The sequence below is a fragment of the Canis lupus genome, chromosome 3 (assembly GCF_011100685.1).
Source record: "Canis lupus familiaris isolate Mischka breed German Shepherd chromosome 3, alternate assembly UU_Cfam_GSD_1.0, whole genome shotgun sequence".
Classification (NCBI taxonomy): domain Eukaryota; kingdom Metazoa; phylum Chordata; class Mammalia; order Carnivora; family Canidae; genus Canis; species Canis lupus.
In genome coordinates this window covers 63,641,245-63,713,333 of record NC_049224.1, presented here as the reverse complement: position 1 = coordinate 63,713,333, position 72,089 = coordinate 63,641,245, and the positions used below count along the sequence as shown (strand labels likewise).

The 72,089-nt window shown below is 40.7% G+C and overlaps 4 long non-coding RNA genes across 6 annotated transcripts; 3 read left to right on the top strand and 1 right to left on the bottom strand.

Moving 5' to 3' along the window:
• Window positions 1–2,587: 2,587 nt before the first annotated feature.
• Window positions 2,588–4,123, bottom strand: LOC111095377. Of its 2 annotated transcripts, none has more exons than XR_005356388.1 (3): window positions 3,947–4,123; window positions 3,534–3,704; window positions 2,588–3,259 (listed from the first exon to the last, which is right to left on the bottom strand). It is a non-coding gene; the product is annotated as an uncharacterized LOC111095377 (long non-coding RNA). The 2 variants fall into 2 exon arrangements; XR_005356389.1 differs by having other exon boundaries at window positions 2,588–3,117.
• Window positions 4,124–15,988: 11,865 nt separating this feature from the next.
• Window positions 15,989–20,403, top strand: LOC119871236. Of its 2 annotated transcripts, none has more exons than XR_005357185.1 (3): window positions 15,989–16,066; window positions 19,150–19,380; window positions 20,106–20,403. It is a non-coding gene; the product is annotated as an uncharacterized LOC119871236 (long non-coding RNA). The 2 variants fall into 2 exon arrangements; XR_005357184.1 differs by having other exon boundaries at window positions 16,014–16,260.
• A 6,499-nt stretch (window positions 20,404–26,902) lies between these two features.
• Window positions 26,903–32,495, top strand: LOC111095259. The gene is made up of 3 exons (XR_005357183.1): window positions 26,903–27,315; window positions 30,944–31,057; window positions 31,834–32,495. It is a non-coding gene; the product is annotated as an uncharacterized LOC111095259 (long non-coding RNA).
• An 8,713-nt stretch (window positions 32,496–41,208) lies between these two features.
• On the top strand, window positions 41,209–53,504 carry LOC111095259. The gene is made up of 3 exons (XR_005357182.1): window positions 41,209–41,396; window positions 43,190–43,343; window positions 52,107–53,504. It is a non-coding gene; the product is annotated as an uncharacterized LOC111095259 (long non-coding RNA).
• The last annotated feature ends 18,585 nt before the right edge of the window (window positions 53,505–72,089 follow it).

Below are 72,089 nucleotides of genomic sequence, written 5' to 3'. Positions count from 1 at the left end.
AACTGAGAGACAGAGTTCAGTCACTTGAATAAAGTCACCCAATAAATAGGAAGTAGAGAGACTTGAATCTACTATGTAGTTCCAAAGTCCATTAATTGTATTATTATTTATTAATCTGTGCCCTAGAACTTGTGTAAGATCCTTGTTCTATCTATCTGAACTTTAGGTTCTTCATCTCCAATATGAAAATTATATAATGTACTATTAGGGATTTTTATGAAGATTAAATAACATTATACAGATGAAAAGTATTTGTTTGTTAAACATGCAGTACCTTAAAATGAAGGTTTCTATATGGAAACATTTTTGTATTTTGAGCAACAACTTAAGCTCATAAAATGAATAAAGGATCATTCCCTAAGCCTCCCTCCGTCTACATCTCTGCTTTTCTCTCTGTTTCTCTCATGAATAAATAAATAAAATCTTTTTTAAAAAAATAAAAATAAATTTAAAAAAAGAACTGGGGACTTACATCTAGTAGACGCTTGTTCAGTCAGCTCAGGACTCTTGAGTTCATGAGAAAACTAGCCCAGGACCCTGGAGAGAGAAATAGAACAGAGACTATGGGGAAAGAAAGGAAGGAACCGACCTTCATGGTAACTAGAAAGTCCAAGTGCTGATGTTTTCACCTGCGTTATCTTTTCATCTTCCCACCAATTCTATGAGTTTCTATGAGCAGCTCTGTCCTTATCACTGTAGAAACCAAATAAAGGTTTAAAGGGTAAAGGAATAAACCCAAATCACTTGCCACCTGCAGAGAAAGCACTGTAATTTGCAACACTGAACCCACACCTCTGATACCACCAGGAGCTCTGCCCTTGCAGCCACTGGATTCTGCCCTTGCAGCTGTGCCATCCTCACAGCATGGATTCTCTGGGACCCCACCTTTGGGTATCACTAGCTTCTAGACTGACTGGCAGTCTGCAGATAGATTTTTGTTCATGTGAATAAACCAAAGCTATAAAGGAGTCTGGGGAAGAGACTTTGGGTTTCTACCTTAGGAGGAATGGACTCTACCGAGTGGAATTCCTCACCAGATGAAGGGTGTTCAAGAGCGTTATATGTACAAAAAGAGTAGGTAATGTTTACCATTGTAGGAAAATTCCTAAATAACTCATCTTCCAGAAAAGACTCCTTTGTGGGGAAGTTTGAGTGGCTCTGTGGTTGAGCATCTGCCTTTGCTTCAGGGCGTGATCTTGGGGTCCAGGGATCGAGTCCCACATAAGGCTCTCTGCAGGGAGGCCTACTTTTCCCTCTGCCTGTGTCTCTGCCTTTCTCTGTGTTGCTCATGAATAAATAAATAAAATCTTTAAAAAAAATAAAAATAATTTTAAAAAAAATAAAATAAAATAAAAATAATTTAAAAAGGACTGTTTTGTGTATTTTCAAGACAAGTGTTAATTCTATGTTATAAGTGAAGATGGCTGAACCTCAAAAGGTTTAGGATCTCTGAACTGCCTACATTCTTAAATTTGGGGAAGTTTTATTCTAGAAAAATCAAGGCTTTTAACTTTAAGCTTTAACCACCTCTCTTGTGGACTTGAAGCATATCTAAATCCCGCCCACTAGCTTCTCTGTTTAACATGATTGTGTGCTGTTGAGAGAAACAGTCTTTTCCAAATCCTCCCACTCCTTCCTCCTAGTGTTTATCTTGATCCTGACTTTCCCTCGCCACGCCCCAAATAGCCACATGCAAGGGATCATTCTAGAATACGCGTGAGGAGTGCAGACCGCACTAAAGTATGGCAAGGACATGGGAAGTTCCTTCTTTTATTTTTTTTTTAAGATTTTATTTATTTATTCATGAGAGGCACACACACAGAGAGAGAGAGAGAGAGAGAGAGAGAGAGGCAGAGGGAGAAGCAGGCTCCATGCAGGGAACCCGATGTGGGACTCGATCCTGTAACTCCAGGATCACACCCTGAGCCAAAGGCAGGCACTAAACCACTGAGCCACCCAGGGATCCTCAGAAAGTTCCTTCTTAGACATATCTGTCCTTCCAGGACCCTAAAAATTCACAGGAATGGAAAAATAGCTGGGGATTCAAACCAGGTCTAGCTGGGTACATGCTATAGTATGAGGGGAAAAAAACAACAGAAATGAACATGCACAATGGCAAAAACACTTTCAAAAAAGAACTTCCATTTTATTAAATCAGTTTGCTGCTCTCTTAAAATCATAAATTCTAGGAAGAAGCCAGTAAGTTGTTTCTGGATGAGATTTTGATTCTTTTAAGGGTGAATGTGAGCATAATAAAATAGAGAAAAGAATAAATTAAGCTTTCCAAATCTAGTAAAGCTGGGGAAAGCAAAAAACACAGCAAAAATGCAGAATGATTTGACCCCAGTCAATAATGTAGAAAATTTAGATGGTATTAAAAAGTATATACAAGATAAAAAGTACCAAACATCACTAATGTCACAAATTTCCAAGTGACCAAGATCCTATTTTATGTATAATTTTTTTAAATTTATTTTTTATTGGTGTTCAATTTACTAACATACAGAATAACCCCCAGTGCCCGTCACCCATTCACTCCCACCCCCCGCCCTCCTCCCCTTCTACCACCCCTAGTTCGTTTCCCAGAGTTATTATGTATAATTTTTAAAAGTCCACAACTGTCATGTATATGGACAATGAGAGAAGCCCAGCCGTGGGCTTTATTTCAGCCATGGCTAAAAAGAGGTGCGGGGTTTCATGGAGAAACTGAACAGAGACCAATCATAAGGTCCAGATGGCATAAATCCTTAGGTCTTAAAAAAATTAGATAATAAACCTATTGAACTGTTGCCATTTTCTTTATAAGTCAAATAGCAGTACAATCCCTAAATGCCTTTCATATGAAAGATTTTTGTTTTGTTTTTCTTTTCCAGTCTTTTAATACAGGTTGAAGAAAATTTTTCCCGAATGAAATACAGTACTTGCCAATAACCAGCATCCATCCGAGATCCAAATCCAGAAAAATTATACAACTTAACATGCAGTCAGGGTAAAGCTTCGAAAAGTGATAATGAGATTCCTCCAAGTTGGACCCGTTTCCAGGTTCTCAGGGAAGGCTGCTTTACCATGCGGTGCATCGTTGGCTCACACGGAGGAGTGTACACAGGACAACATTGGCTGGAAAGAACCGGGCTTGGTGTCAGGAGATCTGGGGTCAGTCCACTCTCCCCATCCACGAGCAGGGCGAGATTAACCTCTCTGTATTTGTCATCCTGAACTAGCCCGGAAAATGAGGCCTATTGCGCCACTCACATGGAATCTGAAAGTTATAAAATGCCATCAAAACATAAGCTAATGTTATCATTTTTTGTCTGTTACTATTCTGAGAAAAATCCTAAGATTCTGGGAGTAATGAAAATGATTTTTCCCCATGCCAGGCAATCTAAAACTTATGCTGGAAAAAAAATGTTTTGAAAGTATAAAAGATAATACCGATTACATTAATGATAAATTTAAGACATCATAGTGGAGAAAACTATCATTGATTATTTGCTGGGTGCCTGACCCTATGCTTAGAGCTTTATGTACATTACCCGAGTTTTCATCCAATGAAGTGGAGTGATATCCCAGCCCCATCCTTGCAAAAGGAGTCTCTCTGAGACTGAGTTGCATATCTAAGATCTCATCAGTGGGTGGGTGGAACAGGTAGGCCCCTCCCCAGGGTGTCTGCATCCAGAAACTGCCCATTTCAGTGACTCCAGGCCCTGGCACAAAAGACAGAAAGATAAACAATGCCAACAGAAGGCAGTGACAACAGGAGAAGCCCTTATACTGATCATGGAAGTGGAAAGTCAGTTAAAACAGAGAATCAGAAAAATGATCCCATGTAAACTTTAAATACTTTAATTTAAAATGCATAAATATGAATTCATTTAATAAAGTCAATGTTTGAAAGTTGCTTAGAAAAAGAAACACAGCTTTTGGAACATATCTTTGAAGCACTTACATTTTTTACACGTCATATTGTAGTTGACTACGGATTCAGTTCAACAAAGTCCTCCCAGGGGCCCTTTGCCTTCTGAAGGATGAGATCAGGCCTCTAGATTTGGTATCACACATCCTTTTCCATCTTCTTCGTTCATTTTTTGATTTCTCTGTGTTTGTCATAGCCTGAAGGCCTTCTTCCCTGATGCTAAGTTTCAACTGCAATAAATAGGAATCATTAGTTCATTGTTACATATCATCTCTCTGTAAATCATTGGAACCGCCAATTTGTCTGGGATCGGTTACTAAACCATGTTCTTAATTATTCTCTTGTAGTTCAGAATTTTTCCAATATTGTCAACCTCAGGCAACATTTTTCTCTTCTCTGAGATTTAGTAAATGTTGAACTGGGAATTTCACTCCCCACTAAATGCAACATTGAAAAAAAAAAGAAAAAATCTCCTTTAATGTAAGCAATTTTTAATGATTATATGTAACCTCGAGTCTTGTCTCTTATTTCTTCTAAAATGAAACTCCAATATTATTTTTTAAAATATTTTATAGCCCCTTGATCCCTAACTTGGAACAAAGAAATGTATTCTGTTATAATAACCTGGCATTTATTTAAATCTCTTTCTTTACTGTATTCATAACCAAAACATTAAGAAGCAGTATTTTATACCATAGACCTCCAAAGTTTTTGCCAGTAATACAAGGCAAGAGAAATTTTACCATAGTTAGAAAATTTATATTCCACGCACATGCCACACTCACACATACACACATAGAGGAAAACAAATGTTCATGAAATACCTTTACAACATATAATGCACACTGATATTTTCTATTCTACTTTATTCTATTTCATTTTATTTTTCTAAATACTTTTTCCAGTAAATTTTATGACCCCTCCCCCAAGAATCAAGACCTACAATTTAGAAAACATTGATAAAGAATTGACTTTCCAGATGTCTGTTTTCTTCAAGTGTTTCCTCACAGAATGTATAAATTTATGGGGAAAAAATCAATTTATAGAATAATTCTGGGTCTGTCTACACTGATTTTTGTGAAGAGTATCTATCTCAAAAAGCAAATAATTTATATGTCTTGAATCTTGGAGATTTTTACTTTTTGACAACAATAAAAAATCAGAATTTGGAATTTCAGCAGTATTGCCACAGGCAGCTGCTGAGAATCTTTACTTGGATTTTGTATATACTGGTAGCACTTGCTTCACCTTTTCCACCATGGTTTCTCGAAAATGTCTTATCAGTTAGAACTGTTTCAATTCTATTGGACAATTATTCCCTAAGAAAACTTTCCCCATTGATAAGTGACTTTAGCTCCTCTCTAAATTTTCAAGCAGCAGATTGATCCGTAGGTAATTTGTGTCCCCCAGGGCTCAATGCTGGGTAGCATGGCTTTTTCCTATGTATAAGTCATCCATCAATTGCTGTAAAGCTTTCAGTGCAGCCAATCTTTTGGTATGGGTCCAAGGCCTTTTCTGTAACTATTGGTCCATGAATTGGCATTCTGTGTATTCTTTCTTGCATATATCAACTCTGATTAGTTTTGTTTTTTTTCAAAGTAGAACAAAAATTTAAACACACTTGGAGAGCCTTATGATTACAGAACATTTCTAAATGCTACAGTGCTCCCTTGAACATTTTTTTAAGATTTAAAAAAACTTCTTAGTAATCTCCACACCCAACATGGGACTCAAATCCACAATCCCAAGATCAAGAGTCACATGCTCTACTGACTGAGCCAGCGAGGCACCACTGCTCCCCCCTAAACTTTTTTTTCCCCCCTAAACTTTAACAGTTAATTTACCACATCTCATTTGACTCTAGTTCCTTTTTTTTTTTAAGATTTTATTTATTTATTCATGAGAGACACACAGAGAGAGAGACAGAGGCAGAGACACAGGCAGAGGGAGAAGCAGGCTCCATTCAGGGAGCCTGACGTGGGACTCGATCCCGGGTCTCCAGGATCAGGCCCTGGGCTAAAGGCGGCGCTAAACCTCTGGGCCACCAGGGCTGCCCATAACCAATTCTTGATAAGCATACAATTCATGTAGAAGCATTAGTGCACATAGACTACAGCAAGAGGTCTACTGGCAATGAGCATTCAGAGTGCAGTTTACAGAAGAAATGGAAAGCATTGAGCAATCCAAGAGTAGGTAAAGGGGATGTGGGTTAAGAGGGCTCCTCTGCCCCACAGTAGAGATAGGAACAAAGCCCTATGGGAAGAGGTCACAAAGGTCCCAAGACAAAAATTAAAGTGTTGCCACTTAACTTAGGAGGTGCAAGTCCAGGGTGGTAAGGGCTCAGGGAGAAGGGGGGATGAAATAAGGAAAGATACTGAGCAGCACAATGCAATAGAGCAGCTACCACTAAGCAATATGCCAGAGACATAGCTGGCAACTCAAGAGGCATGTTTACTCACCAAGCAAGACTTCTCGGGAAATTTTGCAGAGAAACTACACCTCTGAACAACCCAAGAAAGGGCAAAAGGAGCTGAAATTTATTGACCCTGCTCCTTTCTCTAATTGTTGGCTTTCTTTACTGTAAGTCACCCCACAGTGAGTTGTTTCCTCTGTACATCAGGTGCATCTCCCAGGCCCTCAGCATCTAATCAAGCACCTGGATCCCATACCCAAACGATAGGACTTTATAGTCTCAGTCGCAAAAGTCTGAAAGGGGAGGGGTACAGCATGTGATGCATGAAGGTGACGCAAGTTCAGAGCTTCAGCTCAGACTCCAACCACTCAGGAATCTCAAGGATACCAGGGAAGGAGGAGATGACATTACCCAGAAAGTGTGCAGCTGCATGAGAAAGATGGAGGTGCTTGAGAGAATTTGAGAAGGCATACAAGGTTCATGAGCAACACAGAAAGCTTGAGAGAAAACTTTACATTTTAAAGGACAGAGAATCAGAGTCAGGACATTCCTGGAAGAAGGAATGGTACATTTTAAAGGATCCAATGGGAGGAAATAGTGTGACTTTTTTAATGGAGTGCAAAGAGTAACATGTGGCTGGCATATGGGGGCATACCAGAGTATGAGAGCAGAGAAAACTCAGCATGTTGGATGATGGCAGCCCCACCACACTACTGATTTACAGACAATTTACAGTCAACTGAAACCCCCTACATCGTTATCTTTTTCCCACATCCGGGCCCAACGAGCACCCAGGCATCCTGATTCCTAGTTCTCATCCACTACACTACATGCCCACTAGCGAATATCCTCCCCATGAGAGCGGCGCTCAGGGAGAAGATGGAATACAGATAAGGCTTAGAGAAAATAAAACTGTTCATTTCTCCCAAATAATGCAGCCTACATATTTCACAGAATTAATGTTGACAGAATCCACAGAGTTTAGGGAAAAGCAAGAGCCAGAGCTCACATGATTTCTTCCAGCCATTTCAGAGCTCGCAATTTCTCTGCCATTGGTAACCTACCGTGGAGAATTCATTTCATGCCTGTCTACTCTGGTAAAACTTTGGAATGAATTGAATTGTTACAAAAAGGTGAAAATTAGGAATGCCAAGAGTCATTTGATGCAGCTAATTAGCAGTCATCATCTCTACAGTTTTGCATGTGCTCTTGACTTTCTTTACCTGTAAACTTAGTTTCTGAAGTTGTGTCTGATCAAAGAATTGTGAGAAACCCCTTTGCCTGCTGTCAAGGAAAAGGTCTTGTCTCTCTACACTGGAGCATTAGAGAAAAATATTCACTTTCAAGTGAGCTTTCTGTTATTAGAATTATTTTGATCAAAATAAAATAAAAACCTGTAAGCTAGATTTTAGTTCAACTACGTGCTGGGTGTGAGGGATGGAGAAATGAAAGAAATGGACCTGCTCTTCCAGGTCCAGGTCCAGGTCTTCCAAACTCAGCCAATTGTGCAGAGTTTCCACTGCATTAATGTTCCTCTATTTTACTACAATAAAAAAAGTTGGGGGGAAAAAAGTCCAAGTTCCTCGTGTGAGTTGGCAATGCCCTACCTCTCTGACCTTGTCTCTACATATATTGCTATCACTCAACACACCACCTTAGTGGTCAGCTCTCATTTCTTTGAACCCATCATGCTTGGTCCCACCTCTGGACTTCTGCATTTGCGGTCCCCACTGCCTAGAATGCTCTTTTCCCTGCCCCTCTCTCCACCCCCCAGCTCTTTCCAAAACTTGGCTCCTTCATGACAGTCATATATTAGCTTGAAAGTCACCTTCTCAACAAGTCTTCCTCTGACTCACATATATCAGTTGGGATATTTTCAGTAACAAAGAAGACCTAGGAGAAATAGTGAAAACAAAGCTTTGGTAACTCACACACACAATATATATAGCACGAAGGAAGGACTGTTCTGAGGTTGGATAAATCAGTGGTGTTGAGACTCCATCAAAGACCTAGGTCCCTTCCAACTTTCCACTCTGAACCTTCAGCAGGCCAGCAATGTTTCCTTTGGGGTCACAGATTCCATTTATCACGAAGACAGGATGGTGTTTAGTGAACAAGATACAATTTCTTTACATGCAGTTCTTATCAGCAAGAAAAACCTCTATCAGGGTCCCCCCAACAGCCACCTCTCTGACCCCACTGGCCAAGGCCTAGCTTTACTCACACTAATCACCGGCAGGAAGGAAGAAACAACCACAATTGACATTGGAAGGGGTCATACTGCTATGATGACCAGAGGTTAAGCGCCCAGAAAAAAATCAAAGTTGTGCCAGCAAGTACAAGGAGGGAGGCAGGTTGGAGCAGAAATAGCTTCAATTAAAAGACAACCAGCAAAAAAATAAAAAATAAAAACAAATAAAAGACAATCAGCAGTGACTACAATATCCAATCTCACATGGTCCCAGGAACACATTCTCTAACACAACTGACCTTTTCATCTCGTATAGAACTGAGTTTAACCTCATATTACTCTTGTTCACTTGTTTGTTTATTGTCTGATGCACCCATGCAAATGTAAGCTCCAGGAGGGCAAGAGCCTTGACCATTGATTGCCTCACCAGTCTACTCCTGGCACCAGAACAGTGCCTGACAGGTAGTGTCACACAGAGAATATTTTTGAATTAATGTATGCATGAATGTCCACATACATGTCCATTTGCCTTTGTACCCTTTGTGGTAGTTTGATATTCTATTTCACAAGCAGAAACATCCACCAAGACTAAAGCACTTCAATACCTATAACTTCAGAAGACAGACACTGAACTCATATAAATTGTATTTCCTGTTTTCAACAAACTTTCACAGAACTCAAAACAGAACGCAATACTTTTCTCTTAAATTTTGCACCTTCTCCAGGATTCTCTAATTCCATGATACCACATCCCATCCAGAAGCCCAAGGAAGAATCTAGGTGTCTTATGCATTCCTCATTCTCCCTTACTCACCCTTACATCCAACAGTCAAGTCCTGAGGAACTTGAAAATCCATCCCCTCCTCTCAATTCTCACTGTCACTGTTTTAGTTAGGTCATGTTAAATAAACTCTAATATCCTTGCCAACTTAACTTTCTATGATACTTTGACTCTTATTTCCTTATTTTCCAAGGCTCAGCATTAAATAAACACAACTATCAGAAAAGGATTGAGTTCATTATTATTTTGAATTACCATAATATCAAGAACATACATTTCTGTTTTTTCCATCTTCACTAAGATTACATTTGAGAGGACAGGGAGGAAGAAAAGACAATTTAAGCTATTATTTTAAATGGCCATTTCTTAGCAGTGGAAGAAAAACTAGAACATAACTCAGAGGTTTTAGCTTGATACTCAGCCAATTGTGCAGAGTCCAATCCTGTAAAAAATCCATCAATATATAAAATAAATGAAACAAAGATAGTCCAACATCTTTTATGATTTTGGGATGTTAGCCATGGAGAACTTTTTGCTTTCAAACACATATCATAATTATTGAGCTGATGTTAAAGAAAATTTATGGACAACATGTGATACCTCCTTTGGTCTTCCAATCAGAAAATTCCATCTATCCTCTGAATTCCCAGAACACTTGATATGGTACATTCATTCTCATCCTCTCTAGTATATGTTAAATTATTTCTGACTTTATTATATCGCCTTTACTCACCTGTGAGCTCATTGAAAGCAAAGCCTAAGTGTATTAGGGAGTCTTAACTCATTGGGGTCACATACATGAAATAATCAGTCTCTTTTCCAATCACTGCTTTCAGCCATACTCTGTTGAAACCCTCTCTTCCATCCCTTGATGACACTTGGGTATAATACATAACTTCGTGGTTACTTTTAGTAATTAAAAGTCCTCTCTATTTTAAAACTTCAATTTCATCTTAGATACAAAGTTACTCTCCTCTGTCTTGTGGGCTGGACATGTGGTTTGAGAGAATTTGAAGGTGAGGGTATTCCATCTAATTTTTCACTTCCTTCCTTTTCTCCCTCAAGACAGACTTTTAGCTCTTCCATTATTGAAAATAGGGAAGAAATGGGGGGAACAGGGAAAGAGCAAATTATTCCTTACTTAACTAAATTTGTTGAATTATCTCATTATATTTGTTGCTTTCAACCATAGATGCCCATTATATGGTGGGCATCTATGTGCTGACTCTCCTGAGTGCCTCCCTCCAGGGCCCCATGAAGTCTTCCCTTTTGCAAAGCACAGATCTCTTCTGTGGGAAACCTGGATTGCCTCTCGAGTCTCCCACTCAGCTTCCACTGTTGCTGCAGTCTCCCTACTGGTAAATGGCCTGCGTTGATCAATCCCAGCTTATTGTGCAGCATTCTCTCAACCTCCAGGAAAATCACAACTTGGGGCACGCCAAATGATGAGAGCACTGATTACCTGGTTGCCAGCCTCTCTTGAACTTTGCCAACTCATTCCCATTCCTTTTTCTTCTGCTCAAGAGTCAAACCCATAACCCAAGAATAGGTATAACTAAGGACCAAGATTACCATCACCACTTCTTGTGGCTGGCCCCAATCTTACAAGCCTATCACTTGACTTTGAGGGGCGAGGGGTGGAGCAGTCACTTCTCACTTGAACACTCTCCATCAGCAAAACTTATAGGCTCTCTCCCTTCTTCCTCCCCATCCTTTCCTCTGTAATCTGAGTGAGGAACCAAGGAGTGGTTTTGGCAAGATCTGTCTTGCCGACTATGAGGAATGCTAGCAGCTCTCTTTAGGTAAAGAGAACCACTGTATCTTTGCCTTCTATTCTGGACTCTAGGTGGTTCTTCTGTAGCCACAGGAAGAAGTCCTGCTCAACATCCTCTCCCACGTATAATTCTTTTACTGCTGCATAACAGATTGCCATAAACTCTGCAGCTTAAAACAGCATACATCCACCATTTCACGGTTTCCATGTGTCAGAAGTCCAGGCATTTTATCTTGGACCTCCACTTAGATTCTCAGAAGGGTATAATCAAGGCATCAGCTGAGATCCATTTGTATCTGGAGGCTTGACTGGTGAAGAATCTCTTTACAAACCTACTCGAGTTGTTACCAAAATTCATTTCCTTGCAAGTGTATGCCTCGGGTTCATGTTTTCTCACTTTCTATCATCCAGAGGCCAGTCTCAGCTTTTGGAGGCCACCCTCAGTTCCTTGCTACACAAACCCTCTGTAGATCCTCCCACAAACTGCAGATTACTTCTTCAAAACTAGCAGAAGTATCTTCCACTCCAGTCTGCTCAAACAGAGTCTTACATAACATAACACAATGATGGGAGAGACTACAACATCACCTTTACCATATTCTGTTGTCTGATGAAGTCACAGGTGCCACCGACGCTCTAGGGGAGGGGATATACAAGGGTATAACTCACTGAGGGCCACCTTAAGGCATATCCACTGCACACAGATTTCCCTCCTTCCTTCAGTATGTAGACAGCCTGATATGTGCAAATCACACCATGATGAGTGAGACGAAAATGATTAAGGCAAACTTCTGTCCTCAAGAAGGTCATATACAAGTGGAAGACAGTTCCATGAATGGCTAAATTGTAGCTTGTAATAAGTGCCTGCATATAGTTATGTATAAAGCACCTGCTGGAGCCAGGAGCCCTACTTTTACAGCATGAAGAAGGGAAAAGTTCATGGAGGAGGTACTGTTTGCATAGGCTTTTGAAAGAGGAGGGGGAGGAGGTGGAGGAGGACCCACAACATTTAGCACAGTACTTTACCTGTATTGGGCATTCATCAAATATGTGTTGAATAAAAAGCTAACAAATGTGAACAAAGAACTAATTTTCCAAATGAACAGAGTAAAGACTTAGGGAAACACCTGACATCACAGCAATTCCAACATAAAAATTTGTGTGAGGTTGATGTCGAAGGTCCAACTGGCCACATACTGCACGGGCCTTAAGAACTTGAAAGCCTTCAAAAGTCATTCTCCTCATTCTGTGCCTGTGAAGCAGCCTAGGTGGCCAGAGGGTACAGAGCAGAGGGCCATGGACAGGTGAGTGGAAGGGTAGGGCTCAAGGCAAGGGGCCAGCAGAACACTCATCAGAGAAGGGAAGAGGACAGAGCTATCCAGGACTGCACCTAGACAGGTGGTTAGAGACCAGTGAAATGTAGATAGTCATCCACTTTCAAAAGTTGTGTTTTCAGACAACCTGTATGTTCATATAGCACATGCCGATACCCAAGATACTTGATTCATCCAAAAAAGACTTTCCTCCATAAGCTGACAAATGAACACTTTGAACTATTTAATAGTAGTATTTGCCAAACTCCTTTCTGACAATGTCACCACCTTGGGCTATACAGTAGTGTTTAATGCATAAATATGAATACAATATTGCAAAGATCTTTAAACAGGTTCTGGGGAGCCCACAAAGGAGCTTCTGAGATCCTGTGTACCTCTCCCATTTTCAGTTGGGATTGTTCCATTTCTGTATGCTTTATAGACTGAGATCCTGGGAAGACTTTATTTGAAGAGAATAAAGTTTAATAATGAGAGAATAAAGTTTAAATAAATGTTTGTTTGCTTGTTTTTTCCCAAAACCACTGTTTTGTTATACTTTGTCCTGTTTTTTTTTTAATAAAAATGGGCAATTGGAAAAATGTCTTGAGCCAAGTGATAGAAAACATAAGCCTCATAAACACATTACAATCAAAATTAAGATGGAAAAAAAAAAATTAAGATGGAAATCTTTAAGCATATCCAAAGCAGCAGAGCTTCATTTCAATTCAATGTTTAATGAACGTAGCATTGGCCAACCAGACATGTGATTAATTGTGAAGGGAAAGAAGTGAAAGATTAACGTACAAAATATCATTAATAATGTATTGTTGAAGATTGTGACTAAAACTGAAGATATAATTAGGGATTTTATGGTATTTCAAGCTCTCTGGAATGAGGCTCTCACTATGACATGAGTGTCTGTATCTTTCGCACATTTGAGGTTAGCACGTACATGTTTTTAACAATGTGTATGTGTGTACAAACCAGAAGACTATCTGCAAAACCAAAAGTGTTTTCATTAAATAAACTCAGGAGTTAATGGCTGCCTCCAAGCAATCCATCTTGAATATATTATTCTCAGCATCTACAACATACAACATATTCTTTCCTTTGGTTTTAGGTTTACTTTCAATATCCATCTCATAAGTTTAAGTTTCAATCCAAATCTGCTTTCTTTTATTCTTAATTCTGGCCTTTGCTTTCACTAAGAATTCTAATCATTTTAACAAACCAAGAAAAAAGCTTGAAAAAATTATGGCAAATATTTCTAACATTCGTCTTTCTTTCCTTTCCTTCCTGCTTCATTTCAAATTATTCAAAGTTTAGAGAACTTCTGATCACCACTATAAGAAGCCAGTAACAATGCAGGTTCTTGTTATAAGGAAATAAATCTAATGGACATCCACTCTGCCTTGGCAGTGACAAAAACAAATATTGAGACAAATGGAATCACAGTACAAAGGAATGATTTCCCCCTTCAAATATTACATGAAGGAAAAATTTAAGAAACCTTAATGGGCAAATATTTTGATGGGCAGCATCTTAAAACCTACTTTTCCAGATTTCCACTGTCTTCCTAGTTACTGTCTTGCATTTCTTTGTTTTTTGAGTCCTTTCAACAAATAGCCTGTCTCTCTGCAAATACTCAATACAAGAAACAAATATAAAATACCTATTATGGGCATTACATCATCCTAGGTGCTATGGAAGATCCAGAGTTGAGCCTACCTGAGAGTTTATATTGTAGCAGGGGAGCTAATTCATGGAATCTAAAAAAATATAAAAATACACAAATGCTTAACAGAGAAAAAGATGAGGTTTTTTGGAGAAGGTAGCATTTGAGCTGGTTTTGAAATATTGGTAAGATTTAGACTTGCAAAGATGAAGGCATCCCTAGAAAGGGAACTCATGAATAAACATGCCAAAATGATAAAGCACAAAATAGTTCAGAAAATGAAACCCAGAACTTGGGCTTTGCAAACTAAAAGACTCAGTTTCAAATCCTAGCTGATTAAGCCAGTTCAAACATCTTCTTGGAAGGCACAAAGGACCCTTTTCTCTGGGATGTGGAAACTTGATGTTGAGATGTAGACATTACTTGGGTACATTGAGGTACATTATCTCCCACGCTGCCCCATTCTTTCCTTCCTATCTTGTGCTATGTTTATACTTTGTTACTCAGACACATAAAGCCACCTGCCCAAAGGCATCCATGTTTCAGAGCCTGGGTTAAAATTTAAATCTCTATCATTTCAAAGCCTCTGCTCAGCTAAGATCAAGCTGCCCACATCCCCTTGCCTCCCCCACTAGAATCTGTCTCCTCTAGTTTTAACCATCCTGGGAGCCCAGCATACACGCATCCCACCCACACCTTGCTAGGCAACCAGCAGCACTGGGGAAAAAAAAGAGAAGCACAAGCTTGATTCCACCAATTGACCTTTGTTCTTATTACTTCTTGGCACCATTTTCAGCTACAAACAAATAAGTAGCCGCCACATGCATTGCCTGAGTCTAAACTTGTCACATGCGTCAATTTATAATAACATGGAAAATGCCAACTGAACAGATCATTCAACATCCTGGTCCCAGTAAAATAAGAAAAGGAAAAAAAATTAAATATCATGATAACCCACTTTACTATGATACATCAAGATATAGTCAATGTCCAATTGGGAAATATCTTCCCAGGCATGATGGGGAAGAGAACGTGAACACTCCCTTGCCAGGGAGTAAGGAGCTACTCCATAGTGAGAGAAGTCACCTTCTAAGAATATGTGTGAAGCCACAAAGGCAACCTTTCCTAGGCATCATTAACATGGCATCTTAGCTCGGGCTGCTGTAACAAATTACCAGACTGTCTGGCTTAAACAACAAACATTTATTTCTCACAGCTGTTGAGATGGAGAAGTCCAAGATCAGGCTGTTGGCAGATCCAGTGTCTGATGACAGGCCACTCCCTGGTTTGCAGATGGCCAATTTCTCAAGTAGCCTCACACAGCAGAGACAGTGAGACCATGAAGACGCCACTCTCATGATCTAGTACCTTCCAAAGACCTCACCTCTTAATACTTCTCATTGAGAGTTAGGATTTGAACATGTGAATTTGGAGGGGACGCACACATTTAGTCTATAACACGTGGTCTTTACAATCACTCTATAAAGAAGGCTATTTTTATCTTGCTTACTTGTGAGGACTCTCAGCTCAAAGATGTTAAGTAATGTGTCTAAAGTGGTATCACAAATTAGTCACCAAACAAGAAGCAGAAATTCAAACTTGGCTCTGTTGGCTCTAACTCCTAACCTCTTGTCCCTGTATGGACATATGTCCCAGTGCCAAGTCCTTCAGAATGCATCCCACAGTTTCTCCCCATCTGACTTCTCCTTTCCAAACTCTGCTCTTGTTCTACCCTAAACTCTCTAACTCACCAAGATTTGAGTGCTCACAACGTGCTAAGTACCATTCCAAATGACTTACAAGCACAGTGCTACTTAAATTTCACAACAGCCTGATCTGAAGTGGGTAGAGGCAGTCCTCATAATGGCCATTCTGACTGGTTATAAGTTGCATCCATCCTGACTGGTCAGTGCCATGCCAACCAGTGGCTAAATGCTTATAACACTCCTGGAATACACACTATAATTATGCCCACCTATGAGATAGGAAAAGTGAAGCTGAGAGAGGTAAGTTGACACAGCCAAGTTCACATGGTTGGGAAGGGGTATCAGTAAGATTCAAATCCAGGACATTTTGGTGGCAAAGCCTATACCCACACCTCGCTCCACACTTCTCTGAGGCCTCTGCCTATTCCAAAGGGGTGTGGATTCAATAGCTCATCTACCTGTCATTTACCAACCCTGTGACCTCAGATGAACAGGTAAGCTTATATTTCCTTAATCTACAAAATGGGGCTACAACATCACACTCAAATATTTGTCATGAGGTCTACATCTAAACAACTATGGTCGTGAGCATGGCTGGCTTGTGGCAGTCACTGAATTATTATTAATATTGTTGTTCTTATTACTTGTTAATGTTATTTTTAAGAAGCCCCTTCAAAATGAATTAAAGATTCTTTACAACATATTTACATCACTGTTCCTCTAAATTTCTCATCCTGGGCCCCCATCAACAATCACATAAATAGGAAATGTGTTTCCATTCTCCATGCTCCTGATCATGCTAGTCTCAGTCTGCCTTTCCCATTTCTCCATCTATTTAAAAAATTTCTGATAAATGTCCAGCTCAGCATCAATGCCACCTTTCAAAAGAAGCCTTCTCTAATTCCTCCACCAGAATTAATCATCTTAAATCACCAGTGCACATTGCTTTTACCTCTAATGAACAATTTCTTCTGTCTTTTTTTTTCTCATTTACTGTTCATTCATTCATCTCCCTAAGGGTCAGAACCTCTTTCATTCAATGTCTGCATCTCCCATAGTATCTAATTAAATATGTAGAGAGCGGAAAGGAAGAGAAGTGGTGAGCAGAGATGGTCCAGAGATGAGCCCCATGGAGGATAAGATGGGACAGACACTGGGTGGAGCCCAGGGAGGATCTCTGGTTGCCCAGAGTAATTGTGTCACCAACATCTTGGGTGTCATACATCAGAAAAAACCTTCTGGGCTCTAGTCGGACCCTTATTAGGTAGGTGATTTTAATCAAGTCAGTTTATCTCTCTGGGCCTCTGTATCCTTGCTTGTAAAATGGACTAAGTCTCAAGGGGCTCTTCCAGCACTGAATTCCATGCATCCGTGCCTCACCTCCAGATACCCTGCCATTACCCCTAAGCTTGTGATGATCACACTGTGGGGCCACTGCCTGACTCCTCGTGCAACTCTGAGCTCCTGCAAGAGATGTACCATGCAATGGATCTTGTTAGCTACTGTTTCCCTTGCACTCAGTGCTGGACCCAGCATTATTTTGCTGAATGAATGAATGAATGAATGACCTAAAAGACTGAAGATTTCCAACAACCCCAGAGCAGAATTGTGTAGCAATGACTTTATGGCTTCTGGTGACAGAGTTGGGTGTGAACAGGCTGCCCCATGTGTCCCAGTTTGCTGGAACAGTCCAGTGTTTGCCTATTGTCCCAGTGAAATGATTATAGCATCCCCTTTCTCCTTACAAGAGTCCCCATTGGATGGTAAATGCAATGGTCACCCAGGAATGAGGGAACCCAGTGCTCTCTGTACTGACCATGCACCAGATGCCTTAATCAATCATTCTCCATGTATGTTCTTTGTTATTCTATCTCAGAATGCTTAATATGGATGTAATTAAAAAAATTGAGGCTTAGTAAGTCAATATAAATGGCTAAAAACTTCAACACCGCTAATAAATAGAAGCTGGATTCACATCCTAGACTGTCTGGATCCAAAGTCTTGCACTTTCTACACCACCATATGGTTGAATCATGGGGAAGAGCAGAAAATGGGAAAGGTCATGGTTTTCTAGACTCAGGATGAGGTTTCTCCCACTCTTGCCTCTTTTGTTACATTCCCTCTATTCTTTTCTTTAATATTTTTATTTATTTATTCATGAGAGACACCAAGAGGGAGGCAGAGACCTAGGCAGAGGGAGAAGCTGGCTTCCTGCGGAGAGCCTGATGCGGGACTCAATCCCAGGACCCCAGGATCACACCCTGAGCCAAAGGCAGACGCTCAACTCTTGAGCCACCCAGGCACCCCATTCCCTCTATTCTTAATTTTTTTTGCTGGATCCTGTCCACTCCCAAATCCCAGGATGGCTGCAGGTTTCAATTTTGGTGGAGTGGGCACATCTCTTACCTTTCCATCACTCTTTTCCTGCTGCCTCCTGAGACTAAAGCTGTAAAAGAGAACTGTGCTCTGTAACTCAGAGAGAAGAAACCACAAAGTTTTTGAGCACAGCACATGGCAAGAGTCGATCTTCACAGTGCAAGGGAGGAGGTGTGTAAAGCAAGCAGACTCAGAGGCAGTATAGCACTGGGGCTTCTCCCCAGACACTGTTGCAATAGAGAAGGAATGTGGGCTTTGTGAGTTTGCCTGTCTGGGTTTGAGTCCTGATCAGCCACTTCTGCCTTTTTTTTTTTTTTTCTACTTCTGCCTTTTTGATGTTGGGCTAAATAGGTAGTCCCTTGCAGCCTTGATTTCTTCATCTGTAACGACCCATTGCTGGTGGTTGTCAGGAGAAGACCTCTTCTTACCAGCCACTGGTAGAGAGGGACCATATAGTTAGAGCTCAGAGTCTTAGGGTATTCCCTTTCTATAGATTCCCCAGGTAAATAAGTCCTCTGTGCTCTCCCTAGCCTCCAATGCATCCCCTGGCTGGAACCCAAGGAATCTTGAATCTCTCTCCCTCCAATGTCTCTACCACCTCTCCCAGCCATCCTCTCACTCAGAGTTCATGGCAACGGCCTTCTGCTTTGCCCTTCTCCCTTTCCCTCCACCAATTTATTTTCCACTCTGATTCCAGATGGATTTCTTTTAAAGTGCAAATCTATTCATATCACTTGCCTACTTAAAATTCTCCAGTCGTTTCCTCTTGCCCTCAGAAGCAGTTCAAACTCCTTGGAGAGAATTACACAGCCGGGGTGCCCTCACCCCATCATTTCCTGCTCTCTAGCCAGAGTGAATGTCTCTTGGTTCCATTAAGGGGCCACACTCGCTCTTGCCTCGGGGTTCTCATGATGCTTTTCTCTGTTCCTGGAATGTTCTTCTCTCCCCTGCCCATCCTCCACCCCACTCACTCACTCACTCACTCCTCATCTGATTAACTCTTTCAGACCATTTAAATCTTAGCCTGAAACTCATTTGGAAGATGAACCTTTCCTCACCTGACATGCCAACCAAGGTCACCCAGTTACAGGTGTCAAAGCAACCTCGTAAAATTCAGGCCACTTGGAAGAACTCATTCAGGGGCTCTTTTCACCTCCACACTGGACCCCCATGGGAGAGGGAATCGCATCTGACTGGCATCCTGCTGCATCCCTGCACAACGGGGAATCAGAAGCAAGGTAGAAATCCCATTTATTCATCTACTCACTCACTCATTCACTCACTCATTCATCAGTTCTTTCCATTGTGGTAGAGTGGGCATTTCTCTCCTCTTTCTATCACCTTCTCTCTGCTACTATCTGTAAGAAAGGACTGTGCTTTGTAATGCAGAGAGAATAAAGGCTCACAGATTCTTTAAGAGTATCAGCCAGCAGGAATACGCTTTCTCACAGTACAAGAGGTTAAATGTCCTTGAGGCCCTCAAGCCAGACCTTGGTGAGGACCTCTTTTTCTTTCCCCTTCTCTAATGGCAGCATATGAAACCCTTGCTCTGCCCCATGCCCTTTCCCAGCAGTGGGACCATGTGAAGCAGGGAATGACACAAATATAAGGCAAGATACTGGGAGAAAGCAGAAGCTTTAAGAAAGGAGCATTGGATGAAGATGGCCAAAGGCTCATGTAAAGAAAGAGGGGGAAAGGAAGAAGTTCTGGGTAGGTCCTAAGAGATCCCAGCTAAATCCTCCAGCTAGAAGTGGACTAGAGAAGCCACCAGAACCTCTACCACCTTGTGGATTCTGGATGGTTTGGTACCTATGTATTGTTTAGGCCTGCAATGAAAGACTGATTAAATGTTTGCTAAAATTCCCTATATATGCTTGTAAATGGCTGATCAGGTTGTATGTAGTCTTCCTTTGGCAAACAGTAATGGTTATTCATGAGAATCCACATATCCCTTCTTCCATAGGAATGGAATTAAAGATGGGGAAATGTAGGTTATGCTTACATTTCCCAGGCTCCCTTACAGCTTAGTTACACATGCTAAGTGTACAACTATTGGATATGAATGGCTTGTGGAACTTCTGCAACACTGTCAAGCCACTGGCCCTGAAGAGCTTCTATTTCCTTTCCTATGATCAGTATCACAGAGCGATCACACAATGAGGACAAAGCCTTAAGAAATGCACAGCAATAACATGAAAAAAGGAACCTGGGTCCATGAATGGCTCCATGAAGCAGAGCAGCCCACCAGCCTCAGTTGCTCACCTCAGGGATGTTTCATTAGAGTACAATAAACTAATCTTCCTTAAATCATAGTATTTAGGGTATCTTTGTTACAGCAGGTTAGCCATTATCCTAATTAACAGAGTTTGGGTTTGTTGGTTTGGCTTTTTTTCCCCATGTTAATATGTGCAGTTGGGTTTTCAATGATTGGATATATGAAACAACAAGGAACTTCCTTTGTGTGTTTTCTCTTAATACCATATAGCAATTCTAATACCCTCTTTGGACTCATTTAACCAGGCAAAGCCACGCATGTTGAATATTACACACATTGAATTTAAATGAGTTTTGAGACTTGTATGAAAATATATGCAATCATTCTATCTATATATATATTTGTTATAGCACAGTTGATACGCAAATGGCATTCAAGGTGTAGCCCAAAATCTTCCTCCTCCAAGAAGTCTTCCCTGAACTCTCCCTACAGCATTAAGCAGTCTGTCTGTCTTTGCTCAGCCCTCCCATGCCATCAGTCTCCATAACTGTCACCCACTCGCCTGGAGTGGCATCTGTATACAACTTCTCTTCTCTGCCAGTTTGTAAACTGTTACATCTTTACTTTGTCTCTTTACTTATTGACTTATTGAGGACTTATTATGTGCCAGGGACTGTGCTAGGTGCTAAGGTCAAAACAATAGATGACACACGTGCCTATCCTCAGAGTCTGGTGGAGAGAGAGAAAGATATGGGTAAGAAATGACAATATAGAGGAAAGTGCTACCACAGTGACATGAACAGAGTAGTTTGAAGACAGAGAAGACAAGGAACAACTAACCACGGGGAAGATTTGGAAGTCTTCATGGAAAAGAGGATTATTTGAATAGTTTGTAGTATCTCATCCAAACATCTACCACATTTTTTTTTGTATATCAACCAGTAATAATCACAAAATAACACCAACACATTACTTTTATATATATTATTCCATTTGATTTTAGTATATGTGCTGCCGAAGCGAGCACTTATTATTCCATTTGATCCACACAACGAGCTCAGGAAGATGGGTGTTAACATTGTTCTATTTTTATAGATGGGAAAAATTGAGCTTTCTAAAGTTTGGCCCTCTCAGGTCACTAAGTGAGTAAATGGATCTAAGTGAAAGTCTTTGAATTCAAAAGCATATGAATTTTCCACTCTTAGCTTAGCTTCTTGGGGATTGGCCATTCATGCCAATGGTTTATCTGGCTTTGATTTGTCATCTCTCTGAAATGCTGCCTTCTACCTCTACCCCTAACCTCCATACAGTACAGTTTCAGAGGAGAGATGCCTTATATCCCCCCAATGACTGACCTAAGTTCCCACAACATCAGAGCACTCGAGCCTACTTATCTGAGAGAGAGAATCAGACAATGTATTTTAAAAACTAATGACTCCACCATTAAACTGTTAGGGATTTAAATTTCCTGCTATAATTCTCCCAAAGTGTATCCTATTAGAACAATGAAGATATGACTAGAAGTAGTGTTAAATAGGCAAGAACCAAAAATACATATGAATCAAAAATGGATGGATCCAAAGGAAGCCAAATACATTCCAAGGGCAGCATATTTACCTACTTTCAAAAAGCAAATAAAAGTCAGCTACAATTTAGAACAAATAAGCAATGGTATAATCCTTAACCTTGTTAACAGGGTGAGGGTAGGGGGAGGCAAGCTCAAGCTAAGATGACATAGGATATTTCACTAGTTTAAAAAAAATGGATGAAGTATGTTACAAATTTGAGATTAACCATTTAATTACAAATGCATTCAAAAATAAAATTTTGTGCATAAAAATAAGTATTTCTCAGAGTTTACCAAGATGTTAAGAGTAGATATAGTTAGGTATAGTTAGGTCATTTTTCTCTATTCCCTGAAGCTTCAATGTGCACACACCAAGAGGGAGAGGTTGGGGGAGATCAAGAAAGAGAAGGAGGTATTTAAGTATCCTAAGCAACATTAAGGAGGAAAAGATAGAACAAAAAACATACAAGCTATTTAAAGACCAGAGAATATCATTGGAAAACAAGTCCTTAATCTTTGTGCTGAGATTAAGGCCGTCTGTTGAATCTTATGGAGCCCTTCTCAGAATAATGTTCTTTAATATATATAAAAAAATGCATAAACTTATAAAAGAAGCACCTTATATTGAAATATAGTTAACAAAATATTTAAAAACATAAATTTGAGATTAAGTAACATATGTGCTTCTTTATTGATGCCTGAAATAAATGGTGGGCCTAATAAGAACTAATAGTAAATAAGTATAATGAATAATAAGTATAAATGATATTTCAGGATATCTGCCACAATTACAACAGAATATCAAAGTATTTCTAAAGACAATGTCACAAGTGTTGCTTGATAGTAATCTGGTGTGTTCTTCCCACTCATCACTGAAAGACATCCTAAAAATCAGTTAGCAATAAATGAAAATAATGGTGCAGTCCTTTTCCATCCATGCTCATGAACTAAGATTAGAACCTCTGTTTCAGAAACACTATAGAAAGACCATATTTCAGGATAATGCCATTTTATCTAGAGAGGAGAACTAACATAGTTAAGTGCCTACTATGTACCATAGTCTACAACATAAAACATCATGTTCACTATAAACCACTTTTCCCTTTACCCTCCCCAGAGGACATTGAGAGTGATGATAGGATAAGGTTGGGAAAAGAGGCTCCTCTGTTAAATTGGGGCAATATTTAATAACATTAAATAACAGCCCAAACAGTCATCCTCTGTCAAGGTTAAATTCTACTAAGTAACTCACTTCTAAATTGCTGTGGTCCACCACCATGAGAGCCCAAAAGTTGTGAACAAGAATTCCAAGCTTATGATCTTTCTTCTAACTCTAAATGTTTATGTTTTAAAAGGCAGATACATGGAACAGATGCCTAGCACACAAACAGAGGGTGGAGACAAGGGCAGCTGCTCCCTCCAAACCCACAGTGGGAAGGGCAACAAGGCTGCTGTATAGAACGGGGAGGGAGGGAGGAAGGTGGTGCCCTTAGATCTGAGAAGTGGGTGAGGAACATCTGACCTCTCACTGTTATATTCTCCAGGAGATGCTCTAGGTAGAAAAGAAAGATCCCAAATTCAGCAGATGTTACTGAGCATTGACCTTCTGCCCAGCAACGATCCACCAGAGAGTACAGGATCTCATCTCTATCCCCAGGGATATCCCCTTCACTGCAGAAAGTCATACGTACAACCGGCTTTTACAATGGACTTGGGCTGAGGCTCTGTGGCTAGATTCTGGTTTCTGTTATTTGGGCCTCTTCGTTAGGTCATATTAAGATATTTAAATAAGAGACCATCTTGTGAAATGTCTTCAGTCTAAAAGCAAATGTTTAAATTGTGAGATCAGAGTAAACCGAAGGCCCAAGAAACTAAATCAAATATGCAAATTCAATTTAAATATAGCAAAGAAAGCAACTGGTTCTGGAGGGTCATGTTGACAAATGGAGTCCAGTTGTCTATCTAATTGCTTTACTTATTTACTTATTTACTTATTTACAGGGCCATCTTGATGTATGACAGGCCTTACTGAAGAATCTGTGTATCTGTAGGTGAACTTAGCACAGGAAATGGCATATAGTAGGGAGCTCAACAAATATTTGCTGAATCCAAATTGATTTTCCTAAGAGCCAGACTCCTCTCCTTCTTCCCCAGCTGTAATATATCTTGCGGGTTTTTTAAGCTCCCTGTGCAGGCAGGCTTAGCCTGAGGCTACAGAGAGAACAAGGTCAAGGTTAATTAGGAACAGCCAAAATTCCCATAATGACAGGATTCAGGACTTCTAAGGACAAGTCCTCAGAGTTCATGTACTCCAAAGTTCCTATTCCAATAAAGAGGGAACAGGAGCCTCCCAGGACACCCAAGGAGTTGTCCACTGGCTTGGAGTGGGGGTGGAGGATTTAATCAGTGAAGATCTCCAGGGTTTTTTTTGGATATTTGAGTTTCATTTTAAAGTGTGGCATATTTACCTGAATTTTCACATAAGAGCAAATTGGGAAACAACCCTGCAACTGCAGTTTCTTTGAATACAAGGTGAGTTCTTTCTCTTAGCTCCGCAAGCCCTTCTCCCACTGGTTTGGCAGCAAAAGAGCACACAGACAGTGACAGTAATAATCACTTGGGCAATTGGCAGTAAGTTTCCCCCTAAAATGGCTGGGACACCAGCTGCAGAGACTAGAGATGCAGATCCTATCCAGCCAAGATTCCTAGTGGATCAATAGCACTGTTAGTAGGAATCCCCTGAAGGAAGCTGCCCACTGCAATACTGGAATTTCATGTCTCACATGATCCCATGCACTTCTAAAGAAGTTAGATCCAGAGGGCAAAAGGCCAGGGAAAAAGAGGGGCCAGCCCCGTCTGGGCAGGAAGGAGAGTGAGACCAAAGAGCAAGCTCTGTCTGTGGGAGTGACTAGCAGCAGCCAGGCCGTGCACAGACTCTCAGGGATTAACCTACAGAGAAGTCAGACCCTGCCACCAACAGGACCTCTGCAGACATTAGCTCTGACCCTACAATAACAATAGCTCCCACATACAGCAGTCACCCCTTATGTGAAGAGGATGCATTCCAGGATCCCTAGGGATGCCTGAAATTATGGATAGTATCAAACCCTATGTATAAACTATGATTTTTCCTTCACATACTGATTTATGTTAATGTTTAATTTATAATAAGGAACAATAAGAGATTAACAATGACTAATAATAAAATAGAATAATTATAACAACATATTGTAATAAAATTTATATGAATGCAGTCTCTTTCAAAATACCATATTGCATCTAACCCTTTTTGTCTTCTCATGATGATGTGAGATGACAAAATGCCCACATGATGAGATGAAGTGAAGTGAATGACGTAGGCATGTGATGTGGCATTAGGCAAGTTCCCAGGCCATGCTCCAGGCCCAGTAAGTGGGAATCTGGGCAGGGGTGCAGCAGTCTGTGTTGTAACCCGTGTGGGTTAGATGCTGCCCTAGTTGGTGGAGATGCCCCTTAGGCTACTGCTACTGGGGCCCCAGAGAGTGCTGAAGGGACCCAAAAGTGGCACTCGTAGTCCTTGTTACAGGAGGATGTGAGAAGCATGAAGAGGCCAGAGGAGCAAGTCATGGTGACACAGAAAGCGAGGACACAGGAAGCACAAGAAAACTCATAGCCTCCTGGGTGCCTACACTAGTTGGAATGAAGTGCTGCTAGCTGAGAGAGAAAACACAGGAGGTAGGGGAGGAGGAAAAGCAGGCTTGTGTGAGGGACCTCCCCATTCCTTCATCTCCCCCCTGCCCCCACTGCCCCAGCTCCCCAGGCCTTTTTGCAGTGTCATCCTTGGACAGTTCTACATGACCATGGGGAGCATAGAGACAGGACCAAGTGTCCGGGTCTCTAGTCATCCCAGGAAGGCTGCACTTAGAGGACCCTCAGGAGATAAGTGGGTCCTAGAGACAAACATTTGGGAATCACCAGGAGTGCAGTGATTACAAGACCAAGCTCTGGAGCCACCTACTTGGACTCACGATTTCCGTGTGCTGCGTTTACTAGCCATGTGACCACGGCCCAACTTCTCAGCTTCCATTGCCTCACCTGTAAAATGGGGATGGCAAGAACAGAATGCATGTTTTAGGATTGCTCTGAGGACAAAAGGAGTGAGAAAATGCAAAGCTTTTAGAACAGTTCCTGCATGGTAGTATTAGCATCAATTATTAGCTGCTATTAACATTTTTATTATCCCTGAACGTGGAGAAATTTTAAAGGATCAATCCGGTCCTCTGAGATGGAAGGACTAATGGGCTCCTTTACTCTTTCTACTTTAGCAGCGTTAACTCCAGTCCTGCCCTCTGGGGCCCTATGCTGCCCTCCTTCTTCCAGCCTACACCTCTTCCTTCCCCGGCCCCCATCACCCACCCCATGGTTGTCCTCTCAGGTGGAATCAGTTGCAACCACATTGGATGTCAGGACATTTTTGGTGGGTGGCTGGGCTTGAAGACCAATCTCGCGGAGGAGAAAAAGATCTTGAATCCACATACGTGTTGATCACTTACTGGGCACAAGAGCCTGGGAGGCAGAGTCCCTGGGCTCTAGGAGCCCCCTGGCTGGGGTGAAAGGCCGTGGTGTACAGACACCATATCAGCACCAAGTGATGAGAGCCAGGAGCAGGGTACAGGGAGCCCCAAGAGACTCAAAGGAGAAAGCGTTATCTCTGACTAGAACCCTCCCCCTCAACCCACTTAACAATTTGTGTTCTCACTCTGGAATTATCAAAGCATAAGAAATCTGCTATTGGAAAAGGAAATGCCGAGATAGCACAGTCTCCTTTTTCTGAAACGTCCCATCTTTTCTAATCTCAGTTTCCTAAGCGGGGCCCGCTGGCAGGAGGACAAAAAGCACAATCCCAACACTGACAGGCAGTTCTCCTAGAGCATGACGGGAAACAGAAAATAGCCCACAAACAAAGCAACATGGGGCAGAACCAGAGCCGATGCCTCCGGCGGCTTGGACTGATTGCACTCCTGGTTTCAACCGTGATCAGTTGGATAGATGGATGGACGAAAATAGAATCCCAGAATGGGTTCTGGGAGCTAAATAGAAAGAAGAAGGCCCAGAGGCACAGACAGAAGTCCCCCAGAGATACAGAGGTTGTGGGGGAGAGGAGGAGAAACAGTGAGAGGAAGAGAAAAAAGACCCCAAATGGGAAAACTGCCAAGGAGGAAGGGCCTAGGAGAGTGACGAATGATGGAGAGAGCTCATAACCTCCTTTTCAGCTGGTCTGAGGGAGCAGAGAAATTGGATCACGAAAACTGGTAGGAGAAGCTAGGAGAAGGGCCGGGAGAAGACAGTGTATCTGATGACCCAGCCTGAGGCTTGGAATTAGATGATGATTCTTCCCAACACAGCGCCGAGGTGAGTGACCCTCTGATTAGGAAAGACTGTGTTCTATCATCCCTGCAGGGCAAAGGCTCTATATTTTTTCTTTTTTCCAACCCAGAAAAAAAAAGGATCCTCTCCCCGCACAGGTCCCATTCGCAGAGACCTGTCTGGGCAGACCAGAGTCTTCAGTAGCATCTCATACCAGCACAGCCCCTTTGCGGAGGAGGAATATTGAAACACCTTATTGGTGAAACAAATACCAAAGCCCAAAAGAACTGCCAGCCAGAAAAATGGAGGGAAATCGCTTCCTTCTACACCCAACCTACATGCAAAGTCTTTTCCAAATTGGGAGTTCTTTTGACATTGGGTTTTTTTGGTCTTTTTGTTTGTTTGTTTCTGTTTAGAGTTTAATGTATAAGTTGGTTGTTTCATTTTAGGGGAAACATATGCTCCTATTTTAATATAGAGTAGCTAGTGATTATGTCCTCAGACCATCAGAAGGGACTCCCTTCCTCATTCTATTCATCTTAAAGGATAAAGTTTATTTTTTTTATTTAAAAAGTAACAAATACACACTGTAGGAAAAAAAAGAAAAGAAAAAAGGAACTAACCCAAATCCCACAACTCACAGAAAATTACTTATATCTTATTATAATTCTTCCCGGTTCTTTTGTCCCTATATATGTACTCTTCCATTTTTAAATGTCTTTTCTGAAAAATTACTCATAGTACAGCTACTTGGAATTCTTTTTAAAAGGATGTAGTGGATCTTTGCTATTCTTGGCTGCCCAACATCTGTGTTGCCTTCCTCTGATAATTGTGTCCATATCATCTTTTGGGTATTACTTTTCCATTGACTATACCTGGTGGGAATGTCACTTGGAGTGTCCTGCAATCCCCTAACCATGGGGAGGGAATCTGACCCAAGTTAGGCCAATTAGATGCTGTCTTGTTGAAATTTGAACTTTGAATAAAGTGACCCCTGAAATGCAAATGGTTGAAATGCAGTATCCCAGTGCAATTTCCAAATACCACTATTTTGTTATTCTTGCCACTTCTACACCCCAACTCCCTCCAGAAATGCTTTCATTCCTGATCCTGCTTCTCCAAACCTCTAGTCAATTCCATATATCCCCTCATGTCCTTGAAGTAAATTTTCTTTTTGCTTCAGGCAAGAAGAGTTCATTTCTATTGTCTGTAACCAAAGAGTCCTCTATGAAAATGGGCCCAAAAGGAGCATAGGGACCAAGATACCACAAGAAAAAAATCTGCCAACTGCTTTGCTATCACTTAACAAGCATTGTCATCCTCCCAGATTACCACATTGCTGTTACCCGAGTTCCTTTGATTTAGTAGTCACAGAGCCAATCACTTCTGCCAGGATGCTGATGTAGTAGACTGGTTGCCCTAAAGACCTTGATTTTTCACACCTACATGTAAACATGCTCCTGGCAATGTGACATTTTAGCACTTTGTCTAAGGAGGTAGACTTTGCTTCCCTATGCTTGAATCTAGGCTGGCCTTGAGACTTACTTTGGCCAATGAAATGCTGCAGAAATGAAGATGAGCCCATTCTGGGCCCCAAGGCCTTGGGTGCTTCTACTCACTCTCTTAAATTCCAGCCTGCTTTACAAGAATAAGGCTGGATTTGTCTGCTCGACTGGAAAGCTACATGAACCAGACAAGACATATCCTGATGCCATGCTAAACCAAACAATGCCTAACTAAGCTTCCTGTGACTACAGACCCAAGAAGTGAGTCCAACCAAGATCAGCTAAGCCCCTCCCAGAGCCATAGAAATGCAGGTGGCCTGTAGACTTGTGAGCAAAATAAAATGCAAGATAACTGTGTTTAAAAAAAGAGAAAGAAAAGAAAATAGTGAGAGTTGTTATATTATCTGAACAAAATAATAAGGGAATATGTCATGAAAAATATCATTTAGTTACTTGTGGGACAAAATACCATCAGTTGAAACTCTCCCAGAAATGCCATAAAAAAAAAAAAAAGGATCGTCCTTTAACTAACATCTCAATTGATTTAACAACGTTGATAAGAACACAAGTCCAAAGAGCCTGATTTAAATCCTCATTCTGGGGATACCTGGGTGGCTCAGTTGGTTAAACATCTGACTCTTGGTTTTGGCTCAGGTCATGATCTCAGGGTCTTGAGATCAAGCCCCATGTTAGGCTTTCATTCAGCACGGAGTCTGCTTCAGATTCTCTCCCTCTCCCTCTCCCCTCTGCCTCTGCCCTTCCCCTGCTCTCTCTCTCTCTCTTCCTAAAGTAAATAAATATATACAAATCTTTGTAAAAAATGAAGTAAAATAAATCTTCATTCTGTCACATACTAACCATGTGACACTGAGCAAGTGTGTTTTTTCTACTATAAAGAGATGAAAGTAATAGGACCAACCTTGAAGGTTAGATGACATGTAAAGGGTTTAAACAGAAATCAGTCAGTATAACGTTAGCCATTATAAATATTATTCTTCTGTGGCAGTTTGCTGTTCAGAGTCAGGAAGCTTGAAAAAAAATCACAGTTCTTTTATTTCTTTTACTCACTTTGATTATCTTTGCATTCTAGTGGGAATAGTAGATTTCACTTAATGTATTACTGATATACTTGGGCTTGATTCTACATATTATTTCTTTTCTATTTTTTTGAGTTCTGGCTACTTTTCTGGATATATTAAATACTCAATTTCCTTCTTTATTAAATATATTTTACATATACAATTTATAACATATTCTTTAAGTATATATAATTTGCATACATAATTTATAATATATATCTTATGCATATAATTTATACTATACCTAGCACCATTCTTTCAGCGGTTACTCTAAAGACTACCACACACATCCTTAACTAATTAAAGTCTAGTTAAATGAACATTTCACCATTGGACAATACCAGGACGTAGACCCCCCCTTTTTTTTTAAAGATTATATTTATTTATTCATGAGAGATACAGAGAGAGAGAGAGAGAGAGAGAGAGAGGCAGAGACACAGGCAGAGGGAGAAGCAGAGGGAGAAGCAGGCTCCATGCAGGAACCTCGATGTGGGACTTGATCCCAGGACTCCAGGATCATGCCCTGGGCTGAAGGCAGGTGTTAAACCGCTGAGCCACCCAGGGATTCCCAACGTAGACCCCTTGACTTTGGTTTCTGTCCCTTGCCCTTCCTCCCCACCTTACATTCAGTTGCTTGTGTATATTTGAGACTCTTGGTAGTATTATCCTCCTCCAGGGAAGATTCATGTTGGCTTCTGTCAGGAACCTAGGCTAAAAATCCAACCAGAGATTTCAGAGATTCAGCTGGCCTTCAGTCTTTATGAAGGATGGTTTTTTCCAGTTCTTCTCCACTCCTAGTAAGGGTTTCTTACTGGGACTTCCCAACCTCAGCATTATTGACATTTTAGACCAGATCATTCTTTGTTGTGGGAGCTGACCATGCAGTCTACTCACTAGAAGCTAGTAGTATTCTCACAGTTGTGACAACCAGCAATGTTTCCAGACATCTGGTGTCCCCTGAAGAAGAAAAGTTACCCCCATTGAGAACCATTTCCTAGAACGTAGCCCTTTAGGATCTCCACCAAAAGCCCCCAGTCCCTGAGACTGCCAAAGCCCACTCACTTCTCTGCCGCTTTGTTGTTCCTTCAGGATGAGGGAGAAAGCTGTTCTCAACAGGGAGCTCACCTCTCCTGGCCCTCCTATCACAGAGCTTGGACCCACAGGTTCTCCCTCCCTATGAACTTCTCCAGGACCTTCTTATAGGTATTTGTTTGCTTTTCTAGTTCTCAGTCCAAACATCAATCTGAAATGACCTAGTTCATCATTGTAGAACTGAAGAATTACAATTGCTTGGAAGCAAAATCTTAAATAACTTCAGTTGAATATAGGTACATAGAACTGAATGTTTTCTGCAAAGTTCTTTAATACAGGATACAAAGAGGGAACACAATACAAATGATAATAGACCTGTTCTTACAGGAGTTTGAGGCTGGATAATTCTTTGCTGCAGAGCACAGTTCTGTGCATTATGGGATGGTCAGCAGCACCCCTGGCCTCTGGTACAAATAATAGAAGTATCTGTCCTTAGAAGAGTTTAGTTTCTGTTTGGAATAACAGTACATGCACATTTCAGAAGCTAACATAAAAAGACCGCAGTTCAGCTACAGAGTACATTCACATCTTCTACCCCCAAAAAGCATGTAGAAGAAAACTGGGGGAGGATATGTTTATTACAAATTCAATTCAATTCCCTACATTTTACCAGCCATATGACCTTAGCCAAGTAGAAGTTCAGGGCCTTCTACAAAATGAGGCTGTGGGATTAGATGATCCATCACTGCAGTCACGTCCAGCCCTGACAGAGGAGAAGTCTATTAGATATCAGGTTTGCGACCATTCAGAACATCAAAAACAGCCAAAGGGATGTAGCGTGTTTATGATAAATCAGTCATATCTGATCGATCTATTCCTATTTCAAATGTGGTTCCTAATTGAGAAAGTATAGAAAACTCATCAGACCTGGACTTTCTGGTTTCCAGATACATCGGAAAAGATATATCAAAATGTCCTTCTGGAGAAGTGTGGCCTGGTGAAGACACGGAGTGGATAGTTTGTACTAGGAGACCCAAGGATTCCAATTGGCACATGGCTGTAGGTCTCCAAAGGTGGCTTCTGATACTGCAACCCCAAGAAACAGCAGCCTCTTCAGGTCTGTCGCTGCTCTGTATCAATGATTTGGATGACAATCAAGAAAGCATTTCATCAAGCGTATGGATGTTTGAAAGATGGAATTCACAGACAAGGTAAAGTCAAAATCAGGTTCTTCTTACTCCTTCAATGGCCACCTTCCTCCTACAGATGAAGCAGCCTTGCAGATTTCTTCTTCCTTCCTTCCTGTCTGCTTCTGAGTCAGTTCACCCCAATGCCTGTGTCATTATTGCCCATACCACCTGAACCCTCTGACTTACAGAATTCCAGTCTGCATTTACTCCTCAGAGTGCCCCTAACACAAGACAATTGTGTGGAGCAGATTTTTACTGACATTTTGGGGAGTAGCAGAAGATATTTGGAGCATAGAGCAGAAAACAACTTCAAATTAGAAGTCAGATACCAAACCCTAGAAATATACAGTTTGTGGCTCCTCCCTGTGTGTCAGCAGCCGGCAGCATCTCTTGGTTTCCTCCACTGGCCCTACTTGAGGTTCCTGGGCCCCTGACAACTTCTTGTCTTGTCTGCAATTTGATACTAAAAAATCTGTCGTGTTTTACCACATAAGTGTATTCCAGTGTCTACTGATCTCATCCTTACCCATCCAATGGCAACTCCTAGGGTGGGTGGGAGATGGTAGGAGGGGGCTTGCTTTCTTCAACTGAAAGGCCTACCAAAGCATTTTCCTTTCTACCCAAGAGATAAATTTTGCCTTTAACATATGGTAGAATTTAAAAGTTCTCTGACACCAGGATTCTATGATCCTGGGGTTTTGCTTGATTTTTCTTCAAATGGCTAAATGCTTAGGGAACAATGCGCACTCACCACCCCCATAGTCAAGGACGGGAGGGTTAAGGTTCATAGGTTGTGTGGATCAAAGTTTCCTAGAATATAATGACGACTGTCACGCATTTGCAAATCTCCTTTCTTTGTGCATTTGTACAAACCCGAATGTGTGCTCATCCCCATTCAATAAACAGAAGCTTAAAATCCAGTAGAAGCATGAAGCAGTGACAGAGGATGAAAGAGAGTAAAAATGATTTGGAGGAAAAAAAAAATACAAGCACTGATCTACAGCCCAAGGAAATGAAATGTCCACGCCAGAAAAAAGAGTGGACTAAATGAGATTCAGGATCTGAGTCCCAAAATACCACCCTCTCTTTTCCCTCCCTGTTTGGTGCTGGTGGGGAGCAGCGCGCTGCCAGCAGATATTTGCATGCTCTAAGTGTTCCGCTGGGGAAGTGGGAGATATCAAGACAGATGGCTCTAGTAAGTGTGGGCGAGTCTGACGTCAAGTTTATGAGCCAAATGGCATTTTCCGAGTTCCCCTCTCCAAATCCCATCCATAACCGATCCACTAACTCAAGCCATGCCCCGCCTTTGAAGCCTCCCCTGTGCCCCCCATCAGAGTCAGTTTTCTTTCCTCTAATAGTAATAAATGACTCTTGGAGGTTAAGCATGAGCTGCCAGAGGAGACACTGGGACTTCAACAAATGTAACTCTGTGAAGGCCACTAGGGGGTCTTCTCTCTGTAGCCCACCAGCCCGGCATTCCTCCACTTACTCAGTGAACATGTATCAATACCTACTATGTTCCAGGCACTGTGTTTTGTACTAGAGAAACCAGCATCATTCCAGAGAAGAAAGATAATAAATGCATAAATAACATTGAAGAGTCTGGCTCCTGGTTTAAAAAGTATGTGTGATTTTTCAGGACCAGCCACAGGCAACTCCAAAGGCCCTACCTGGCAGGCCTCACGGCAGACAGCTGCCCTCCTCACACCTGCCTGGGGACAGCCAGTGCAGTGCAGCCTCTGAAGGAGATGTAGTCAAGGACTCTGGCCCCTCTGGTCACACTCCATGTATTTGCTTTCCTAGCCAAGCACTTTCATTCCTAGGTCTCTTTATCCAAGATCCTCAGGTACCTCTGCCAAACCAACCTCATGGGAAAGGAAAGGGAAAACCTTGAAGACAAGTTTTTTCACTCTGGGTACCCAGTAGTTTACCACTCCCTCCCCCCCCCCCCCTTTCCTCTCCCTGTCCCTACAGTCCCTCCTCCTCCCTCCACCAGCATCCATAAAATTGCAGGAACCTTTTGTTAAGGGCTCCTTTTAGGACCAGACAACCCCCATGCCAATGGTAACCCACATGACCTCCACCAGGATGCCATTCCATGGGGGTGGAAATGGGATATAGGGAGGCAGCATTTGCTCTGGCTTAGCCTCTTGTGGACCCCATCACCATCTCTAAGGCTTCCCTTTTGCTTAAACTTTGGTTCTTTATCCTTTAATTAGCTACTCCTATACCTGGTAGCTCAGCACTCTCTCCTTAGGCTGAGCTCCTGATAAAAATAAATAATTACATAAACGTAATAAAATATCAGGTGGAATTTGGGATGTTTTCTCAAAGCCTCAAACTGAGAATAAGTGATAAAGAAGACCCACTCAACTCCCCCAGAAAATTCTAATGAAGGTATAAAGGTATAGACTTATCATTCAGGATTGTCTAAGAGGCAGCTAAAACCAGTCTTTGGTCCTATGACCCATAGTCCACCTGTTTCTCCCAAATTACACAGATGAGGGAAACCTAGAGGTTAAGGAGTAAAGCTGCAGGTAGGTGGTAAGAAGGCTCTCCGGTCCCCAGTGCTGCCATGGCACGAGAGTAGAACATGATGACAGTAGGGGAGCTCTCATGAATCCTGGTGCACAAAGATCAGAGAAAAAGTGCAAAAGGAGAAGCCGGCTGCCTTGGGAGTGACCTGGCCCTCTGGAGTGTCACAGGACAAGGTGCCTAATGCTTCTGGTGGGCAAAGTGGGCTGAACAGTCTTAAAAGGACTTCCCAGTGGAGTGCCACCACCCTAGCAGATAGAGGCGGTGTGAGGTAAAGCTCTGAGAAGGAACGGAAGGAACAGTGATTCCCAGGAGGGGAGCCAGAGGGTACCCCCACCCTGGGGTGAGAATGACAGAAAGGAGACCACCAGTGGGGGCTTGTGTCAAGGAAGAAACAGCAATTGCTTATCTACATTGACAGTGGACACTTGACCATCAAAGAACTGCAAACCACACCAGCTACCTAAAAAGACTTTATTGTGCCTCTTATTCCACTCTCAGTCTGGCTGAAATGCCAGTGGAAGTCCAGCAGGCAGTAGATAGAAGAAGGTGGAAAATAGATCAGACCACAAACCTCTATTTCCTCTGGTCCCTGGGCAGTGGGATACTGGTCAACAGAACCTTATGTCAAGCTTGAACCTAAAAGCATGGAAAATACCTTAAACTGACGAGGAACTGAAGTTTTCACATTACATTGGACCGGACTAACTCATCTAAAAACAAGATGATCTTAATACTCAAATTTTACCACAAAAGCCACAGGATTTGCTTGTAATATCATCCTTGGCAAATCCTTCCCAAGCAGGTTTGAAGCTGTGGTAGGTGAAAAATAAAGTTATTTCCTCATCTTATCTTACCAAATATAGCTTGTTCCAATGCCAGTTAGAGAAGCAAAAAAAGAAGCTGAGAGAGAGAGATAAACAGGGATGAAATCTGCTTTAGAAATTGCCACCTGTGAAGGCTGAGAAGGCAACGGGTGGCAAGAGGAGACATCTCAGTGAAAATGGGGAGAGAGCATCCCAGGCCAAGGGAAGGTCAGGTGCAAAAGGGAGAAGAGAGGAAGCAGTGAAACAGAGCAGGAGCAGGGCAGAGCCTATAGCTGACGTTGGAGTCACACCATGCAAGGTGACATGGTCCACCATAGAGTTTGGTTCAACTTCCAAGGCATGGTCCAATGTACATGTTAAGACGACTTTTGCTGCTGTTTGAAGATCGAGAGAAGTGAAAGTGCAGGCCCATTAGAAAGACATAACACACTTCTTAGAAAAGGCCCAATAAATTCTTAGTGGTTGATTTTCTCAAGTTTACAGACTCTGGAAAATCAGAAAAGACTGGTGGCCACGGATACTTCATGTGTGACCAAAGCAATCCATTGGAATTTAACAACAAAAACAATAGAACAGAGAAAACAACATTCTCATGAAGAACTGGCCTGCGTGCTGAGGGCTATGTAACATGTTCCATCCACATATTTCCTCCCTTACTGACCAGGAAGCTCAGAGCTAAATTTCATGTTCCAGTAATAATAATTCTCTCACCTCTTCTCCCTTTCTATATATACAGTTTCTCATCTCTTCTTTGACATGATTTCAGCGTGAGAAGGCACCTTTTGGTTCTTCTTGAGCCACCTCAGATTCGACTTAAGGATTTTTTATACAACCTGTCACAAAGAAAAGAATGAGATTTTTTTCTTTTAACAGTTTAGAAAACAGGCCAAAAAAATATAACGTCAATTATTAAAAAGTGTTTTGATTCTTTTTCTCACCGACAGTTACACTGAGCAATCCACCTCTGGCCTGACCCTTTAGTACAGCCAACCCATACAGACCTACTGCCAGGCCATGAAGATAAGCAGCAACCAGCTCCCAGTGTTTGAGGCCATTTCTCTGGAAGCCCCATCTGCTCTCCCACATTCCCACCTAACTGAAATAGCGACTCTGCATCTAGTACTTATTCTGTGCCAGGCACCATGCTAAGCACTTTACATCTATCATAATAACCCATCATCCAGCAATCTCTTTAAGATAAGAATTATTATTATATATCCCTATTTTATAGCTGAAGAAACTGAAGCATGGAGATATTCAGTAACAAATCTAAGGTCAGATGTCAGTGGTGTCATCAATGTTTCCACTCTAAATCTATCTGCCTTTGTGCTAAACTTTTAGGTTTTAGACCTTCACCTTGACTCCCTCTACACCCCCACCCCCTGCCCACCAGATGGGATGTCTGCCTATGTCCTCTCTAGCCCATGGGCCTTGTCTGTCTGCCTCAAGCACTAGCTTGACCCTTTGCCTCATGACCCACCATTATCTCCCATGGGAGATCTCAGGCCTGGCTCAGGCCCTAAATGACCACTGTTTCCAAGTAGGAGTTAATGGGATCAAAACAGACAGCAATGTGCTTATAATAGTTTATGGGAACAGGTTGTGTGCAGTACCTCTCTATTATGCATTTAATGACATCACGTTGCTAGTTTGAAATAGCCATAATGGGAGTATTTACACCACAGAAATTGGCAAACACCACAAATCAGGGCTTTGCTGAAGGGAAAGCCACATTTACCAGTACACCACTTGGGACAGACAATAGGGATAATAACAAAACCATCTCTTAGTCTTTTTTTCATAGCTCTTGATATACAAATCATTCTTAATTCCAGGACCCCATCAAAAGAAGTTCAGCTGAAATTATACATGTAGGAGCCAGTTCTCCTTGCCCAGAATGCAAATATCCTTCCTCAACCTGTGCTGATTTCCTTGCTACATTAAGAGAAACAGACTAGGAAACCTTTTCATGCTTTTCTACATTCTGTTGAGCTTGCAGTCTTGCTTAAAAGAGGGAGCCAATCTCAGGTGCCGAACCTCAAATTGCTTATTGGAACAGCTGCTGCTTTCAGCTGAGTAAGCAGGACATTCAAGGGTGGTGTTTTCTGGCTATGATGCTTCAGCCAGTTAAAAATTAGTGTTAGAGATAGAAAATAAGAAACAAAAGAACCATCCAGTGGTTTGATAGGACTTAAAGCCAGAAGCCTCGTTCTACTTTTAAACACAGTGTAGGGTGAAGGAAAGGATGTGAACACTAACATAAGAAACACCTGCATCTGTGCCTTGGCTCCTCCACCTACTACATGTCCCGATGAGACAAATCAGTAGAAGAGAAAGAAAAGGTGTAATGACTATAAGGGAGCAATCTCAGGTCTGAAGAAGAAAAGACTCCACTAAGACAAGAAACTAAGTGATGATTTTAGTACAACACTCACTTGCATATTCAATATTCACTGGGCACCTACTATGTGCCCTGAGATATACTAGATATAGTTGTGACCAACAGAGACACAGCTCCTGCCCTCATGGAGCTTACAATCAAGTGGTGAATAGAAACACTGAACGTGTAGAACAAAATGGGGTGATGTGTCTTTGTTATGATAAAGAAAGTAAATGAGCCATGGGGACATAACAGGAAGGAATTGTGACTGACCTTGGCCAGGCACCAGAATATAAAGTCCTGCTTATAGGGTGAAAAAGCAAACTAGAGAGAACCCAGAACAGAGAGGTTGACAGCATGCCTAGAACTCATCACTCTTGCAAGGGTCTTGTGAGTGCATTGGAATGAGCTAGGTACTATAGGTTTGGAAGTCAGAGACCCAGGTTCAAATCTGATTCGATTACTGACAAGCAAGTTACTTAATGTCTGTGAGCTCAGTACCTTCATCATGTATAGGGACAGTAATGCTTACCTTCTAGGCTTACTATTTGAATTAAATTAGCGTGGGGAATAGAACTCAGCATGGTGCATGGCCTATGGCAGGTGCTCAAGAAATGATAGCTATATATAAAGATTAATCAATGAGAATTGTATTTTAAAAAATAAGGATCTCTTAAACTGCACACACAGGCCACTTGGTGAGTAAGTGCCAAAATATCTATCAGCAAAAGGATTTAATGAGGCTTAGCAGTCCTGTCCTGTGCAGTAACTTGAGAGTTTGCACAGCAAGAGGCTTCAAAAGTGCTTGCATTAAACACACCCAGAGTAGTCAGCATCTGTTTTCAGTAGCAGCAGGAACATGTACTATCCTTTGCAACCTACCTTGTCTTGTTTTACCCAAAATGTAGTTTCTACCTGCAGTGACTCTATTCCCAAATTTTCCCAGGTGAGTTTCCATTTCACTTTTTCCAATAAATAGCAATCAGACAAATGGGATTTCATTTGTGTACCTTTGCAAATCTTTCTCTTAAGCAAATTCATGAATCGGAAAAAAAATTCTTTGTCTAATAATATGTGCCAACTTGATATTAGGGGAAAATATGGTCATTATAGAGACTTTTATAAATCTGAAAATTTGAGTTGCAACAGATCAAATTGATTGCTACCAATTGCTTCCTTGACATACACTACCTTGTTTTTCATTTCTCTTGTGATGTATGTACATTTTTAAAGTCTGTAATACTTTTATTTGCTGTATATGTAGTGGGGATGACAGGCTGCAATGTGTTGTCTCCTTTGAACCTTTGCTCACCTTTAACATAAATTATCAAAGAAGGCAACAAAATGCAAGTTGACTGGTCTCCCCATTTTAATTTAGTAAGACAGGTCATAATGGCTTTGTTCTTTGGCCAGACATGCCAGGAGGCTGTTTTCACATATTAATGTGACATAACTTGGAGGGTCATAATAACTATGACAAGATAAAGGGAATTGGTTAAAACTTAATTAAAACCACATGGATAACAAGTAGAACACTGTATGTTTAGTGACATGAATTCTTTGTTCCTTGATTGGCAAAAAAAAAAAAAAAAAGAAGATGCTTTGCAGCAAACACAAGGGCTCCCAGTCAATAAAGAGCATTTCACTCTGGTCTGAAATGATCAGATCAAAATCAGAATCAAGAGGAAATGAAATTGGTGATTCTGATACCTGTCATCACCCTTCCAGCCACCCAGGACAGAGTAAGAGGACAGGAGTTGAGTTCCTATCAATTCGGAGATTGGAAGCACTAAGTCAGTGGTTATGACATTTAATCGTGCTTATTAAAAAGCTGATTCTTGGGATCTAATCCCAGGCATTCTGATTTGATGAGTGTGGCGTGGCAAGCCTGAAATGTTCATTTTTAGCTAGCACATTTTAATGTGCTAATAAAAACATATTTGGTTACAAAAGACAACGTGGGGAGATACTTAGAGAGTGTGTAAGTACATGACCTTCATTAAACTTTGACCCCGTGGTTTACCTCCATGTGGATGAGCCTTGCCTGAAATAGTGATCACTATCATGGTTGCAAAATGATGATTTTCTATTTTTTTATCGGTTGGCATATATTGCTTCTTTCTTCTATATCTATGAGTTGGGATATATTATTTCTTCCTTGTCCTTTCTACATTTATTTATTGGGATTTTACTGTAAGGAAGAATTTTCCCATTGATTATTGATACTGACTTTACTCAATAGGTAACCAATTCATTACAATCATTGGCTTTTAATATTTCATCCCATATTTGACTGGAGGTAGCCCTCCAAGCTGGCTCCTGAAACCTTTTAAGCATGTCCTTACTTTCTAGGCAACAATGTGTTTCAGGCTTGTCGGGATCTTCCCGGTCCAGCCCTAGAATCAGACACTTCTCTAAGGAGCCTTCATTCTTCTAGGTGAGGGACGGTAGCTGAAAATAAACTGCTGCATTAAGAGGGACACAGCATCATTGCTGTGGCATTCCTGCCAAAAATGCGTATCCTAAATCAAATCACAAGGAAGCATCAGACAAACTAAAATTGGTGTGAATTCCACCAAACAAGGCCACATGAAGAATTTTCAGTAGAACAGGTAAAATTAGAATTAAGACCTTAGATTTAATAACAAATAATATTGTACTAAGTTTCCTAATTTTGAGAGAGACAATGATAAAATAAATGTTGTAATGCTGTGTATGGTGAAGGATATATAGAAATTTCTGTACTATTCTGGCAACTTTTCTGTTTAATTTATTTCTAAATATAAGGTCTAAAAAAATGTCCATGTGGCATTAGGACAAGTTTCCTAAGGTGTGCTACTGTCCAGGTATATGAATGATGATTTACTCATGCAAACTAAGTCAACTATATACTTTTTTAAATATGTTTTTTAAATATATGTAATAAGCATATCCACAGATATTAGTACTTAGTTGAGGCTAAGCTTAAAGGAGTTGATTTAAAGAAAAATATTCAGTAAGTAACATACTGTGCAGCTATGGCAAAAATTGTGAATATTGAATACAAATGTTTGAAGTTAGTGAAACATGAGTCTATTGAAACAAGCACCTAAATCAGGATCCCAATGTTCATCTAGACATGGCTTCATATGTCTCAAGCAAATCTTGTCTTTGTCTACAAAATGGGGATAAGAGTATTTGTCCACACTGTTGCCTGTGATGGTTACAAAAGAACTAGCTAGCACAGGGGATTTACTCAAGGAAAATCACTGAATGCCCACAGAGCTAACCTGAGAATGCCCTTCCCTCCTCTATTAAAACACTCCCAGTACACTCACCAGCCAGCCAGCCAACAAGGGAATGTCCCTCTTCCTGGCCTCCTCCTTCTTCCCATATGGGCCTTTCCATCCTCCGTATCACTTCCCACAATTGCAGGGGCAGAACATAAATTCAAACCTCTAAGCATAGCTTGTTTTGACAATCACAGTCATAACTAGGTCTTGTCCACTTGACTGACATTCTTCATCTCCATTACTGGAATAATGGAAATCTCCATTTCTGGAATAATCCTGAGCCCTCTGGACCCTTCAGCACATGAGGTATGGTGTTTTGAGGCAATAATCATGATACAAGCGCTTACTTTTACTATTTGATTTTTTAATTTTTATAAGCTCTCTTTCATGTTTAGGTGTGTACAAAACATATAAAAAGGTAAAAATGGTATTTCATTTGCTGTTTATCGACATTTGAGAACACAGAAAAATCAGTGTAGAAAGGTATAACGTAGATCAGAAAAACCTAGAAAATGAATCCTGCCTCCTCTACTTTTCAACCTTGTATGTTAAACAAGTTGCTTAAGCTTTCCAAGCATCTGTTTCTTCACAGTCCAAAACTGGAGTAGCAAAACCTTCTTCATCAGTCAGCTGTTTAAATTAAACATGATATTGATGTAGGGTTGTGATTTTCAAACTTAAATGTGTATGCATATTACTTTGAGATTCTTGTTAAAATGCAGCTTCTGATTCTGTAGGTCCTGAGATGCAGCATTTCTAAAAAGCTCCCTAGTGATGGTGCTGCTGCTGGTCCATGGACCACACTCAAGAGTAACAAGGACTTAGGACACTGAAGAGAATGGCTAACTCAAAGCACATTCCATGCAAGTTTCTCTTTCTTATACCTTACCACTTACTCATTTTTTAAAGAAGTTGTTAAAAAAAGCCAATCAAAAGAGGACCAAAAAATAGTCTAAGAAATTCACAGCTCTCCACTAGAGGTTGATTAGGGTCACAAGAAGATATATTTAAACCTAATTAAGATAAAGGATTCCTCATTAGGCTGAGAGAAACTCTAAGAGTAAAAGCTCTGAGGACACATTGACTTCTGTCAGATTCCTGTCAGAAAATATTCCTTCAAGGAAGCACACTGACAGCCTTCAAGATTGATAGTCCTGACTATAAGTCTGAAGGCATTTTTTTAATATGATAAAACTCAGGAAATCATAATAATGCCTTTATACTGATCAATTGTTTTAAACTTCACAAACCCCTTTGGATGTATTAATGCATCCCAGTCATCACTTCTTAAAACTTTTACCAAATTTGAAGTTGTGCAGTTCTTCAGCATAGGAGCCATGCCTTCTTCATGTTTATATCCCCAATAATTGGCAAAGGTTTGGCATCTAGCAGGCATTTGACAAATATTTATTAGAAAAGAGCTTTTCCCTTGGTCCTCAAATACATAATATTGTGTTTCATAATATTGTGAATCTAAATGTCCATCAATTATGATAGACTACTATTTTATGTATCTCTAAGAAAAAAAATGCCACTGTTTAAAGCTTATGTGCTTTTAATTGGAAGATTCCTCGCAATTTCAGAGATGTTAAAATATGGGAGGAACAGCCACCTCAGAATCAAGAAACCGCAGTAGCTTTGCACTCCTATGGAGCCGCCCACACAGTGCAGACAGAAAATGGTTAATAGCAAAACATTAGGGCTGCTGAAGATAACCTGAGGGAAGAGGGGAGACAAATAGGGACAGTGAGATGTTTCTCTATAACAGAGAATGTATCACAGATTCTGTAACTTGGGGGCAGGCAGGAATCTTTTCAGAGAGTAATCAAGTTGGCACCATCTTTCCTCAAGAAAAGTGTTGGTGGACTTCTGGCTTTACCAGAAAAAGCATGGACCAAGTGAATGGTAGAACCCACAAGACAATGCTCAAAGGCTGCCATGTTGTGGTTTATAAGAAAAATATACATTGCCATTCAGATGGCCAAAATATATTTCTCATATATATTTAGCCTTTGTCCACAGTTCCACAGCTTCACAGCTCCCAAAGCCCTAGGAATTTCCTAAGGCTTCCTAAAAATGTCTCTTGTTGTATTAATAAGGTGACTTTTGGACCTCACCATGGTTTCCAGGGGAGCCAACCCTGTGATTAGAGGGTTGGAACTTCAGTGTTGCCCCCCACCACTCACCCCTGACCTCTACTGGAGATGGCCCAGAGGTTGAATCAATTGCCAATGGCCACTGATTTAATCATTGGTAAGTATGTAACAAAGCCACCAATAAAACCCCAAGAGGTCCATAGAGCTTCCATGTTGGGAAGACATGGAGATGTGAGGAGAATAGTATATTCAGAGAAGACATAGAAGCTTCACAGCCTTTCCCCATATCCTGCCTTATGCATCCCTTTCATCTATTTACTGCATTATATCATTCTATAATAAACCAGTGATTTATTTATTTTTAAGATTTTACTTTATTCATGAGAGACACAGAGAGAGAGGCAGAGACACAGGCAGAGGAAGAAGAAGGCTCCATGCAGGGAGCCTGATACGGGACTTGATCTCAGGACTCCAGGATCACACCTTGGTCTGAAGGCAGGCGTTAAACTGCTGAGCCACACAGGAATCCCCTAAACCAGTGATTTAGTAAGTAAAATGTTTCAGTGAGTCCTGTGAGCTTCTCTAGCAAATTAATTGAACCTGAGTAATGGGTCATAGGAACTTCTGATTTATAGACAGTCAACAGAAGGAGAGTTAACAACCTGGGCTTGCAACAAGTGTTTGAATCCAAAAAGGAAGTCACGGGAAGCTCTAATCTGTAGCACGTTGGTCAGAAGCAGAAGTAAGAACCTGGACTTACAATTGGCATCTGAAATTGGTAAAGGGCTGGAGGCAGTCTTAGAGGACTGAACCCTTAACATGTGGAATCTGATGCTATCTCTGGGTGGATAATATCAGAATTGAGTTGAGTTGTAGGACACTCTGCCAGTGTTGAAGAAGTGCTTGATATTGTGTGGGAAGGCCCCCTATGCACATTCACATGTGGAAATTGGGTCCAGGAACCTAATTCCGAGGTGATTGGCCCTTTAACAGAAAGTATCCTGAAAAACAAGAAGAAAGAAGAGGAAGAGGCCAAGGAGGAGAAGGAGAGGGGGAAAGGGGAAGGGAAGGGATGTCATTATTGTCTCATCACAAAAATCTGTAGAGTAACTATCAGAGGAACCCAGAACTATAGAATCCCAGTGAGTGAGGATGTTTGGAGCCACTGCAGAGAAAGAGATGAAGACTTCTCAACCACTGGTATCAAAACTTTGATTCAGAGTAGACTCCTTTCTGCTATTGATCAAAGGAACCATTTCTTGTGTGGTCAAAAGAGACTCTCTCAACAGGTGAGCATGTTGAATGCCAGGCTCTAGGGTCCAGGAGAATAAGTGAAGCAATCCAAATGACCCCTGAATGAGGTTATCCCTACCTGGGTGAGTGCCATGTTGCCATAACTCGGAGTAATGACAACACCCCGTGCCATTCTGCAGATATGTTTATTGAAGTTGAAAGGACATTTGTTGAGGTTCCCTCTCAAGTAATGACCTTGGGCAAGTTATTCTATGCTTCAGTTTCCTCATTTATACTTTACCATGAGGATGAAATAAGTTAATTCATGAGAAGCTTTGGAACAGTGTCTGGCATAAGTCAATCACTCAATGAATGTCAGTTTTTTTTTTACTATTATTATCTGACATATAATTGCTCATAGACTGACACATGACATGACTTAATGTTGGATTAGTGACCATGCAACAGGTTTCACGGGCCTCCAGGGTTCCCAAAAACAACAAAAATGTTAGACTTGCCCAAGTGACAGAAGAATGAAAAAAGCCATAACTGTTAGAAAGAGTCCAACTGCAGAAAATAAGGAGCATGGCCTTCCAAGAATCATGACCATGCCACTTCTCATGAAGGAATCTTGCAGCTACAATAGCTCAGAGACCAAGCTGATGGTGGCCCAACCTACCCCTCCGTAGCTCCATGTCTCCTTTTGGGATGCAGATGATGTGCTGTGTAATCTGTCTTGTGCACAAAAACATTAACCTCTGGAATCAAATGTGTCTGTTAATAAACCAACATGCCGCTCACACCCATCAGCCCCCTTGCAGCGTGCCCCCTCTGGAGCCACACTGTAGGCACATCTCATTTGTCAGCTGGTTCAACTGCTTAGGCATGACATAATTTGGAAATGTGAAAGATCCCAAATTATCTTATCCTGAGGTGACAAATCAAGTACAATGCCCACAAGCCCAGACAGTTTACATGCCAAATAAACAAAACGCCACAGAAGTGAGAGTATCAATCTCCTAACAGTTTAGGAAAAACAAGTTTATTTCTTATCTGAAAGATTAATGAACCAGACTGGAACCTCACCTCTAATTGTGGCTGAACAGAAATTAGGTGCTGTTTTTAATCTATTTTGCAATAACATAACAATGTCATGTCACAAAAGTTCATAAAGAAAGCGTCTACACTTATCTTTGGAATTAAAGTATCCAGTGACTAGCCATTAATGTAAAATTTTTACATTTCATCAGATACACTGCTGGGTTTTTTTTTTAATTCAGTGTAGACAAACTAATAAAATATCTTCTTACTAAATAAGAATTTGTTTTCCTGCTACAGACACAATTGTAAAGAATATATATTTATATAGCATATTACTGGTATATTTTAAAAAGCTATTGATACTGTATCTCTTTCTGACACTTTGATGAACATATTTGTCTCTACATTTATTTCTTCTACTTGATCAAACCCTGCTTCTGGGTCTGAGCTGGGACACAAATGCTTGAAAAGCTGGACAAGGGAGAGCAGGTGATGGCAGAAGGGGAAAGAGGACAGAGGACTGGCTACCTTTAGGACAGATAACTACCAGAGCAGACAGTGTGCTTTTGGAGACTCAATCACAAAGTGCAGCACCTTTTCTATCTTAAAATTTGATTAAAAAAATAGTTGTATACTTAATGAAACTCCACATGGTTAAAAATAATCATACTCAGTGCACTTTTTTCCACATGGAATGTATAGTGTTTTTCCTTATAACTCCATGTTTCATCAACAAGATTCTGCGTAACTACAAGGAAGAGATTCATCCTGAGGAAAAATCAATTTTATTAGAGAAGCAAGGGACTGTAATGTATATAGGAGAGGCAAAGGCAACATTTCCCACTAAATCTCCGACTGGGGAGTTCGGCTAGAACATTGAGCCACAACTACACTACAGATTTGGGCAATGGAATTTGGATAAAAGTTCAAATTGGATTGTTCATATTATATTCATGTGTAAACTGATTTGAAAGGAAAATTATAATGAAACAATGCTGAAGTTCAGCCAACAGTCTAGGTGATGAATTGTTCTCACTTAACAGCCCAAGAAATTCTAAACTAGGCACATCCAGATGAAATAACCTTTTAGCCTGTGTGTGTTTGCATGTGTGTGTGTGTGTTTGTGTGTGTTTTTCAACTGAGATACTGTCTAATGTCTAAATTATCCAAGCCATGCATAGTCAATGCTCGGCAAATATTGAGATACGTTATATGTAAAATGGGCTTTTTACTAAGAATTATATGATCAAATAACTACAGGAAATCCTCATTTAAGAGAGAAGTAAAAAACTAGGGAGGCAGGAAGAGCCCAAACACATTATTTCCTCTTTGTGACCATCTTACTTCTTATACCAAAGAAAGTTACAAGTGCATGGAAACCGCACACAAAGATTTCTGATTGCTGCCTGAAACCCCTGTCATGTTAGGGGGTGTAGCTAGCTGGACCACTCCAGTCAAGCCTTTCTTAAGTCTTACGCTTGTTGAGGGGGGGACACAAGTCTGATTCTGCATCTGAGAGCAAAGGAGAGACCTGAAATATGCCCAGTGACTAAAAAGACCTAGGGAAATCCACAGAGTGAGCATCTTTCTTTCTTCTCACCAATAAGATCAAACCAAGAGTGTCTTAATCCCTCACCAATAAGGAATTGTATTTAAGATCTACATAAAGGCACTGGGATAAGTGCTTTCCTAAAAGAATAAGAAGACATCATGCAGCTTAATGGGGAAGGAAGATCTGGAAACAAGTAATTAAGTATACTGAGTGCTATAATCAGATAAATGGAAAGTGCTATGTGACATGAAAAAGGGATCCAAACCCCGATACAGAAGTCATGGAAGGCTCCATGAAAAGGTATCATTAGACTTGGGTTATGAATGACTAGAAGGAAGTGGAGAGGCAGGGCAAGGGCTTTCTGGCATAAAGAAACAACATCATGAAGCATTGAGACATTGCAGTGCAGAATGGGCATTCCATGTCTCTGAACAGCTGTATGTGAGTGCAAATAAATGATGAAACCAGAAAAGTAGAAGAGGACAGGCTCCTGAGGTCTTATTTACCATGCTAAGAAGTATAGAGTTATTGTGGGATGAAGTGGAAAGCCTATGGAAATTTTACATAAGGGGAACAATAAAATGAGACTGGATTGCTGAGGACCTAGGCAGAGGATGAGAGAAAGGGAAAAACATTTACTGAAACTTTTGTAATTTTCCAAGTAGGGGATGATGCTGGCCTGATTTGAAATATTAACAGCATGAAGAAACAGGAATAAATCAGAAGTGTCTTTCTGATTTTGTGGGACATATTGCCCAATTAAATAGGAAAAATAAAGAAGAAGAGAAGAAAGGGATGATGTCAAGATTTTGATCTTGAACAGTTAGGTGGAAATTGACATCATTAATCAAGAAGAATCAGATTTGGACAGATTGAGTTTGAGATGCCAAAGGGAAGTCAAATACTGACACCCAGTAGAGAGTGGGAAATATCAATCTGTTAGAAAATTTTATTTGCAGCCTTTATAACTTAATTCCTGAAATGTTTAGAAAGCTTGACAAGTATTCAGAGAGTGAAAAACATAATCTATGTCCTCTTGGAGCTTCTAGTTCTAGAACAAATGCAGCAAAAAGAAAATAGTGTCAAACATGGTAGATATCAATCCACCTATATCAATATTCACTTTAAACATGAATGGTCTAAATATATCAATTAAAAGGCAGGGATTATAAGATTGGTTTAAAAAACCCAACTTTATGTTGTCTACAAGAAATCCATTTTAAATATAAAGACACAGGTTAAAAGTAAAAGGGCGCAGAAAGACATATCATGCTAACATTAATTAAAAGAAAATTATCACAGTTAATTTCACACAAAAATGTCCCCATACACTGCAAAATGTATCCTAAGGGGTAAAATCACCTTTGGCTTAAACCACCATCATCTCCTGCCAAACCAACTTCAATAACTCTTTAATGGGTTCCATTATATTTACTCTTGGCCTCTAAGAGTCCATTCTACACTGCAACCAGAATGATCTTTTCAGATCCAAGTCTCATGTCACCCTGCTGCTTAAAATGTTCAAGGACTTCCCCTTATTTTTAGGGCAAAATTCCAAAGTCCAAATTTGCCTTAAACTACCAATACAAATATCAAATCATTATGTTGTATGCCTAAAACGAATATAATGTTGAATGGCAATTATACTTCAATAAAAATAAATACATTTTTTAAAGTTTGGGGTACACTGAAATTCTAGGAAGTATATATGGCAACAAGTCCCCAAAACTTCAAAGAAAGGAAATTAACTGCTCTTATGAAACAGGGAAATGAATTTTGTCATTGCTCTAGAGAGAACAATGTGAGTGAATGGAGGAGCAATGATTTAATGGTAAGCACTGACCAGGGACAGACCATGAGAGAGACCCTGATCACAGGTGTCCAAACAAACCCTAGAGAACAGAACATAGTTTGCAGTCTACCTGTCCCCAGGAATCTTGGCTTTTAGATAATGTATTTTTGAGAACTTTCCCCCAGAACTAACAAGACTTGGATTTCATGTCTGGATTGACATGTAATAAAAGAAGTTATGTGAAAAGAAGCAGGAAGGAGGCGGCAGACAGTCAGAATATCTCCCATTTAACCCTGGTTTCCAAGGGACAAGGTCAAAGAAAAGCCTGTTCACATCTGGGTTGAAAAACAAAACAAAACAAAACAAAACAAAACAAAAATGCCTGAAAACAAACCTTTAGCTTTCTCTCTCTGTCTCTCTCTCTCTCTGTCTCTCTCTCTCTCTACACACACACACACACACACACACGATTGTCTCTTTTAGAATAAATTTCCAAAACTGAAATTACTGGATAAAAGGTTAAACACATATTTAAGGTGAAATTATTTCTAGCAATCTATACTCCCACTTTTTCAATAGAAAATTCTAAAGAATAAAGCAGCAACATCCTTAGAAATGACTGTCTTGGCTTACAGATTCCAGTTCCTTCCAATTAAAAATCATCTCTCTTATATTCTTTGAAACTACATACACCATGGGTCCTTAATAAATGACTGTGGAATTAAATTCCTAGCACTCTAGTGCTTAAAACTAGCTATTTTTATATGGACTTCCCCCTCTGTATTTCTAAGAAGGCTGCAATATGTCTTGATTTTTTAGATCATAAGTCCCCATCCCCTGACTTATAAATATCTCAAGCCTTCAAAATCATGTGTGTATTTTACAAGAATCTTGATTGTGTGAAATTTCCAATTCTGTTAAAATCTTGTTTTTTAAAGGATCTTAATATACCTACTCCTAACTAGCATAATAAATTCACTAATGATTAACTAAATTCTTTCAAAACTAAACTTTCTAAAATTCAAGTAAGATTTTGCTTATGTTTAGTTTTTTAAATGCATAATTGTTTTAAGCCTATATTTCTTTTTTTAACCTACTTTGATCTCCCTTTTTACTATATGTTATTAAAAATCTAGCCAATATCAAAATTAACCATATGGTTAACAAAAGCAAAAAAAAAAAAAAAAAGGCAAAAAAGAAAGAAGAGAAAAAAAGATTAGAACAATAATTTCAGAATTTGTCAAGGACCCATTTTTTTTTACTCTGTTGACCCAAGTTAGAAAAAGAAATCGGCAACTCTAAAACAAACAAACAAAAAAGTAACCTGAAATAGCTCACTAAATAGCCTTCTAGTTATACTTTATTAATACTAGAATGTTTTTTTAACCAAAATTATTCTTTTATTGTAATTGATCACTTGGCCTAATACATTTGTGGTTGGGTTAGAGTCTGACCATATAATATTTTCAAGGGCATAACAATGCCATCTTTATAATATCCTACAGTTATGTCCTCACAAAGATTTTGTGTATAAGAAGGTTTATTGTGGTATTGTTTATAACACCAAAAGACAGGAAGCCACATAAATCTTCAATGTTAGGGGGGTAGTTAAATAAATTGCAGCCAATAAAAAAAAGAATGAGATATAACTATATGTGCCAATACACAATTAATTCTAAGATATATTTTAAGTGAATAAGGCAAACTGCAGAACATTATATATACTATGTGTTTTGTATGTTTAGAATATTTCTATTGGATTATTCATAATAATAAGGAACTCATAATAATTGCTGCTTCTGGGGAAGGCAGGTGGGATGTGGTTTTGAGATGGAAAAAACTTTTTCACTGAAATGTTTTCATTTTTTACCATGAACATATATTAGTTTTTAGTGAAATGTAGACAATAAAATGGAGGGGAGGAGGAACTTCGGGGCTATATTTCATGAAAACAATCAAAATCCTATGAATTTTGACTAATGGTAATCAATTCAAATTGCCAATTAGCTGCTAATTTATCTCTAACTCTCTCAGCAGGATTTCGACCTCTCACCAGAGATTACTAAGAGTTTCAATCACATGCCAAGCAATCATTTACTCAGTCATTCACTCACTGAATCATTCCATCCTTCTAACTAGGCCTGTGCCCTGCCAGGCCATCCCAGGGTATTGGTAGGAAACCAGCAGTAAGCAAGGGCAAAGACAGATCCTGACCTCGCTGAATTCATGGTCTAGCAGAAAAGACCAATGTTTAATCAAAATAACTGGAGAAATGTGGATGAGCTCTGGGGGAACACTTAGAGGGGCTTATACCAATCTAAGGATCAGGGAAGACCCCTAAGGAAGGCACATTTAAGCTGATACCTTTAAAATATGCAGAAGTTAAACAGGTGACCAGGGAGAGAAAGGCTGTTCTAAGAAGAGATAGGCAGATGGTCGTTAGGAAGACACAGCTTGGGGATGAGCGAAAGCTCTGCTTGGAGAGATTGAAAGACGTCTAGAGCAGATGAAATGTCAAAGGAAAGGGCCAGGAGGGGTGCACCTGCAGAGACCATCGGGGAGCAGGTCTTGGGGACTTAAGCCTTACTCTGATGACAAGGAAAAGCACAGCAAGATTTTAAGTGACTGCATTAGTTTCCCAGGACCGCCCTAACCAATTACCACAAATTGAGTGGCTTAAGAAAACAGAAATGTATTCTCTCGTAGTTCTGGAGACCAGAAGTCTGAAATCCAGGCGTCCACAGGGCCATGCTCCCTCTGAATGCTCCAGGGGAGGTTCCATCTGGGCCTCTTCCTAACTTCCAGTGGTTGCCAGCAACCTTTGGTGTTTCTTGGCTGGTAGACAGGTCACTCCAATCTCTGCTTCTATTATCACATGGCATTCTCCTCTTTGTGTCTCTTTGTGTCTGCATCCCTGTGTTCAAATGCCCACGTCCCTCTTATTATAAGGACATTGGTCATGTTGGATTTAGAGTCCATCCTGATTCAGAATGACTTTATCTTAACTTGATCACATCTGCAAAGACTCTATTTCCAAATAAGGTCACATTCACAGATTCCATATGGACATGAATTTGGGGAGGATCCTATTCAACCCAGAGCAGCAAGAAAATGATAAAATTCGGATTTACATTTTAGAACTATCCTGAAGGTGTTTGGGGAAAGAATAGGGAGTGAGCAAGACTGGGAAGACAGAGATTAATGTCATATACATCTTTATTATTTTTGAAACATGAGGTTTATTTGGGGGTCCTACTGCATGTCAGACATTGAGCTAAGAGCTGTTTCCATATCTCATTCAGTCTTCACAGAGCCCTGTGAAGGAAGTCAGAGAGGGGACTTTACCTGTCCATGGTCACACAGCAGAGCTTCAGATCCAGATTCTGCAGACTCTGGAAGCCATAAGCTTTTCATCACCCCAGGCTCAAACCTGAAGACAAAATGAAGGCAATGAGAATCCTTTGACATGGATTTCTAGGAGGAAGAAACTGTTGGCCCACCAACACGGTTCTGTTTGCAAGCACACTTCATATTCCTTATGCAAAGGCAGGGCAAAAGGTGAACAGCTAACATGTCCTGAAGAGCACTCATGTTGTAACGCAAAGGAATCTGACGGTTCCAATCACGCAGCGCCGTGTCCAGTGATTCAGCACTAGGTCAGAAATGTTCTTTTAGGAAAAGACCTAAGTAAAATTCGTGCTTCACAAACACGAGACCATATTAAAATAAGCCTGCTTTTTATAAGATGAAGAAACTTGAAGCCATTATCTGAAAACTCAGAGGACAGAAATGAATTCAGAGGAAAAAGAGGTTAATTGGTGGGAATTGTTCAGACTGATAGCTGATATTGATCAGAAATACTGACGGCTGGATCCTCTCCCTCTTCCTGGCTTTGCTGCCATAGCCCACAATTTTAAAGGTGGATTGAAATTTTAAGAGACAATGAAGACCAAGGTTATTCTGGCTTGAGCTCAGTATTCTTCCGATGGGCAGGTGGGCATTGGGGGCGCAGGGGGGAGCGGTGATGAGTATTCTGGGTGTAGGTTACAGCTTTCATCACCTGTCACAATTTTGTAATCTCAAAATCTGACCAGAGCACCTAACTTTCAATTTTCTCATTTTGTTCCATGTCTTTTCCCTGCAATATTAAAAGGGAAAAGGAGGGAGGGCCGTGGGGAGGGGGGAAAGAAAGGAAAAAAACAGAAAGAAGAAAGTAAATACGAATTCCAAAAAGGAGAGGAAAACAATGGTCCAATGGACTATTCTGAGATTTATTATTGGTTAAAAAAATAATAAAAACAAAAACTTTAAATCAAGCTTATTTTTTAAAAATTGGTTCCTAAAAATAAAGAATAAATGTGTTCACAAGCAATTAATAAGCAATTTTTATCTAGGAAGTGAGCGATTTCTGTGCAGAGGGGGAAAAAAGGCTCCAGGCTTTGCCTCATCTCCTAGAAGCATCCCATATTCTTAGATGTGACGTTGCCTTGGTAACCACAACTTGGTGACCTCGTTATTTCAACCTAATCCTGCTTTGAAATTATAGTTGCTCCACCCTTTTGCCTGGCTAGCCTGATAACATAATCATTGTAAATGAGGATGGGAAAAAAACAGCAGGATACAGTCCCTCCGGTGACACAGGACCAGTCTCACCTTATCATGGAAATAGACGAACAATTAAACGGCATGAATCTAAAACCCTAAAAGTGGATTTTCTTATTTTTTATATGGTCTGTTATGCTTATTTTCAAAACCTACTGGTTGATTCAATGGAGCAGGGTATCTTGATATTACTATATGAAAATGGAAATTTCCTACTTGTGTTAAAAGAAAAAAATTAAGGACAGCTAAACTGTCAAAGGTGAAGTTCTTAATTATGCATTTGTTTTGCCCAACAGCCAAGTAGAAACAGGAATCAGAATGTAATTCTGTAACAAATAGAATGGCAGCACCCAGGTTTGTTCACCCAGCCTAACTTCCAATGGTTAAAGCCCCACAATCAGTTGTCCTCTTGAATTCAGATTCCCTTTAAAACAAAGGGGTCTTAGGAGGCTACATTGCTTAAATTCTGCATGCAGCAAGTGTAAATATAGTTTAAAGGAAATGTAATTAACTCATTTGTTTCAGTTTGGCGCTTTGAGATCTCTGTTCTGCTGGAAAGGAGCTGCAAATTCCATTCTCTTTCTCATTCATTAACTCCCTGTTTTATTCTTTGCATTCCAAAATGGCTAGAGTACAGAAGCACTGGGTTCAGATCTCAATAAAGGATTCATGCTGCATGCAGTTCATATATTGAGGGGAGCTGTGTGACCTTATGTCTTAGGCTCCTAAGTCTCCCTAAACTTCCCTCCAGGAGAATCTCCCTGAGTGCCCCCAGCTTGACTGCTGTCTTTCCAAAGAGATCCTCATTATGGTACTTGGGGGAGTGAGGAGAGTTGTGTGACTTGGATATTGCATTCCCCCACAATTCTCTTGGTGGCAATGATCCCACTTTCTCTGTCTCTCCACTTTGTGTTTCCCAAAGAAGAACACTTTAATACCAGTGGATGTGCTGTCGGTCTCACTGCTGGGTGTCAGTGGCTCACAGGTGAAGGGCACATTGCCGGTCAGGGCCATTATCCAGAAGCCTGGGCTACATCTGGGTATGCCCAGGGCATAACGCTTTCCACGTTGGTGTCCCCCCTTTCTGCAAAAAGATAGCCACTACCACCACTTATTTCTTACAACTATCACCATTATTGTGATATTTTAACAGCATAAGGAAAGTTGTAGTTTCTTAAAGAAACTATGCCATATAAATTAAAGTTTTACTGTCAGAATGATATTATCAAATTTCTTTAGAGAAGTAAGTTGGAAGAGTCTGCATATGACTTAAAACTATCTTTTCTTTTTCTGAGACATGAATCGGAAGTGGCATTTTTATAAAGTGTGAGTTCAAACTATACTTTGTTGGGGCCACTGGACGCCCACTCTCCTTTTGCTAACTCTAGCCACAAGGATTAAAAATAGTAACAATTAATATTTAGGAAGTTCTCACACTATCAGCCCCATTTTACAGAGAAGAAACAGAGACACCGACAGCTAGGGGACTTGCACAGTATCCCAGAGCCAGCAGTGTAAGTGGCAGAGCCAAGTTCAGGTGTTCTCAGCTACTCTGCTATTCTGCCTCAATGGAACCTAACTGTAGAACCAGAACCAAGGAATGCACTCCATGGGTAGACACATCAAAACTCCCTAAGAAGAAATTTCTAAATAGTTCAAGCTGTCCAAAAACAAAACAGGCGGTCTCAACAACAAAGGAAACACAAAATTTAAAATCTACAACCAAATATCCTTGGCCTCTCAGAACAGATCCAAGTGTAAATATTACATCCTTCTGCTCTCTAAGTATTCATCATATGGGGTACTTTTGGCCTGCTTGGATGGTGGGAAATTCTTAAATGATAGAGGAAAAGAGAAATTCATTGGCAGATCAAGCATCTGTGCACGAATAAGCAAAGAAGAGGACTAAAATTATGAAAATCAAGGTAAAATGGGGGTAAGGGACTGATAATAGACAAGTTTTAGATCTAGACTGAGAATTGAGAGAAATTAGCCAGTTACCATGATGCTTAAAGATGGTAGGTCCTGAAAAAGTAGAAAGATAGGAGGTGCCTAATGGCTCAGTCAGTTAAGCGTCCAACTCTTGATCTCAGCTCAGGTCTTGACTCTCTGACTCGTGAGTTCAAGCCCCACGTTGCGCTCCATGCTGGGCATGCTGGGTAGCTCAGCAGTTGAGAGTCTGCCTTTGGCTCAGGGAGCGATCCTGGGCCCAGGGATCGAGTCCCATATCAGGCTCCCTGTAGGATCCTGCTTCTCCCTCTATGTTGCTGTCTCTCTCTCTGTGTCTCTCATGAATAAATAAATAAAATCTTAAAAAAAAAAAAAAAGAAAAGGATGACAGCAATGGGTAGAGAAGGCAATCTGTGAAGAGAAGATACAGCGTTGGCAGGGCCTGGAAAATGAGGATCCTGGTTCATTTCTCACAGCTCTTCCTTCCACTCTGTACCTAGTGGACTTGTGAATAACCAAATCATCACACCTGTCCCACATCTCCTTCCCTCTACCTGGAAACCCCTTCATCTCCTCCATCTCTCATCTCTTCCTTCCTCCTTCAGCTTAGCTATCTCTTATTTGTGCTTTGGGTCTCTTCTCAATTGTTACTTCCTGTAGAAACCCTTTTTGGACTCCCCCCATTCCACACACACTGTCTTTATTTTCCTTTTCTTCTCCAAATATCCTGTCCTTTCTCTACCCCTATATTGTCATTGTCCTTGCCCTGTCTTCCCTACCACCACCATCACACCATAAACCTGTAAACCCTGTGAAAGTAAGAACCATGATGTTTATACAGAGCCTGGCACACTTAGTAGACACTCCAAAAATTCATTCATTCATTTATTTACTCAACAAGTATTTAGTGAGTATACATTCAATGGCAGACCATGGAGTAGAACAGTCAACAAAACAGATAAGTTCCTCACCTTCATTCTTGAAGGAGGAAAGCTTTTTTTTCATCAAGTAAATAAAAACAAACAAGATGGTTATAGATAATTATAAACAGTATGAAAAATTAACAGAATGATGACATAAAAGAGGAAAATCTTCTGTTAGACCTACTTCGTTGGATCCTTGGAGAATCTATCACCTGCAACCTGAAGCCATGTTCCTTTTTCCATGGGGCATCCACTGAGGGCTCACTAAGGCATCAGACAGAGGGGCCCTCAGGGAGATTTCAGGTCAATGAAGGGAACTAACAAGTAAACCAGGATCCAGTCACGGTTACTAAGGCAGTGACAAAATATTTACATGGGGCCATGATATAATGGAGATTAAATACATTGAAGATTGGGGGAAAGTACTCTGGGTCTGGAAGGGCTTCTGGTGAAGATGGCATTGAGCCTGGTGATTCGGAGCACTGAGATTCCTGAGACCAAACTGCCTATTTTTTAATCCACCCGTACCACACATCCAAGCTGTGTGACTTGGATGAGTCACTTAGTCTCTCTGTGCCTCAGTTTCCTCATCTGTAAAATGAGGGTAATGGCAATACCTTACAGTATCATTGTGAGAATGAAATCAGTTAGTATATGTAAACTATTTAGAACAGGATAAGCACATGTGTTGACCACTATTACCATTTTCCAGGATGTAAGAGTTAGCTCAACGAAGAAGAAGATGTCAAGAAAGCATTCCAGGAAGAATGAAAGAATGACTCTAGGATGCCAAGTCAGTGATCAACAGGCTCTGCCTCTGTCCCTGAGTGATCATGAGGGAGAATTCACTGGGCCTAGAATATGGGTTAAGGACAGACCCAGGAGAAACAGAGGAAGTGGTTTCTGTCCTTTAAGACATTATATTCAACAACACTAAACACAAAAGCAAAAAATTAAGAAGGAGCCAAGATAACATAACCAGTGATAACTAACAAAAAATGTCAATCATATATCTGTGTGTTTATAATATTCCAGGCACTGGGCTAATAAACACTTCACATGCTATTCTTGCTCAAATTCAGCTTACAAACATAGGTCACATGATGGAAGCTCCAGGAGATTTAAAGAAGGAAGAGATGTACCAAAAGGCCTCGTGAGGACAATAAAGCTTGAGTCAGGCATTGAACAAAGGAAAGAGTATGAATAGAGAGATGGAGGAGTTAGAAACTAGGTCAGGCAGTCTGATGGAAATAAAACAGGTGCCACAAATACAAGCCACATGTATAGTTTTTAATTTTCTAACAGCCACATCTTTTTTAAAAATTTTATTTATTTATTTATTTATTTATTTATTTGTTTGTTTGTTTGTTTATTTATTTATTTATTTATTTATTTGAGAGAGAGTGAGGGGGGAGCAGAGGGAAAGAACTTCAGGCAGACTCCCCACTGAGTGCAGAGCCCAACGTGGGACTTGATCTCAGCACCCAGAGATCATGACAGGAGCTGAAACCTAGAGTCTTACACTTATTGGACTGAGCCACCCAGGTGCCCCCAACCACATCTTTTAAAAGTAAGAAGAAACAGGTGAAATTAACTTTAAAAATTATTTATTTAACATTTATTAAATTATTATTTCAACATGTAATCAGTACAAGAAATTACTCACAAACTATTTTAAATTCTCTTTTCTTGGAAGTCTTTTAGGGCAGCCCCGGTGGCGCAGCGGTTTGGGGCTGCCTGCAGCCTGGGGTGTGATCCTGGAGACCTGGGATCGAGTCCCACGTCGGGCCTGCTTCTCCCTCTGCTTGTGTCTCTGCCTCCCTCTCTCTGTGTCTATGAATAAAAGCTTTAAAAAAAAAAAAGAAAGAAAGAAAAGTCTTTTAAATCTGATGTGTATTTTACACTTATAGTACTTACCATATGTAAGTAATCATATTTCACATGCTCAGGAGCCACATGTGGCCGATGGCTACCATCTTGGACAGCCCAGTCAGGAGGGAAAAAAGAGCTGCCCTCGACTGAAGTCTCATCAGGCTTCAATCACTTTTTATACATTATTTAACTTTCCCTGCCACCTTCTTGGGAAATGCTATCATTCTCCCCATTTTACAGATGAGGACACTGAGACTCTAAAGAGATTAAGTCAACAGCTCAATAAATGGGATGACCTAGGATTTAAACCCAGCCCCGGGATCCCTGGGTGGCGCAGCGGTTTGGCGCCTGCCTTTGGCCCAGGGCGCGATCCTGGAGACACGGGATCGAATCCCATGTCGGGCTCCCGGTGCATGGAGCCTGCTTCTCCCTCTGCCTATGTCTCTGCCTCTCTCTCTTTCTCTGTGTGTGACTATCATAAATAAATAAAATTAAAAAAAAAAAAAAAACCCAGCCCCGACCAATTTCAAGCTTGGGCATATTCCTCACCCTGGAACTGGCTTCAGCAAATGCCACTGGGGGCTTAGTGCTAGGAAACAAGATGATGCTGGAGCAAGGAGAAACCACCAAGTCCGGGGGGGGGGGGGGGGGGGGGGGGGGGGGCGGGGGGACAGAGAAGTGGATAGACTGGGGCGGGGGGAGTCTAATTCTGAGCAGCTTCCTCTCCAACCCCCAAAGCCCACACAGCCCTTCTGTGTGCTCCCGGATTTGGAGGAGGGGAGCAAGCAAGCAAGCAAACAAACCAACCTTCCCCTTTCCTGTTAAGTAGCACTTGAAGCTCTAGCCCAGCTCCAGAGCAGCGAAGCCACAAGACTTGTATGCAGGAGGCAAGGAAGGGCACCTGTGGTACATAAATATTTAACTTTTGTTGCAGGGAAGTGCAGGATGAGGAAACACTTGGCTGCTTCTCAGCCAGGGGAGCCGGGCTCCCTTACACCCTTTGCGGGCTCCACTTTGTCGTCAATTACTTTTCTAAAACTATTAAGAGAGGAAAGGGAAAAGTATAAACAGAATTAACAGTAATTTATGATCTGAAAAAAAAGACAGCAGGAGTTCAAAATCTGTCTCCATTAGGATACTTTCCCGGCGCTCCCCTGGACCCCCAAGCCACGGGATCCTGTAGGAAAAGGATGTTTATACAGCATTCCTGGCAGGAGAGACGCTTTTCCTTGCGCCCAGAGGGCAAGGTTCAGCCAACTTTCCACAGAGGGGTCTGGCTTGTGCTGAGCCTGCTGCCAGGACCCAATCCCGGGTGTGGGCAGACACTGAGCTTTTTAGATTTTTGTTTTATTTTATTTGTTTCTTTTTCAGTGGTCCCTTCTGGATTTCTACAGGGACCTCCAAGCCTGCTCCTCCTCCACCTCAAACATCAGCAAAGCCCACCAGGAGAATTGCCAAAAGAGACAATCGTCAGTTCCTCAGTGAGAATGTTTCCCTGCTTCTGCCTTGGATAACTCCAGAATTTTCGAGACAAAGGTTTATTCCATCATCCAAGACATATTTTATGCCACGCAGTTTCACTTTGTAGGACTAACTTTTCAAGTCAAGGAATTGCAAAGCCTCAATATGTAGCAGCTTGGATTATGGTCCAAAAAGGGAGCCAGTAGAGCTCCAAAATTACTATTTCTTCCTTTTCTTTGTCTTTTCTTTTGGGGTGGGCATCGGGATGCTGTGACCCAACTGGGAATACTGTCTCTGGCACATGCCTGTGGTCCACTCAATATTAATGATGCAATCAAGTCTTCAGGTGAATTTTGGAGCTAAAGCAAAAGACAAAAAGAAAATTTCGTAAACCACCCTCAGAATCTGTTAGCTGAAGCTCCACACACTTTAGGCCTTAACCAGCTAGTCCCTTAGATCGCTGGCGACCCCAAGTGGCCAATTTATAACAGTTTTTTGGATTTTGTTGGGTTTTGGTATTTTTCCCCCTGTGGAAAAGAAACATACTTCAAGGTTTTTTATTCCCAAATCCTTGTAGAATTTAAAAACTGCAGAGCTGGAAGGACAATTAGTGTTACCTGGCCTAACCATCTCATTTTACAGAAAGCACAGATCCAGAGAGGTAAAGAGAGATTCCAAAAGTCACACAGCATGTTAGGGTCAAGGAAGGAAGCATTTAAAAGTGATGACTTTAAGAGAGTCTATGCAACCAGATTTTAGCTCCTTAATGGAAAAAGAGAATTTTTCCCCAAGCCATAGAAGAAATATTGTTATTACAGAAGAATCACCGTAATGAGGCTGCATTGTTAACAGATCTGAAGTTTCCTTAGGCACACACTTCTTTTTTCTTCTTCTATTCCTAGACTGACCAGGGTGTATTAAATTAAATCACACAGCAAGTGTGAGGCCAGCATGGGGGAGAGGAGAGATGTCAGCATTTGGCAGATGTGGGTTAGATGCTTATTCCCAAAGCCTGGGCCATGAGTTTGGTTCCCACCTACATGAGCACTGTAGAGGAGGCATTATCATTCTCATTTCAGAAATGAGAAAACCAAAGCTCAGGGAAATTAATTGCCCAAGATCCGTCAGCTACAAAATTGCAAAAGCAACTTTCTCCATCACTTTAATCTATGTGTGCCTCCGTCCACCAAATGGGATGATAAAATTTGCCTATAGAATCAGAAAATGCTGATATTAGAGACTCCATAGAAGAGCCTGCTTTTGAACAAAATGAACCCTCTCTAGAGAAAACTAACAAAAATATCTATGAGAAAGTCAATCAAAGAGAACATGGGTGCTTTTGTAAAGAACACCAGGAAATCCCATTCTCCTTAAAACAAAAAACTAGGATCTTCAAGGTTTTGCTCCAGGTCAAATTTCTGTTCTTCCCCACCACGTGACGCCTTTCCCTTGAGGTGCCTCACTTAGTCTCCTCCTGTCATCAGGCAGCTGAACCCCTGGCAGGACACTGCCCTTTTGGCAGCTCTGTCCCAGCCATGGACAGAATTCCCTTTGCTATCAGCTCTGAGCACCATGGAGATGATCTGGAATTTCCCCAGTGCTGTTCCTAAAATTACTGCGAAGGAATAGAAGATAAAGTAACACAGAGAGTGGGAGAAGCCTAAAATCAGTATGATTTGCAGAACATGAAATTCGGACCCAAATCTTACAGACGGGGTTCTCTCTAGAGTTAGCAAATCCTGCTCTGTTCCAGTCAGGATCTCAGTTTTAAAACACTCAGTGTAAATTATTCTAGCCCTCCACAAAAGCAATGTGGCAACATGCTGCAAGGCCTGGGAAAGATTCCTACTCTTTGGTCCAGGAATTCCTCTTCTAGCAATCCACCTGAATGAAATAATGAAACTGTGCAGGAAGGAATATATACACAAAGATGATCATCACTAACTTATGTTCAATTACCAAAAAAAAAAAAGGAAGCAAATTATACAATAGGATTTATGATGTAACCAGAAGATGGAAAATTATGTAACCATTAAAAAATGATGTTTTCAAAGCATTTTTAATGACACTAAATGTAAAAAGCATTTGAAATAGCATTAAGTGAAAAAAAAGCAGAATGCAAAAGAAGTGCACGTTTTATGATCAAATACTTAAAACCAAAAAAAGAGAAATGTGAGTGTATAAAGACAAAAAAGAAGAAATCTTCACCCATCAGGATGTTCACAGTAGTTATGACTAAGTGGTGAGATTAATGTGATTTCTTTACTACTTACATTTTGCTTTAGTTTTACAGTGAGGCCGTATTAATGTATAATCTGAAAATTATATATATATATATATATATATATATATATATATATATATATATATATTTAAGATATTGACTCTGTAGCCCAAAAAAGCTGATGGATTTTCTCAGGTCACACCCTCCTGACTTCCACTCTGTACCCACCTTGTTCCTCCATCTTGGTGCCTTCTCTTCCACCTGCCTCACTTCTGCCCTCCTTTTATTTTTAATTCTTTATTGAAATTCAATTTAGTTAACATATTTTTTTTTATTAGTTACAGGAGTAGAATTTAGTGATTCATCAGTTGCATATAACACCCAGTGCTCACTACATCAAGTGACAACATGCTTCAAGGTCTGGGAAAGATTCCTACTCTTTGGCCCAAGAATTCCTTTTGCTATCAGCTCTGAGCACCATGGAGACAGTAGTCTCCTTAATCCTTAATGCCCATCACTCAATTACCCCATCCCCCACCGACCTCACTTCCAGCAACGTTCAGTTTGTTTCCTAGAGTTGAGTGTTTCTTATGGTTTGTCTTCCTCTCTATTTTCATCTTATTTTATTTTTCCATTTCTTCCCCTGTATTCATGTTTTGTTTCTTAAGTTCCACATATGCATGAAATCATATTGTATTTGTCTTCCTCTAACTTATTTCACTTAGCATAATACCTTTTAGTTCCATCCATGTCATTGCAAATGGCAAGATTTCACTCTTTTTGATGGCTGAGTGATATTCCATTGTATACATCATACACAAAAGTAAACTCAAAGTGGATGAAAGACCTAAATGTGAGACAGGAATTCATCAAAATCCTAGAGGAGAAGATAGGCAGCAACCTCTTTGACCTTGGCTGTAGCAACTTCTTGCTAGGCAAGTCTCCAAAGGCAAGAGAAACCTCTGCCCTCCTTTCTGCTTATACATCCAAGATCCACATTCATGACCTAGCCAATGATTAACTCATCAAGAGGTCCCTCAGAGTCACATTTGTCAAGGTGCTAGTGATCCTTTTCAATTCCTTCCTATTAAATAGGGCAGTGAAACCCATATTCCCTGCTCATCTTAGAGTGCTTTATTTCCTTCCTCCTAGTTGAAAGGCAGGATCTATGTAAATTTGGAATTTATTCAACTGATATTTATTGAGCGTCTACTTACTGTTCTAGTAAGATACAAGAGATAAGGTCTTACTCTCAAGGGGCTAGACAGATAATAAATAATCCTACATATGAGAAGACTGTCAGCTCTGATAATGCCATGCTACAAGCATGTGGGCAGCCTCCTGAAATCATTATTCTTCAAACCTGTGATGGCAAAGGCATGGAACAAAATCCAGGATGCATTTTGATGCCAAGATGTTTGGAAAAAAACAACTTCTCCAGGGCTCGTGCATTGCCAGTGAATGTTAGAATTGGCCAAGAATTCTCAGAAAGAGAGATGCAGGAGACTTCGAAAGGCAGATGTGTGCACCCTGGGCAGTGCCAGCTGACTTCCACTTCCCAGTAATATTCCCTCCTTCCCTGGCAAGTGATATGGATTAGGAGAGAGAGAGCTCAAAAGAGAATTGTGAAGGGATTTTTGAGACTTCAATGTCCCTGCCAAAAAAAGGAGACTCCTACTGATGGGCTGTAGGCAGCATGTTGCTTACTTCTCATGTGCATCGTTGTTGCTTACCAAAAGAATAATAAAATCTTTAAAATCACTAGTAGCCATAATGGTTTATCTTTCTTGAGTTTTATCAGTCAATATCTCGGAGTCTAAGGCCCTGGGAACACATCACATGTACAACAGATTTAAGAAAACTGAAAGAGGGTACAATGAGAATCCAAAGAGGAGATGGAACCTCAAATTCATTTCTGCTTTCCCAACATCTCACTGCAACACACACACACACACACACACACACACTCACATTCACACCCATCCCCCTTCCCAGATCATCTATGATCATCTAATGATGCTCTGTGAGCATCCATTCAGAACATTTTCTAACCTTTCTGCAACTTACATAACACCTTTTTCTGGACATAAATAGGGATTTCAACTGGGATGAAAGCTGTCACTCAATCTCCAAAAAACTCATCAATCACCAAACAAGAGTGGAAATGGTTTGAACCTGATTGTAACAGAGTTAGGCAGGACGTTCTGTTCTGAGGAATCGCTGTTTGAACAGAGAATCAGATGAGCTGAGGTTGTTGTTGGAGGAAGCAAGAGAGCAGATACAAATCAAGGACACAACACACACCCCGTGGCTCTCATGCCCACAGAAAAGTTTGAGAGAAAATTCAAGAAATTGAAAATGGAACTAGACCCAAATATATCCCAGATGTCCACTTCCAACTCCTAAGAAACAGGAAGGCAAAATAGAACAAAGCATCTTCCAACTTTCCTAAAAATATTTAAAGTGAAAATGAACCCTTGCAATATGTCGCCCACTAATCTGGCCTCCAGAATTTACTCTCTCTCATTTTTAAAACCAAATAGCAAATAGCATATGCTATTTTATGCATATGCTTGTTCTTTAAATGTGTGAGCATGTGCCTTGTTTCTCCGACCATATTAATGGGTCTCAGGGGCAAAAGCCATAGCTGGTACTTGCACTGAGTCGATGGCTGCTAACAAGTATTCAATACATATTAATTGATTGGTTGAAATATAAACCTCATTTATTGATTGACTGCAATATATGATCCACAGATACATATCAGTTGTTAATAAAATGCATACAAGCCACCAGATTATATAGAGAAAGGGTTTATGTAGCTATTGCCATCATAATAATGGTAGATAAACATCAAATAAATACCTCTTTACAGTTTACAAAGCACTTTCATAAACTTTATCTCTTAACTCCCATAACAGCCATGTGAAATAAGTATTGAGGTTAATTCTCCAGTCCCAGCACCTTTCTGAGAGTATAACCAGATGGACTAATTACTCAGTTCATAAAGGAATATGCCCACTCTAACCCCAGGAATCCCGGATCGAGCTGTGTTAGCAGAAACAAACAGCAGCGCACTCTCCTTGCATGTCCTCAAAAAGATACACAGAGTCTGAACAATAGCAGCTATAAACAGCAAAGTGAATTCATCTGGGAAGAGAAACTACAGACTTTATTTTTCACATTCCTACAGCTATTAATTCACCTTTTGTTCTTGGGATGTTTGGGTTTTATTTTGTGTTTTTAATGTAATTTTTGAATAGCTTAGCCCCCTGTCCCACAAATATCTGACACTAAAAACAAAACAAAGCCTAAAATGAGCTAGGGAAAGAAAAACTAGAAAAAATAGTTCATGTATCAACCTATTCCAGCTCAACTTATTTAATTTTGACAACAAATCCAGTTTGAACCAAGGAACTCATTAATAAACCTGTTTTTGTGATGTTTCTAGACCAATTTTTCAATTTTAAAGGCTTTGAAAAGTGAGTTCAGGACTGTACAATCCTCCAAATTTTTCAGACTTTTCATGTTATGAAGTCTGTAATTTAAAGTACATCAGTATAGGAAGTATAATGGGTGTGTGTGTGTGTGTGTGTGTGTGTCTAAATTAGTTTCAATCTACCCCACAGGGTAGGTTAGTTAACATTTGAAGAACCCTTATCAGAAATATACACCCCAGGAGTGTTAATTAACATTTGAAAGATCCTAATTAGAAGTCCCAACTCCAGAAACTCCATGACAATCACTTCAAATATCAAATTCTTAATCTAAAATACAGAGGTCATTCATTTAACACTAAGGAATATTTGAGAAATAATTTCTCACTGTTGAAATAAACAGTGTTAAAACATGCAGATTGGCTCAAAATACTACACAGGTATCTCCACTACAGTGTTAATGGAGAATAAAAATGTGAGGAGCCCAACAGTCTACTTCAGTGAGATACTCTGGCTTGGTTTCATTATAATACTATATTGCACTACTTGACAACTGGAAAGCTGGCTAATCCTACCTCTGGTTGGAATATTGCTCCACCTGCCTGCAGTAAGCCTTTCTTGCAAGGTGCTTTTTAGACTGTCAAAGAGTGGAGGGCTAGAGCTTCACCAAGATTACAAGATCAGATCTATGACTGCAGTGCTCTTGCTTCTCATAAGTCTTCATACAGGCAGCAGGACTCAGTGAAACTTCATGGAAACATATCACCCTGTAGGTAGCAAGGTCATGGGGCAGGGGACCATGGCTCTCACCTACCTACGATCCTTGGAGGCAACCAGTAGCCAATAATCACCAAAACATGACAACACTGATCAGCCAACACCTCAGCTTGAACTAAACACTATCTGGAATTGTTGGGAGCATAATAATGTTATGCTTCTCTACTGCATCATAGAACATGGGGGAAGGTACTTCATCCTCTCTTTCTGTAAGGGGAAGTTTTGAGGAAGTCATTTGCCATTCTCTCTCTCTCTCTCTCACTCTCATACACATACACACACACACACACACATATACACACATATACACACATACACCATGCAGATCTCAAGATTCAGACTCAGGTCTAAGCTATGTTCTCCAACCCATCTTTCACTGGGTGATGAAAGATGGGTGCTTGGGAGCTTCCATGAGCACCCCTTAATAAAACAGTTCTGTGTTTGTCATTGGTTATTGATCCCAATGTGTATATTCCACTGGTCAGAAGCTCGGAGAAGAGGGGACATGTGTGGCACTCTGAACCCCTACCAGGATACTCTGCACCTACCAAAATCATTTTTTCTAACAATATCTGATAATATGGTAAAATACTTACAACATAATTATAAGTGAAAAAAGCTTGGTTCTCGAGAAGATATGTAGTATGGTTTCAGTTTTGTTTTATATATAGAAAGAAAACATCCCCCAAATGCGTTATCTGCTTATCTCAGAGATGACACCACTGAAGATTTCTATTTTTAATCTTTATGCTTTCAAACTGCTTTACAATGAACAAAAACATTTATATCCTGTTAAAAAAAAAATGTCACTGTAACAATTTAAATATTTGCTTCTACCAGGGCAGGCTCAGCACCAGTGATGTTCAATAGGAATATAATGCAAGCCACATATGTAATTTTAAATTTTCTAGCAGCCATTTTTTAGAAATACAAAGAAACAGGTAAAATTAATTTTACTAATACATTTTATTTAACCCAATGTACCAAAATATTATCATTGGAATGTGAACTCAATAGAAAATAGTATTCACGAGGTATTTTATATTCTCTCCTTTATTCTAAGTCTTCAAACAAAATGTAGGGTGTATTTTACACTTAGAGTACTAGCCTTATTTCAGACTGGCCACATTTCAAAGCCTTAATAGCCATACATGACTAGTGGCTCCTGAAATGGATAGCACGGCTCTGTAGGCTAGCAACAGAAAAAATAATATCAAAAACACAATGCCAAGATAGTACAGGTCTCCCTAGTGTGCTTTAGACCTTGACATTCTCATGTAGTATAGTTTAAAGTTGGGTTGTAAAGGCCTCTGTTTACAAAGTGAATATTCACCCTTTATTCATCTATTGCTCACTGAGCCATCATCCTTGGTCAGGCACCTGGCCAGAGATGATAAGGTAAAGGAAAGGGAGTCTGGCCCTTTGGCAGCCCACTGTCCAGTGGGAGAGAGTAGCCATAAATAGACTGTTACAATAGCACACTGTAGGTGTGATGATTATACATCCCATGTGGTGACTAGCACACAGATGATGACAATGGCATTGACAGAGCACAGCTTCCTGCAGGAGGGGACAGTTGAGCTGGTCCTAAAGATGAATGGAGATCATTGGCAGAGGTAGTAGAATGAGCAAAAGCATATACGTGCAAAGGGGAAGGCCTCTCTCCCAGGGTAGGGTGAGTCAGGGGTGCCTGGATTACAGGCTGTATCAGAAGAGGCATTGGGCATTGGGAGTAGAAAGAAGGCAGAGGTCATGGAGTGGAGCACAAACACAAGAGATAGAATTAGGTTCATGACTAGAAAGACCACTTTGGATGCTATATGGAGGGGGTACTGAAACCAAAGCAGGTGGTATGTGAGGGATAGTTAGGAGGAGAGAACCACGCCCATGGGAGAGCTGGACCACCTTAGCCATAGGGAGTGGAGACAAGTGAACAGAGATAAAAATCAACAAAACTTAGCAAGTGACGAGAGATGGGATAGATGGGAGAAGGTTCGAGTGAAGATTTACTCCTACTGTCCAAGTTTGGCTCAGTGGCTCATGACTGTAAACAAATGGCAGCCATGCTGTTTGTATATGGAAGATTCCATCATCACTGGCAACCCCAGCCTCCATGCTGATCCAACCCGAGTATTACCCTTGAGCTTGAATCTCTTCTCCATAACCATCCCAACTGCCACCAGGGGCCAGTGCCCCCAGGACTGGGGTCACCCTGACCCCTTGCTTTGACTTGGAGAGCTTCTGGGGCCTCAACCACCTCGCCAGCCCCTGCGCTGGTACTCTGTCCTGTCCAGACAGAACCACAACTGCCCATCTGCCTTCTTAAAGCTTCTCTCCTACCAGGAAAGGGGGTGTCATCCCTAGTCATTCCTCCCTTTTTTTTTTTTCAAAATTAAAGTCAGGTTGACTAGAAGAAGTAACTTTAGCAAACCAAACATTCCTATTTTCCTTCTAATGCCAAAAACATATTTCTAGCAAATATAATCTCTTATACTAAGTATAAATGTCCACCATATGTCAAAAAATATTAGGAATATTATCCACATTTTTAGAGTACTCTGTAGTTTCCAAGGCACTTTATAGGGAAACATAAAGTTTCCCATTTGCTCTCAAAGCAATGTCCCTGCCCCTGCTAGTGACATGCCAGGCTCTTCTGACCCAACCCTGTCCCTCCCTTGTTGCCCCCTCTCACCACCCCCATCTCAGGCCCTGTTTTACAATCAGACCCACAGCTCCTGGACTGTGTCATGCTCTTTCTCTCATCTCTATCTGCACCTCTAAATATGCTAGACCTTCTACCTGGAAAGCTTTCTCCCTCCTCTTTCACCTTGCTCATCTCTTTTTCTACCTGCACTTCCTTCAGGAACTTTTAAGCCCAGCCCAGCCCCACCCTACACTGAGATAGGTGCCCTTTCTCTTGGGCTCCCTTAGCAACTTGTACACACTTCCCTTAGGCCCTGCCACACTAGATTCAAGGGGCTTGCCTGCATCCCTGCCTGATGTCTACCCATTAAATTGTGAGTGATGCATGGGCCCCTCTTGTGCCTTATTTATCTTTTTAAAATCCTCGTCCAGAAAAAGAATAAAAATAAAATAAAAATAAAATCCTCGTCCAGAGTCTGGCACATGTACTGAATGGTTGAACAGTAGCTTATTCTTACTTTTGGTAACCAAGTATAGTAGGTTAAATAGTGGTCCCAAAAAGAGATGTCCAAGTGCTAACCTTTACCTCTGTGAATGTGACTTTATTTGGAAATGGAATCTTTGCAGATGTAATTAAGGACCTCTAGATAAGCTCATCCTGGACTTGGGTGAACCCTAAATCCACTGGTGTCTTTATGAGAAGAGGAGAGAACACACAGAGATATGCAGAGAGGAGAGGCCATATGATGACAGAGCAGAGATTGGAGTGATGTGTCTAAAAAACCAAGGAACACCAAAGGTGGCTGGGAACTCCCAAAGGATAGGAAGAGACAAGGAGGGATCCTCCCTCAGACCCTTCAGAGGGAGCAGAGTCAACGCTTTGATTTTGGACTTTTGAGATGTCCAGAATTGTGAGAGAATTAACTTCTGTTGTGTTAAGCTACCACATTTATGGTAATTAGTTACAGCAGCACTAGAAAACTAATAAAGGGATTACTGTGACATGGAATATGAACAAATGTATGATGACTATATATGCTTGAGCAAAAAAAAAAAAAAAATCGCCTGCTTCAATTTTGGAAATTCCCGTAAATGTCTAATCTGTTTCATTTCTCTACACCCCCACCCCGACTGGGTACACCATCCATGAAGCTAAAGCAAACATCCTCCCAGAAATAAACAAGTTTGTTTTCTTGACTTCATTGCTCTGTTTCTCTTACTTTCCTTCTACTCTGTCACACCCCACTCCCAGCCTTGGACTGTGGTGGACTCTGTGTGACCTTGCACAGCCCCTGCACCTGTGACAGCTCTTACCCCTAGTCTTTAGTCACTGGCTCTGCTTCCCAACATCAGATACTGCTGGCTCCTCCTGCTGGCCACACGCCTCTCTCAGGGCGAGTTCCTGAAAGCCTCGAGATCACTCCGCCCAACCCTGACTTTCCCACTCTATCCGGGATGTGTTCCACACAGCAAGGATTCCAGAGCACAGGATCTGTGCATGTGTAATAAGCAAACACATTTCCCACATCTTCTATGCACAATCAATATAGTGATAATGGCAGTAATTGCTAATTTAGAGCAGCATTAATTAAAGGAGGAGGATCTTTGCTTGTGTACCTTTAACACCTTTTCAGGTCCAAAATCTTACATGTTATCTTTAAGGATGTTGTTGGTCTTCGAGGCATTTTCTCATATACTCATTCAACCAAAACTTGAGTTATCTGAATAAATATAAAGGTGTGCTGGCCTCCACAAAGGTATCTTTTGTATACATGATTTGAAAAAGTCAGTATCTAATTCCCCCATACTCCTACTCTTTAACTCAGCCAATCCCCAAGCCCCCCTCCCCCAAAGGGTAGATTTAAACAATGCAGTGAAGTCAAACTAAATGAAGAATTCCATATTCCTGGATCACTGCAGGAGCTTTTTATCACTAGGAACATGTCTATGTGAAAATAAAGTGCATTCCAAGAAGCAATCTTGATAGTTCTCCCCCATGATGTAGGAAAGGCACTGTTGAGAACTCCAGGGTTTATTTTTATAATTTTGACACAATTCAGTAATTTTCCAGAAGGTCAGAGAGCATGAAGCAGATGGTTGGCTTCCTCTGGTTCTCAATAGTAACGTCCTTCCTGGCCAGTTCCGTGCCTGGTTCAGAGTCCTGTTATCTTCCCTCCTGCTATTTCTGAAGCCTCCTGCCTGGCTGTCTCTCCTGCCCCTTCCCACAACCTCCCAATCCATCTCCCCAACTACAAGAGCATCTTCCCAAAGTTTGTATTTAAACATTTCATGACCTGTTAAAAATGTTCCTGTCACCATTGCCTTGAGGATAAAATTTGAACTGCCTGGCAGGGCACCCAGGAGTTCCCCTGACCCCCACCTTCAACCATCCAGGCTCACACTTCCTATGACAGGAGATGCACCTGAGCTCAAACCACATTGAAGTCATTGAATTTCCATATCAACTCTCTCAATGCCAATTTACAGCATTTTATAAATTAAGGTATTACTTTGTTGTCTGTTAGGCATGTTGGGCTCTATTTCATTCACTTTGGAACACTTCAGATTTGATTATAATTTAAAATATTTACTTACCTTAATTTGCTTTATTTTTATTAATTTTTAAATTCTGAAAAGACCAAAAAATAATAAGCTCTCAAAAGTAAGCAAAAGCATTAATAATAACAGCAACAAAAACAGGTGTGTTAATGATACCATATTTGTGTCATAGAATGTCCCTGTTCTCAGGATACCCCTGCCCAAATATTAGGCTTAGCTGTCACAGTGACTGCAACTTTTCCCAAATGATTCAGTGAAAGAAAAAAATGTGAACATAAGAGGGTGAAAAATTTTTTTTAAATAAAAAGTTGGAAAGAATGGGAAAAAAGTGTTGAATTTTAAAGACACTTGTCACTGGACAAACGGATCCTGCAGGAGCTGGCTTTGGGGGAAGCAGTCATTGCCAGTTGGCCCTATCAGGTCCCTGCCCTGTCCTGCACCTAGTCTTTCCTTCTCTGTGGATCCACCATTTACTCAGGGTGCTCCTCAGAGCAGCTCCGCCAAGCCAAGTTCACATGCATGCACGACAAAGAACCAGGCTTCACAGCCAAGAATGTTCACAGCCCTGAAATGAGAGAAGGTGTGGAAATGAAAATCTAGAGTGAAGCCTGAGTGAAGGTATTTTTATAGCCACTTCACCTCAGACCATCCGTCCTTCTACTTTGTTTCACCCCATTTTTACCTGTCACACACCCCCAAATAACATCTTTTCTTAGTTGTCAAACCTCCACACATCATAATTCAAAACACTTTCCATCTGAAATAAGCCTTTCTAAAGCATTTCAAATTCCATGATATCTTTCTTATTGCATAACATTATCAATGTATATACCATCT